The sequence below is a fragment of the Mus caroli genome, unplaced genomic scaffold, assembly GCF_978045245.1.
Source record: "Mus caroli unplaced genomic scaffold, Mus_caroli_1 scaffold_8, whole genome shotgun sequence".
NCBI classification, from domain to species: Eukaryota; Metazoa; Chordata; class Mammalia; order Rodentia; family Muridae; genus Mus; species Mus caroli.
In genome coordinates, this window is record NW_028227263.1 from 138444494 (window position 1) to 138516582 (window position 72089).

The following is a 72089-nucleotide window of genomic DNA, read 5'->3' on the forward strand; positions in this document are numbered from 1 at the left end:
TTAAAAATAAACCTCGTACAGAGAGAGGTAAACTTCTGTAACTCTGACAATTTGAACACCATCATAAAGATAGACCTGAGTGCCAAGGTCATTAGCCAAAATAATAATAATAATAATAATAATAATAATAATAATAATAATAATAATCAAGAGGAGACTGGCTCTGGGAGTATATACATTTTTTTTGTCTCTGCAGACAGTCCCAGAGGACATGGATTTGATTCCCATAACATTTATGGTGGCTTATAGCCATCTGTAACCAAAGTTTCAAGCACTCTCATGTCCTTTTGACCGTTGTTAGTTCTTGGCATGCATGTAGTGTATGTGGCAAACACTAAAACACATAAAATTACATTAAAATATTAATAAAAATAACAGTAACTAATAAAAATTTAAAATGTAAACCTTACTTGGTGTGTCATTCATAAAACATAAAATATGTTAGATATATTTATGAAAACTGTGTTTTATGCTACACATTACATTTCCATGACTAAATATGAACTCGTCAGTGAATAGAAGAGAAGTAGATTATGATAATTAACAATATATAAGGGGTGTGAAGATTCATCTCTAGTTAAGAGCACTTGCTGCTTTTGCAGAGGACCAAGGTTTCATTTAGCACATAATGGCTGGCATTCATGTATAACTCTTGTTCCACCTAATCCAATGCCTTCTTCTGGATTCAGTGGGAATTACATGTACATGACACAGACTGTAAGTACTTACAAAACAGGTAAAGTAAAAGTATATTTTTCTGAAACAGTTTCATGTACATATGAGGGAGATACTCTCAAGATCCATCCATTCAAATAGCTGATAAGCTATTTGCAATTTTTAGCTGCTTGTGGAGGGGGCATCATTTTCTTTGGACTTTGTAGCAACCAGTAGGTTCCACACTATAGTGGATGATCCTACAGTCTTGGCTTTATGGACAGCACTATTGAGACTTAGTGGGTTATCTAAAAGAAAAATGAAAGGATATGAAATAAAGAAGGGAATATGCTAAGGGGAATCCAAGTTAGGAGTTGGAGTGAACAAATTGGACATGTCATATATATGTGCTAATATTTAAGAATATACATAAGTGAAGTATCAAAAGAATTTTACTAAATTAGCAAAATACAACTATGGATAAAGATATAAACAATTTTCATGGTAGTTTAAAACTGATGTGATATTTCTTTTTATTTCTTGTTTGCATTTGTTTTTGTATACATGTGCACTCTCCTGTGTGTGCCTAAGTGACCTGGACCAGCAGAATGCTTCAGTGTCAAGCTCATGAAAGAGAGAGAACTGAAAGATCAGAAGATAAGGAATTAAAATATGGGATCAGAATATCTCATACAAAGTGTGTCTCATACCAAAAAAAATTCAAATGTATAACGTCTTATTTAAATTTTCCTAAAAAGAGAAATGAAGAAAATGATGATGATAATAATAAATAAACTCTCATCCAATGAGAAAAAGTCACTGGGAGGCTGAATCAAAGAAAGCTGCACAAGGAGAAAACAGGACATCTCAGAGACATCGCCAGAGATCAAGCCCACAGCATTCTTGGGCCTTTGGAGTTGAAAAACTTTGGCTCTCAGTATGAGAATCTGCAGCTCCTCTATGGCCTGTCCTAATCAACTACTGCTTCTGCAAAGCATATTACTGGTTGTAGAGAAGAAGCTATGACCCCTCTATATAAATTAGACCCTTGGGGAAAGCCTGGTGAATAGTGATTCCCACACTTGTCCACGTCTATGTGGTCATGGATGTAAAATTATCACTGTGATTAAAACCTTAGAGTTTGACAGTTATGACCATCAACCAAATCGGCTTTATATTCATTGTAATATGTATATTACAGTTGTTATTTATTAGATTGTTTTACCCAATATGGCCTATACCTTATACAATTTTTTTTCCTCGCACTACACAACATGAAAAAACAGGACCTACTGATTCTTTGAGAAGTCCCCTACTGACAGGAGAATCCTGAAGGATTCTTGATTCAGTAATTGTCTCCAAATGGCATTTAATTGAAACCAATGGTTAATGTAGAACCTTTTAGTGTTTGAAGGTATCAGACTGGCAGGAAATTATATATATTTACATGTGTGTTTTAGTGCCAATTTCATACTGTTGTTTTTTAGGATCTTTTGTGATGCCATATAAATCTTACAATTATTTTCATTTATTTCTTTATTTGTTATAGGCATTTTTTATGGGATTTTATTAAATGTGGAAATGGCATTTGGCAAAAATTACAGATTTTTAGAAGAGTCTACAGCTTCAGACTATGCACAGATTCATACATTATTGCCTAGAAGAGGAGAACTTAGCATAGCATGCTATCCATCTGATGTTAGGCCTTCATCATTATAAAACATTAACTACACAAAATAATGAGCCTCATGATGTAGGGCCAAGAAAAGGCTCAGACATTATATCATTCAGCTCTAAATCTAACTTCTAAATATCAAGAAGTTCACTGGGTATGTTGACAATATTATGGTGCATAAAAGTGGGTGGCATAAGACTTTTAAAGCTCCTGGTATTTGTGTAATATCCTCCAGAAGGCCTTGAAAATGCTTTTATTATAGATAAATATCTAGGGTCAGAAAAGGTTTCAGAGACTGCACAAAATGTAAATGCATCTTCTATATCCATGATAATTTTGCAACTCTGAAATTTAGAAGTCCATTATACTCCATCATATTTCTGTACTCTCTATTGCATCTCCATTTCCTCCCTAGAAATTCTTTGACTGGCTGTATTTTCATTAGTTCAGGCTCCTTAGCAGCAACCTTCCTATCTTTCAGGCCATTGTCAACTATCTATGTCTTTAATTTTGTTTTGTGCCTCTTCCCAAATCTATTATCTTTGATAATTCCTATGTTCTCTGTATTCTACTCTGAATTCTTTGCTCCCCATGATTGGGCTCTTTTTCTTTTGCTGGTTTGCTTTGTCAGACTTTGATGTGATTTTTTTTTTAACGTGTTGTATCTAATTTTGTTTTGTTTGGTGTTATGTCTTTGAAACATGTTCTTTACTAATAACAGGAAGGGAGTGGATCTCAATGAGACCCGAGAAATTGGGAAGAAAAGAGAGAAAGTAAGCTATAGTCAGGCCATATTTATGAGAAAAGAATCTATTTTTAATGAAATGTTACAAAAAGAAAAAATACCACATCAGATATGACAATCAATTGATTCCTGTCTGACTCCATCTGTGTGGTGCATTACGTTTACTGATGACTATAGGTGAAACCATCTCTAAATCTTTGGAAATATTATGATCCTATTCTATTCTAAACTGAAATTAGTTCTAACTGGATGTCTGTATGTAGAAAAATGGAAATACACCCATATTTGTCACCTTGCACAAAGCTCAAGGCCAAGTGGATAAGGACCTCAACACAAAACATGATACACTCAGTCTAATAAAAGAGAAAGTGGAAAAGAGCCTTGAACTCATTGGCATGGGGGGAAATTTCCTAAACCTAACTCCAATGATTCACACTCTAAGATCAAGAATTGATAAACAGGACCTAGTGAAACTGGAAGGTGTCTGTAAGACAAAGGACATAGTCAATAAGACAAATTGGCAACCTACAGTTTTGGGAAAAAATCTTCACTAACTCTACATCTGATAGAGGGCTAATATCCAAAATATATAAAGAACTCAAGAAGCTAACCACGAAAAACAAACAATACAATAAAAAAATGGGGTGTAGAACTAAAATGAGATTTCAAAATAGAGGAATCTTGATGGCTGAGAAAAACCTAAAGAAATGCTCAAATTCCTTAGTGATCAGAGAAATGCAAATCAAAATGATTCCGAGATTCTACCTTACACCAATAAGAATGGGCAAGATCAAAACCTCAGGTGAGAGCACATGTTGGGTAGGATGTGGAGAAAGAGGAACATTTTACCATTGCTGATGGAATTGCAAACGGGTACAAATGCTCTGTAAATCAATCTGGAGGTTCTTCAGAAAATCAGAAATAGATCTACCTGAAGACCCAGCAATATCATTCTTGGGAATTTACCCAAAAGATGCCCTACCATGTCACAGGGGCATATGTAACACTAGACCCATGTTTGTGATAGCCAGAAGCTGTGAACAACCCAGATGTCCCACTACAGAAAAATGGACACAGAAAATATAATTCATTTACACAATGGAATACTTCTCAACTATTAAGAATGAAGACATCTTAAGTTTTGCAGGCAAATGAATGGAACTAGAAACTATTTTCCTGAATCATGTAACTCAGACCCAAAAGGACATGTATGGTATGTACTCACCAATAAGTGGATATTAGCCAAGATGTAGTCCACAGAACTCAAAAAGGTCAACAAGCTGAAGGGTCCAACTGATGATGTATCAATCCTACATGGGAGGGAGGAGAAAACAATTAAAAGGTGGGAGGGAGGAAGGGACCTCGGTAGGAAAGGGGACAAATTGGGAGAAGAGGGAAAAATGATCTGGTATGAGTTGGTGGACAGACTGAAGCCTTGAGGGTCAGCAGAAAGAATGGAAACAAGCAACACTGAGCCCTTCCAGAGTGTACCAGAGACCTGGGAGATGAGAGACTCTCAGAACTCAAACGGAGGGACCCTAGGTGAAATGTTTTACAGTCGGGAGAGGGAACTTGTAGAACCCACGTCCAGCAGAAAGACAAGGCATCAAGTGAGTGATGGGATCATTATCCCACAGTCAAAACTCTGATCCATAGTTGTTCCTGTCTGAAAGAATTGCAGGGATGGAAGTGGAGAGGAGCCTGAGGAAAAGAAGGTCCAGCAACAGGCCCAAAGTAGGATCCAACTCAAGGGGAGGCCCGAAGGCCTGACACTATTACTGAGGCTATGGAGCTCCCAAAAAGGGACCTATGCTGATTGCCCTCCAAAAGACTCAAGCTGAAAGAATCAGATCCATATAATTGTACCCAACCAATTGACAGAAGCTGTCGTGATTAGGAAAAGGCTGGAAGAAGCTGAGGAGGAGGGCAACCCTGTAGGAGGGTCAGCAGTCTCAATTAACCTGGACCCTGGAGGAGATCTCTCACACCCTGGATCACCAACCAGGCAGCATACACCAGCTGACATGAGGCCCCTAACACATATACAGCAGAGGACCGCTGGGTCTGGGTTCTGTCACAGAAGATGTGCATAACCCTTAAGAGACTGGAGGCACCAGGGAGTTTAGAGGTCTGGTGATATGATGGTGAGGTTGGGACATTTTCATGGAGATAGGGTGATGGGAAGGAGGTATGGGATGTGGAACAGTCAAAGGGTAGACTGGGAGGGTAATAAAATCTAAAGTGTAAAAAAGGAAAAATAATAAAAAAAAGAGAAAACACACACACACAAAGAAAAGAAAACAAAACAAAATAGCCACTTAAAGGAAGGAATACTCTAGACCAAAAATATTTGCATCTCTGTGAATTTTGTAAGAATAGCCATGCTGAAGCCATTGATCTTTGAATAAGATTTTACACTGTCACTAGCAATTGCATTTTTATGGCTGTATCCTCCAGAAAAATAAAAAATTAATGCAAGGAGTTTAAAATAGAAAGGAAATTGTCTTAATATCCTCTTTCATAACTCATGGATTCTTTACTTGCCCATCATCTAATATTACTTTTCTTGATCTCCTTTCTAATCGTTAAACTGAAGTTATACTTATTTCCATAGCATATATATGTGTAGACATTATATGGTAGATATGCATATGAACATGTGTATATGTAATTATTTCATTCTTAGTTTGTGTGTCATGACTTAGTACAATTCATAATAAGTCCATCAAATTTCCCATACAGTTTGTGATTTCATCTTCCACTATATTTTAATTATGGTTTAGTTAACATTTGAATATGCATTTTATATTTGAATAATCTATTTACAAATATGTATGTGTGTTCCATTTCATTGCTATAGTAAATAAAGCAACAATGATCATAGATATACAAATATTTCAGTGGTATGATGCAGAGTTTTCTGGGCATATATATGTTCAGGAGTGTAATGCCTGATTCAAATAGTAGCTTCATTTCTACTGTTCTGAGAAACCACAACATTGACATGTATAATAGTTTTCAAGTTTCTTCAAAACTTTTTAATGAAGCTATTATATCCATGATGCCAAACCAGATAAAGACAATACAGCAGAAATGGAAATTGACTATCCAATAGCCCTGATGATGGAATATTCTTAGTAAAATATTAGCAAACAAAACCCAATATGAAATGAAAACTATCATTCATCTTGAATTGATTTTGATCAGATGAAAGGAATTACTCTTTTTTTTTTTTTTTTCTGTATCTGGAGCAGGAGTGATGACCAGGGTTTCCTGAACAAAAAGTTCACAATCACTGTTGTTTTCAGTTTTCCTTACTGTTAGAAAGTAGGTCCCATAAACTGTGAAATCAATAATCAGCCAAAATGCGCTGAAGAGGAATCCCAAATTAAGGTTAGTATTATTGACAGGTTTTTTTTCTGCCTCCTTTGCACATCAGGTGGGCAAAGGGATGAGGTCATGAAGGCTGCTGATTCTACCAGACAACAAGCTCCCATAATCGTTTCTGCTAATATAAGAAGGAAATGGTTTTACTAATTTAGTTCTCTTATTTTAAACTTTTGAGGAAGAATATGAGTGAACAACTGGATACAGAGTGAAATGTATCATTTGAATCCTTAAAATAAGATTAAGATGTTTTATTCCAAGTCCAGACCAAACTGAATCTGGGCATAAAAGAGTAATGACTCATCAGAACACAGGGAGCAAATGTGGGGAAACACAGAAAAGTGAGGCGAGTGATGTTCACGAGCCACCAATTGGGATTATTCAGAAGAGCAATACAGCCTTGTAAGACAGAAGAGAGAGTATAAAAAGCCAGAAATGTAGACACGAGGACCAGAATGTTCTGGGTAGCTCTCCACTCAGGGGAGTTCCTGGTGGAAACATGAAAGCTGCGGATATGTTGAACCCTCTGCTTGTGTCTGTACAGGATGCCAATCATGGAGCCACTGGAACAGGTGATGAGCACAGAAGAGAAGATTTCAGGGCACACCACCAATGCTACATAGAGTGAGTCACTAAATTCATTTCGCTCTACAATGGAGTAGTACTTAAAATCATGGTCTCTTGTCATGTTATTCCTGTTCCTTTTGATAAATATGTCCACAAAGAGAATAAAATTTATTAACATGTGCAAGACCCAGAGAAGGGAAATGGAGTAGCCAATGTATTTTGCAGATTTGATTTTTTGACCCTTATAACAAGATACCCTATCATTGATTGTAATGGCCTGGAAGATACTCAAGAGACAGGTAGTGCCAATGGATATACTCCGGCCAACTCTTTGAATGTACAAAATTAGTCTGCATCCCAAATCATTTAATAAGTGTGTCAAGCCAAAAGCTGCCATTGTGTGAAACACTCCTGTAGAGAGAACCATCAAGGCATTCGATGTCATTAGGTGCATGAGAATCAAATCTGTTGGCTTTAATGTATGTTCTATATAGTTGACTACATAGTAGATTATAAGAGAGAAATTTCCCAGAATTCCAGTTGTAATTTGTGATAAGAAAAGTATTTTTATTCCCATATTCCAGAAATCCATCTTCGACTGGGTCTGATTCTCTTGAATTTCAGCTACACCCATTTTCTAACCCAAATGAATGAAAAGTGTTAATAATCTGAAGAGCTCCTCATCGGCTAAATCAGATGGGACCACAGTGGTTAGGAATACAATGTCAGAATAGACTATATAAGAAGAGATGTTTAACATTTCTGACATTAGCACTAATTACAGTACATAGTATTGTAAGATTGGTGAAGGCCTCAGGACACACATAGAGACATACCTTCATAATCTTAGAATATTCATCATTAAGGGAAATGTTATATGGCCTGTAAGAAGAGATGAAAATAGAAAGCCACTAATAACAAACATAATTTCCTATTCTATAAAAATATACCAGTAATTTCTACTCATGATGTATATGATGCAAATTTTATGACTATAGCAAAACTCAAAAATATCAATTCTCATCTAACAGTAAGTGGAGATGAATGAAAAATTAATTATACCATTCAGAATATATCTACGGTGATAATAAGACAATTTGATAAAGAACATAAAAGAAATTCAAATGATGGTTTACGTGACAATTTGTATCTTATTAAGATAAAAACTAGGGCTTATGTAAAATCATACCACATAGACATACATGTATGTGTGCAAACTTGGGTCTGTTCTGTTAGATAGCCAGGGACATCCAATGTGATGAAATATCACAGAATTCTTAACCAAGTAAGAACATACCAAAAAGTTAAGCTGAACATTTAAAGATGAGGACAAAAATCTGATGAATGATAGCTACTGTGGAAATATTGACTGTCTATCTTAAAATTCTGTGTGCAATAGTCATGGAGCACTGAAAAGTCTACAGTGCAAATGGTGGGCAAAAACAGAGTGAGTTACTCGGCTCATCCATGCAGTGTACTGGGAAGAAATTCTCAAAAACACCATACTTTATTGCTGTGAGTCAAAGTTGTTGGAAAATTGTTTTGATATCAGGAAAGAACCAATTGCAGAATCTGACAGTAGCAGCTGTGAATCAGCACCATGCTGAATCAAGAAGTCCCAGGGGAAAAGGTTTCTTTACACTCTCATCAGCTATGGAGGGAGAATGAGTTGGACAATCAAGAAGAGACACAATTGGCAGTGAAGCCTAGAACTTGAAGAAGATAAAACAAAGTAAGGAAATGAACTGATACTTTAGGACCTACCAGATACTTACTGTCTTCCCTTCCCCATTCAGTGGCATGGTAGAACACCCTAGGGAGTGGATAAAACATAGAATAGAAAGCATTGTATTACTTGTGTTAACAGCTTCAGAAAAACCAATAGTGTCCTTTCTGTCTCAATTCTGTTTCTTACCATATAATTTTCAAATGTATAATTATGTGTGAGTGAGTGTTGAGCTAACAAAACCAGAAAGGAGCCCATAAGAAGATTAAAGATTTTCTCTGTGAGAGAATTTGTGAAGATAAGGAAACTCATATGTTATAAGAGAAGGAAAAATGTAGATAGAACACATAAGCCGGAGGTAGGAAAGACACATGGGACAAAAAAGAATGGTCCAACCAAAACATTAAATAGAAAAAAACCCTAAAAGAAGCCTGCTCTATTGAAGACAATTAAAAATAGTGACAAAATATCTGAACAAATATTAAAATGAACAAGAGTGTAGGAAAAAGTAAGTGACAATACCAAATTTGGATATAGTTCTGGAAATCCTAGAATATCGAAGTCATGGCCTTGCAATGACTGTGTATGTCTCTAAACATATGGTAAAAAAAAAAAAAAAAACTGGTCATATCTTCTTACATGAATCAAATAAAAACCTACATTCCAATAACCCCAGAAATTAGAATAACACTAAAAATTAATTTTGTTGTATCTATGAAAAAGAAAAGTAGAATTTGTAACCTGGTAATTGGCTTGCCTGTTTCCAACTGCATATCACCCATATATTCTCATTGGAAACCTAGTATGAATTAATTAATATAGACATGAAATACATAGGATTTTTATACACATAGACCCTTAAAAATGTTAAAATATTTATTCATGCTTTATATACTGGCTTCCAAGTCATGTTTCACTTGTGAAATTCCTATGAGATGCATGATTATAAGTTTTGTTTCCTTAATTTAAAATGAAGAAATTAGAAACAATAAAGAAATTGTGCTTGATTTAAGGTTTTGAAGGAATGGCAAGAGGTATCTGTGTATAAACTCAAGGATTCCCAATTTGAGACAAATATTCAAAGACACATTATCCAATATTGTGAACAATGCTACTGAGGTGTGAGTTCATTAAAATGTTCATCAAAACAGTATCACACATGTCCTTTATTTGTGCTATTGCAGCTTTATCTGATGATCATATATGTAGCACCTATGATGTAGTCTATGATGAACATTGTGCAAGAGGGGAAAAGTGAAACCCCAACATCCTTGGAAACTTTTTCAGTTTCACTTACCTGGAGATGGTGGCTTACTGACAGGCTATGTACATTTTTAGAAAATTGATCACATCTGTAAGGATGGAAAAATAACAATGACAATTTATGAGTTGCTATCCTCTCAACTTGACATTTTTTCTGACAGTTATAACTGTAGAATGTGGACAGTAGCATTATTTCCATAGCCAAGACATGAACTTAGAAAAACAAAGTTTAAGTGACACTTTACCTCCAGCAAGTGCTTAAAGACAGAATAGATACTTGAAGGACTTGGACATGGATGGTGTGTCACAAACAGCGTCACCTCAGTCTGTGCTCACAATGCCATGAGAGATGTTCTCAAAGACACTCCAGCCTTCATGAAGTTCGTTTTCTTTGATTGACATTTTTCCCTTTCTTGATATTTTATTGTTTTCCTTTTGAAGCAAAAAGGTTTTTTGGGGGAACTAGAAAGATGGCTCAGTGGTAAGGAACACTTACTGCTGTTGATAGGAGCTGGGTATGGTTCCCAGCACGAACATGGTGGCTCACAACTGATTACAACTCCAGTTCCATAGGTTCTGACAGTCTACTATCTTCTACAGTCACTGCATTTTCAAAGTGCACATATATACTTCCAGGGAAAGCATACACAAAAAGAAAATAAAAATCAATACATAAACCATTTTTAAAATAACTTGTAACTTTTATATTAAAGTATATTTTATAGGATAATAACAAATGCTATGCTTTTGAGCTTTTAATAAAATGCAGTGTTCTCAGTATGGTCTAACCTGACTGAAAGATGTCACATGTCCAAGGCTGATTTCAGAAACACAAGATGGGTTTGATATTTAATATATCACAAGAAATATGAGTTTCTGTCACTGCCATGGCTATAGGATTCCAGATGAATTACTAACACTACTACCCTCTACAAAACACAACATGAAATATGAACACAACATGAAATATGAACATGTATTTAACAAACAATACCATGCAATGAAATTTAATTACTAAAGTATTTCCTTTAAAATTTAGCATGTATTTACATTTAAAATGTATTTTAATCATGATGGGGACTCACTATGTAGCTCTAGCTGTCCCTGAACTCAGTATGTAGACAATGTTGGCAACAAAATAAAAAAGATATGACTGCCCCTGCCTTCCAAATACTGGGATTAAATGTTTACAATACATGTCTTGTTACTTACTAACTCCTACATTGCTGACTCTATTATGGAAATTTATGATGCATTCACTAGTGGAGATGCATGCCAAGTAAGAAAGTACAATCTGAAGATTGGGAAAACTTAAACATTTTCCAGTGAGATATTAAATAGGTGTGAGTCCAAATTTATCTGAGCAATAGAACCCAGGGCTATCATGCCCAAGGGCCTCTGTTCCATAAACAACAACAATAAAAAAAGAGTGTAAAGTTTGCCATGGGTATGCATTTAATATGAGGGTATTATTAATCCAGGTAAAATAACTCAAGACATGTTTTGTGGCTGTTGTTTCTGAATATGAATACTAAACCTTTCATTCTTTGTTCTCTTCCTATGATCAAGATGAAGAGGCTTCTAAAGTCAGTATGCCAATAGCCATTCAATACAGACTATTTTACTGCCTCTGTAACTAGATAATAGTGTTATGTATGAATAGTGTTCAATCCACAAAAATATTAACACCCATCACTTTCCAGGACTCTGAACTACTTATATTTCCATTCTCATGATTGTATGAACCCATTATAAGTTAAACAACAGTATTACTTCAAAGATACTTTGCACATCATGTAATGTGAAGTGAATTATTACCTTGAGTTATTACACAATCCTTCGGCAAATTGAAGGATAGGCCACATTACCCTGGTGTCATTCACAGTTTTACTTAGTGGAGGAATATTTTACAGTAGGGAATGACAGGGACTGGCCTCTGACTAGAAACACTTGTAACTTATCAATGACCTCTTAGCCTGTTTTCTGGTAGAGCTAGGTTTAAACCCTGGAGACCCAGCAGGTGTTCCTGCAAGGAAAGGAATGTGTTTGCCCTCAGACACCAGGCTCCTGACAGGAGGACTCAGCTCTCCATAACTCTTTTGGTGCTCAGATCTGTAGGGCAACACCACAGGCCTCTGGTGTTCTCTCTGGACTCCACCCCACAGTTACCTGGCAACAGCCAGGTATGCTCCTCCTCACAGTTACCTGGCAACAGCCAGACAGGGCTAGCCCACTATAAAAGGAGCTGCTTGCACCCTCCTCCCTCTCTTACTCTTTCTTGTTTCTCTCTTGCCCTCTTGCTCCCCCTCTCTCCACATTCCCTTATCTCCTCTCTCCACATGGCCATGGCTGGCCTCTACTTCTCTTACTTTTTCCCTCTGTCTGCCTTTCTCTGCCTCCACTACCCCTTCGCTCCCCTTCCCAGATACTCCTCCCTGCAAAAGTTATTTAACATCAGGCCTGCCCTGAGAAAGGGTGATACAGTTTCACTCATCAACACTCTCCTCCATGACAATAAATGCCTTAATGCCATGGGCTGCCTCTTCTCATCAGTTCCCACTGTGGGGAACAATGGAGCAGGATTTACTCTAAAGAGCCATGTATCTAATCTCCTGCATGGGGCTTCCCTGTGCTCTCAGACATGGTTCCACCAAGCCAGCCAGTTGAACAAGACAAAGGCTCTTGTCCCATGAGAACCAGCTGGAGCTCTCTCCTCCTGCCCTATTCCCTTTGGCCCTCATACTCTGTTCTCAGCTCTTCTGCAGCATCCAGCAGCATCATCAGTGCCAAAGAGTTTAAGAATCATCCTCAGCCACCTTGCAGGCCCAGGTACACCAGAGTCAGCTCTTCCTCAGCGCCCAGTGGCATCTATGGTGCCCGAGAGTCCCAGCCAACTCTGGAAGTCTGAGGGGACTGCACTTCTCTACCCCCAGAGTGTAGTCCCGTGTCTTCTCACAGTCTGCCAAGCAATGGTGCTGGGTGCGCGAAGTCAAATTTTCCATCACCTGCCTTGCCCAGCAGCCTGGGCCCTAGGCCAGACATGGGACACCATTTTAACCCACACAGCTTCATCTTGTAAGAATGTTTATTTAATCAAACACCAGGGGTTGTCATCCTTAACTTCATACATTTACTCATGATTTTTTTCTATTCAGTTCTCTTTTTCTGTGCTTTTGAACCCAAATGCCTTACCATATCCTCCACATCTTCTGTGTCCCAGTTCTGAATGCTATGGTGCTGAAATTTTAGCCATATTTAATTCCTCCTTGGCCTTAATATATATTCTTGACTCCTAACTCATTACACTAGAGCTGTTGGCTTTTATTTAAATAACAGTTTTACCCAAATAATGTCCACTTCTTTTGTTCTATCCAGCTCAGAAATGTTATTAAGTTCACTTGTCTTCTATCAGCATGTCTAGAATATACGACCAGGACATATCTCTTTACTTACATGATTCAAATATAAGTGTCTTCTAAAACTTGGGTTTTGAGGTTATGGAACAGTTGTGACACTATTGAAGTAGATCATAGGAGCTTCAAAAAACTTAACATAATTTGAGGCAGTCACTGAAGGCAGTCAGTCTTGTATTAAGAACTTCAGGTATTAATCCAGGGCAGATCTTTGGAACTCTTCCAGTAAGTGTGATGACACACTGTACTGTGTAGTCTGACTCTGGTCTCTTATCTCCCATGACATCATCTATTTTCTTTCTTAGATTCAAGCCCATTCCCTGAACTTTTTATAAACTCCTAGTTTTTTTCTTTTACTTTCTCTAATCTTTCCCCTAACTCCTCCATAGGCATATTTGACCTCAGTACAATGGTTTCCTGTAAGTACCTACATCTCTGTCAGGCAGCTGCTCATAGAGCCTCTCTGAAGATAGCTGTGCCATGTTCCTGTCTGTAAGCACAACATGGCACTGGTAATAGTGTGAGATTTTGGTGCCTATGCATGGAATGGATGTCAAGTTTGTCAGATCACTGGATGGGCTGTCCTTCAGTCTCTGCTCCATTTTTGTCATTTCAATACCTTTAGACAGGAAAAATTCAGGGTAAAAAATTTTGAAAATGGTTGGGTGGTGCCACGTCTGTACGGAAAACAATCCCTATCTACTGGTGGTTATGTCTTTTTAGGTTTTATCTCCCCAGTCACTGTTGGGCATTTTGGCTAAGGTCATTCCCACAGAGTCCTGGGAGTCTACCATGTCAGGTTGCTAGGACTATGTAGAGGTTACCTCCACTCCCATCCATGCTGTTGCATATTTCCATTCATTCTCCAGGCCATTCTCCTTCTTTCCTTTGTCCATATACCTGGTTCTGTCTTTTCCTTTTCCCTCCTCCTCCCTTCTACCAATCATGTCCCTACTTCCTCTGCCTCCTGCGATTATTTTGTTTCTCCATCTAAGTGGGATTTAAAGACGCACACTTGGGCATTCCTTCTTGTCAAGTTTCATAAGGTCTGTGAGTTGTGTCCTGGGTATTATATACTTTTTGGCTAAGATCCACTTATCAGGGAGAACATATAATGCATGTCCTTTTGGTCTGGGTTACCTCATTCAGGATGATATATTCTAGCTCCATTCATTTGCCTGCAAATTGATGTCTTCCTTTTTAATACTTGAATGCAATTTTGTTGTGTAAAAGTAAATTTCTGTATCTATTCCTTGGTTTATGGATATCTGGGTTGTTTCCAGCTTTTGGCTATTACAAAAAAAGTTTATTCACATGTCCTTGTAGTAGGATTGGATATTTTTTGGGTATATGCCCAGGAGTGGTATAGCTGGGTCTTCAGGTAGAACTATTTCCAATTTCCTGAGGAATATCCAGAATGATTTTCAGAGTGGTTGTAACAATTTTCAATTCCACCAGGAATGGAGGAGTATTCTTTCTCTACATCCTCACCAGCATGCACTGTTGGATGAGATTTTGATCTTAGCCACTGTGATTTGTTTAATGTGAAATCTCAGGATCATTTTGATTTGCATTTCCCTGATGACTAAGGATGTTGAATATTTCTTAAAGTGTTTCCTGGCCATTCCAAATTCTTCTGTTTAGAATTCTCTGTTTAGCTCTTTTAAAATTAGGTTAATTGATTTTTTGAAGTCTAACTTCTTGAGTTCTTTATATATTTTGAATATTAGCATCTATCAGATGTAGAGTTAGTGAAGACCTTTCCCAATCTGTAGGTTGCTGTTTTGTCTTATTGATAGTATTCTTTGCCTTATAGAATCTTTTCAGGTTCATGATGCTCCATTTGCCAATTGTTGATCTTAGAGCCTGAGCTATTTTTGTTATGTTCAAGAAATTTTCCCCTGTACCATTTTTTGAGGATGTTTCCTACTTTATCTTCTATTAGACTCAGTATATTTGGTTTTATGTGGAGGTCCTCGATCCCCTTGGACTTGTGCTTTGTACAGGATATAAAATGGACCAATTTGCATTGTTCCAAACACTGCTAGTTAGACCAGAACCTATGGCTGAAGATGCTTTCTTTTTTCCACTGTATGTTTATTTATTTATTTGTTTGTTTGTTTATTTTTACTTCTTTGTAGATCAAGTTTCATACTTGTGTGGGTTTATTTCTGGATCTTCCATTCTATTCCATTGATTGATCTTTTGGTTTTTGTATCAATACCATGTGTTTTTTAAACACTATTGTAGTAGAGCTTGAGGTTAGGGACGATAATTCTCTCAGAAGTTCTTTTAATGTTGAGAATTGTTTTCAATACCCTGGCTTTTTTTTTATTCCATATGAAATTAAGATTTGTTCTTTCAATGTCTTTGAAGAATTATGTTGGAATTTTGATGAGGCTTTGTATGGAATTTCTAGATTTATTTTAGTAAGATGACTAATTTTACTATGTTCATCCTACTGGCCATCTTCTTAGGACTTCTTCAATTTCTTTCTTTAGGGATTTGAAGTTCTTGTCATATAGACCTTTCACTAGCTTGATTAGACTTACACTAATTTATTTGATAATTTTTGTGGCTATTGTGATAAGACCCTGCAGTGTATACTAGAAGGAAAACCCCAACAAAAAGGGTAATTACAGCTAAGACAACACAAGGAATTGATGCTTTCACTATGAACTCAATAGCAGAGAATCATGCATAAGTAATACCAGCTTCAACAACAAAAATAACAGGAATTAACAATAATTGGTCATTAGTATCTCTCACCATCAATGGACTCAATTCCCCAATAAAAAGACATATGCTAACCGACTTGGACAGAATCCAGCATTAAGCTTCTTTCAAGAGATATACCTCAGTGACAAAGACAGATACTACTTCAGAGTAGTATGTCTTGTAAAACTTTTTCCAAGCAAATGTTCCCTCACAAAAAACAATCTGTGGTAGTCATTCTAATATCCAGTAAAATAGATTTTCAATCAAAAGTTATCAAAAGAGATGAGGAAGAACACTTCATACTCATCAAAGGAAAAATCCAATAAGATGAATTCTCAATTCTAACCATCTATGCCCCAAATGCAAAAGTATCCACATTCATAAAAATGGTTGCTAAAACTCAAAACACACATTGGACCTCACAAAATAACAGTGGGTGACTTTAACATGCTACTCTTACCAATGGACTAGTCATTAAATTGGAAATTAAATAGAGACACAGTGAAACTAACAAAAGTTATGAACCAAAAGCTTTTAACAAATATCTACAGAACATTTCATTCCAAAACAAAAGAATATGCCTTCTTCTCAGCACCACATGGACCTTCTCCAAAACTGACCATATAATCACACACAAAACAAGCCTCAACAGACACAAGAAGATTGAAATCATCCCATTCATTCTATCAGATCACCATGGACTAAGGCTGGACTTCAATAACTACTGAAACAACAGAAAGCACACATTCTCATGGAAACTAAATAGCTTTCTACACAATGAAAAAATTTCAGTTTATATAGTATCATTGGTTAATATCATAGGCTATTTCCTGTTTCTGTGTCTTTGAAGTATTGTTTAGAAAGTTATAGACTACCTCAATAACTTTAAGAGTATTCCATATAGTTTCATTTCACTGTTTCAGTATTTATTTATTTATTTATTTATGATGGTTTATTACTATGTGGATCAGGAAAGCCTGGAGTTCACAAAGATATCCCTGTCTCTACCTCCAATGTAATGGTATTAAATATGATTGCTACCACATCCAAGTTTGTTTCAAATTTTAAATTAGGGTGTTTTGTCCATTTAAACCAAAAGTGTAGTTATAGAAATTAGAAAAGAAAACCACATAAAATGGTTAAAATAAGGATGAAAAATATCTAGCTGTTTTCATTTTTGCATAACAAAATTCTATGTGCAGTACATACAGTCTACTATAACTCTCTCATGTAATAAATAGTTAAATATCTCAATATATGGATGTGTGTGTGTGTGTGTGTGCCTTAAGATGCACCCAAACTGTAGTCTCAGTGTAAGAATTTAGAAAACTATTCCCATTTTTGTAGCTCAAAAAAAAAATGAGTACATAAAAATACACAAAGAGAAAAACATCACCATAATGAAGATTTCAAAACACTAAGAAGTCGGAGAATATTATAGGTGACAATTTTATTTTATTTTTGGTTTGACAGAATTAATACCATGAATATACTATCAATATTAAACAACATTCCTTGGGCACTCAAAGGCCATTACAGTCAGCAAAGCAGACAGGCTTACTGAACCTCTTCATTTTCATCTTCTCCAAATCCAATAATCCTCAAACATATGCTTACCTTTGCAGCCTATCAGCTTAGGTCTCCCTTTCCCCTTTCCTCATTTACAATAGAATGCATCACTCTCCAACTCACTGCAGTATAATAGGCCTAACTTCAACTGGCATTTCCCGGGAACCCACAGGCCAGGCCAGCCAAGGAAGAAGGGTGGATAAATGTAGATCTTCAACTCTCACTTCCTTTCTCCAAATCAAATTCCCTAGTCTCATATCCAGCCCTGTAGCAGACCACATGCTGCTGTCTCTCCCCAGTCTCTGCCCTAATTTCCAGGGAATTAAGAAACCTTTGTAAAACACCTGCTTTTTTTATTTCTCAGAACTTCCTCTCTCTTTGTCCATTCCCATTGCTAAGTTTCAAATCCCAGTACTTTGGTAGATATTTTATCTTGTATCAACATGGCAACACCTAATAATATTCCACAAGAATACTACTACAAGGCAATACACAACTAGCACACTCTCCCAAGAGTTAGAGTAGATATAGAATCCAAGGAAAAACACATCTACTCAACAAAGATTAGACCAGATATCATCACCTAAATAAATAATTTTCAAATACAGATGAAAAAATGTCAGTGTAAAAATATAACCAATATTATATAATAATGTAATATAACCAGTGTAAAAATATAACCAGGACAATATGTCACCACTAGAGCTCAGCAACCCTACCATAGTTGCTCCTGAGTGTTCCAACATAGCTAAAGCACAGGATGCACCATAAAATAGCCTTTATAAATATGATAGAGGTCCTTAAACAAGAAATGAACAAATCTCTTAAAGAAATCTATGAATATACAAGCATTAGATGGAAATGATCAAAAGAGTTCAAGACCTCTGAATGGAAATGGAGTCAATAAATAAGCCCAAACTGAGTGAAATCTGGAAATGAAACATTTAAAAATTCAAACAGAAACCTCAGAAGCCACCTCACCAACAAGATTAAAAAATATGTAGGAGATAATTTCAGGCAATGAAGACACTACACAAAAAATGAATTCATAAGCTAAAGAAAAAGATATATAGTTTTGATAATTTTGGAAGAAAAACATCTAGAAAATCTTGCATACTATGAGAAGATAAAATATAAGAATAATAGGTGTAGTAGAAAGAGAAGAAACACAGGTAAAAGGTACAGAGTATATAAAAAAAATAAAACCATAAAAGAAAATTTTTGTAGCCTAAAGTATATAATATCCATCAAGGTAAAAGAAGCATAAAGAATACCAGGGAGACTGAACAAGGAAAGAAAGTCCATTGGGTACATAATATTCAAATCAATAAGCATATAAAACAAAGGAGGGATAATAAAAGCATCAAGTAAAACTTTAAGTAAAGTAAAATGACAAGACTATTACAATGAGACTGAGTTTCTCAGTGGAGTCTCTAAAAGCTGAAAGGGAATGGACAAATGTGCTACAAAAGTAAGAAGTGCTACAAACTCTTAAGAACCATAGATAACTGCCCAGAATACTATACCTATGAAGAATTTTAATTACTATTGATGGAGAAAATAAGAACTTCTATAATACAACCAAATTTAAGTGATTTCGCATTATAAATTCTACCCTACAGCAAATGATAGAAGAAAACCTCCAATCATAGGAGGATAATTACACCCAGGAAAAGTAATAAATAATACCATAAAGATAAATCAAAAAGAGAAATAATTCATATCAAAACAAATAACAATGAACAGTGATTTATCTCAACATCAACAATGTCAATGCCCCAGTACAAAGACAAGTAATAAAATAAATGCGAAACCAAGAGCCATCCTTCTGCTAAATACAAGAAAATCATGTTAATTTCAAGGACTGATATCCCTTTAGTATAAATGAATGGAAAAGATTTTATAAGAAAATGGACATAAAAGGAACCTGGTGCAGTCATTTCAATATCCGACGAAAGAGAATTCGAACTGAAATTAATCATAAGAGGTAGAGAAGAACAGTACATAAACATAAAAAAATTCACCAAGATGACACCTCAATTTATATTACCTATGAATGAATTTTAAGGGAACCCAAGATTGTAAAGACAATAGTACTACAACATAAATCATGAACTAATCTCCAAAGAATTGTAGTGATGTATTTCAGTACTGTGAGAGACAGGCCATCCAGACAGAATCTAGAGACAGATGAGATAGTGATAACTGACATAAATCAAATTGACATAACAGATACTGGCAAAACATTTCATTTGAAGACATAATAAATACTCTTCTTGGCATTATCATGGAACTTTATACATAATTGAAGACATAATCAGAAAAAAAGCAAATCTCAACAGAAAACAACAATAACAACAAAACAAATGAATAAAGAAACAAGCAAAAAAGACCCATAAATTTAATAGCATCCTGTAGTTTCTTTGACTATCATAGACCAAACCTTGATATCAACAACAACAGAAATCAAATGAATTCATAGAAACTGAAAAACTAGTATTGAATGAAGACTGCTTAAAGAAAATACTAATAAATAAATTAGAAACATTCATCATTTACTGAAAATCTATATAAACCATATCCAAACTTATGACGCACAATGATGGTAGTTTTGAGAGGCAAGTTCCCAGCACTAAGTGCCAATGTTAAAGAAAAAATAACAAAACAAATGAGACCATCTTGTATTAGTAACTTAACAAGACACATGGAAGACCTAGAACAATATGAAGAAATCACAGTCAAAATGAGTAGAAAGCAAGAAATATTCAAACTCAGTTCTGATAGTAATAAAAATGAACACTAAAAACAAAACAATAAAAGATACACAGAATCAATGAGACAAAATATTGGTTCCTTAAGAAAAATTAATAAAATTAACAAACTTTTAACCAATGAAATAAAGGGCAGAGAGAGAAGAGTATCCAAATTTACAGAATTAGAACTAAATGGTACATAACAGCAGAACCATGGTAAGTCAGAGAGTCTTAGGAATATACCTTAAGAGGTATAAGGGAAACAAGCCTTTCACAGGATCTTCAAATAATACAAAATATCTTAACTCTAACAAAACAGGTAAAAGTCTTGTGTGATAAAAGAAGGAGAAGAAAATATCAGATGTCAAGATCTATGTTTGTGGATCAGTAGGAATAACACAGTATAAATGTTCATCCTACCAAAAGAAATGTAAGAATCAACACAATCCCCACCAAATTCTAACACTATTCTTCACAGATTCGGAAAGGGTACTTTTCAGCTCTATATGGAAAAAGGAAAAAAATCTGAATAGTAAAAGAACTGATGAAAGTATAAACATACCCAACTTCAGGTTGTATTACAGAAGAATAGTAACAGAAACAGCAAAGTATTGACACAAAAACAGAGACACTAATCAAAATAATTAAATTGAAAACTCATACATACACATAAAAGTCACCACCCTTCTGGATACTTACTCTTTGAATAAATTGAGAGAGAGAGAGAGAGAGAGAGAGACCCTGGATGAAAGACAGAGTCTTCTATAAATGGTCTTGGTCAAACTATATGGACGCATTTAAAGTATGCAAATAGATTAGAGAAAAAGTTCTTTGTGATCTGTTGAGGATGTGATAATAGAGGAAAGAGAGTCTGTAATGTGTGTCCTGCAATAGACAGATGATTCTGAGATAATTCAATCTCTGGAGCAGTAGGTGAGGTATGGGTCTGCCTTCAACATACTTACTGCTTCAGCTGAATAGCTCTCACCTTTGAAAGGGGTGCCTGCTTGGGTTATGATAAAAGCCACAAGTTTAGGAGGATGTTAGAAGGGGAAGGTCCATGATATCCAAATAAGATTTGAGCAGGGCGACAGGGAAGACTGCTGCAGGTGCTTTGCTGCAGAGCTTATGACCAGAGTGGGGGTGTATCATGGGGAACAGAGGAAGTAGAGAAGGTTCATTGCTAACAAACCTGGTTTTCCAGGAGGAATGACCTGTGGGTTAGCAAGGGTTGCCTACTTCAATTGCAGGTTGGGATAAAGTGATAAATTGGGCATTGCAGTTAGCAGTAGATGTTATAAACTACATGGGATGTTCTAAACTAGATATCCAGACAATATGGAAGAGGAAAGAGGAAGACAGCTGGATCTGGTGTCCTGTTGGATTATTAAGGTCAGAGTGAGGGATTGGATTTAGGGGGTGGGGAGAGGGAAAGGCATAGTGAACATATGCTTAAAAAATAAGCTTTATTTTTTTTTCTCCTATTTCTGTTTAGGTGTTGTGTTCCCAATGAATATCTGCTGGTGTTGAGAACTTGGAAATTGGCACACTTTGTGGCAAATAAGATGCAGAAAAAGATCTTTAGGAATTATTGAGAATTGAAATAGAGATGAAAGGGAGATCCCAGCAGGTTCATTGCTACAAAGATGAGTATGAGACTGGGTAGATTAGCTCTCGGGAGCTATAGAAGAGAGTTTGTGAGTTTTACCCCTTCTCCTGGTCTATTTTTCTTCTATTTCTCTGCCTTCTAAACAACTCTGATGTGTTAACTTTTTTTTGGATGTGTTAACTTTTAATTTATCTGATTTTATTTTATTATTATCCCTTAGAAGCCTGTTTATTTTCAGGAAAGAGACATAAATAATAAACGTTCAGATTGAAAGAGACTGGAGCTGCATTCTAAGGAATATCAGGACGGAAAACAACACTCAAATTACATTATAAGAAAAAAGAACGGATCAGCACCAGGGGAGCTAGAGCGCAGGGTCGGCTGACACCCGCCAGCTACCCACGACCCCCGCCAAAGGATTTTGAGACTGCTGGTGAGTGGAACACAGCTTCTGCTCCAGTCCAATCACGAGGGACCCGAGACTGCTCTGGTTGGGGAGGCAGAAATCCGGCCTACATAGGGCCACAAGCCTCTTACGGTCAGAAAAGCACCTGGGAAAATAGGGCGCAGGGTCGGCAGACACTCGCCAGCTACCCACAACACCCGCCACAGGATCTTAAGACTTCTGGAGAGTGGAACACAGCTTCTGCTCCAATCCAATTGCGCGCAGGACCTGAGACTGCATTAGTTAGGGAAGCAGAAAACCGGCCTGAGTAGGACCACAGGCCTCTTCTGGCTGAACCAGCACCGGGGTACCTCCAGCTACCCACGACCCCAGCCACAGGATTTTGAGACTGCTGGTGAGTGGAACACAGCTTCTGCTCCAATCTTTAAACAGTGACAACGACAACTAACCCCAGAGATTACCAGATGGCGAAAGGTAAACGTAATAATCTTACTAACAGAAACCAAGACCACTCACCATCATCAGAACCCAGCACTCCCACTTCGCCCAGTCCAGGGCACCCCAACACACCGGAAAAGCTAGACACGGATCTAAAAGCATATCTCCTGATGATGATAGAGGACTTCAAGAAGAACTTTAATAACACACTTAAAGAAATACAAAGGAACGCTGGTAAACAGGTAGAAGACAATAAAGAGGAAGCACAAAAATCCCTTAAAGAATTGCAGAAGAACACTGCTAAAGAGTTACAAATCCTTAAAGAAAAACAGGATAACATAATCAAACAGGTAGAAGTCCTTAATGAAAAACAGGAAAACACATCCAAACAGATGATGGAAATGAACAAAACCATACTAGACCTAAAAAGGGAAGTAGACACAATAAAGAAAACACAAAATGAGGCAACACTGGAGATAGAAACCCTAGGAAAGAAATCTGGAACCATAGATACGAGCATCAGCAACAGAATACAAGAGATGGAAGAGAGAATCTCAGGTGCAGAAGATTCCATAGAGAACATCGGCACAACAATCAAGGAAAATGTAAAATGCAAAAAGATCCTAACTCAAAACATCCAAGAAATACAGGACACAATGAGAAGACCAAACCTACGGATAATAGGAGTGGATGAGAATGAAGATTTTCAACTCAAAGGACCAGCAAACATCTTCAACAAAATTATAGAAGAAAACTTCCCAAATCTAAAGAAAGAGATGCCCATGAACATACAAGAAGCCTACAGAACTCCAAATAGACTGGACCAGAAAAGAAATACCTCCCGACACATAATAATCAGAACAACAAATGCTCTAAATAAAGATAGAATACTAAAAGCAGTAAGAGAAAAAGGCCAAGTAACATATAAAGGCAAGCCTATCAGAATTATACCACATTTTTCACCAGAGACTATGAGAGCCAGAAGATCCTGGACGGATGTTATACAGACACTAAAAGAACACAAATTCCAGCCCAGGCTACTATACCCAGCCAAACTCTCAATTAACATAGATGGAGAAACCAAAGTATTCCACGACAAAACCAAATTCACGAATTATCTCTCCACGAATCCAGCCCTTCAAAGGATAATAACAGAAAAAAACCAATACAAGGACAGAAACCACGCCCTAGAAACAACAAGAAGGTAATCCCTCAACAAACCTAAAAGAAGACAGCCACAAGAACAGAATGCCAACTTTAACAACAAAAATAACAGGAAACAACAATTACTTTTCCTTAATATCTCTTAATATCAATGGACTCAACTCCCCGATAAAAAGACATAGACTAACAAACTGGCTACACACACAAGACCCAACATTTTGCTGCTTACAGGAAACTCATCTCAGAGAAAAAGATAGACATTACCTCAGAATGAAAGGCTGGAAAACAATTTTCCAAGCAAATGGTATGAAGAAACAAGCTGGAGTAGCCATTCTAATATCTGATAAGATTGACTTCCAACCCAAAGTCATCAAAAAAGACAGGGAGGGACACTTCATACTCATCAAAGGTAAAATCCTCCAAGAGGAACTATCAATCCTGAATATCTATGCTCCAAATACAAAGGCAGCCACATTCATTAAAGAAACTTTAGTAAATCTCAAAGCACACATTGCACCTCATACAATAATAGTGGGAGACTTCAACACACCACTTTCACCAATGGACAGATCATGGAAACAGAAACTAAACAGGGACACAGTGAAACTAACAGAAATTATGAATCAAATGGATCTGGCAGATATCTACAGAACATTCTATCCTAAAACAAAAGGATATACCTTCTTCTCAGCACCTCATGGTACCTTCTCCAAAATTGACCACATAATTGGTCACAAAACAGGCCTCAACAGATACAAAAATATTGAAATTGTCCCATGCATCCTATCAGATCACCATGGACTAAGGCTGATCTTCAATAACAAAATAAATAATAGAGAGCCAACCTTCACGTGGAAACTGAACAACACTCTTCTCAATGATACCTTGGTCAAGGAAGGAATAAAGAAAGAAATTAAGGACTTCTTAGAGTTCAATGAAAATGAAGCCACAACATACCCAAACTTATGGGACGCAATGAAAGCATTTCTAAGAGGAAAACTCATAGCTCTGAGTGCCTCCAAAAGGAAACTAGAGAGAGCACACATTAGCAGCTTGACAACATACCTAAAAGCACTAGAACAAAAGGAAGCAAATTCGCCCAAGAGGAGTAGACGGCAGGAAATAATCAAACTCAGGGGCGAAATCAACCAAGTGGAAACAAGAAAAACTATTCAAAGAATCAACCAATCAAGGAGCTGGTTCTTTGAGAAAATCAACAAGATAGATAAACCGTTAGCCAGACTCACTAGAGGGCACAGGGAAAGCATCCTAATTAACAAAATCAGAAATGAAAAAGGAGACATTACAACAGATCCTGAAGACATCCAAAACACCATCAGATCCTTCTACCAAAGGCTATACTCAACAAAACTGGAGAACCTGGATGAAATGGAGAAGTTCCTAGACAGATACCAGGTACCAAAGTTGAATCAAGATCAGGTTAATGACCTAAACAGCTCTATATCCCCCAAAGAAATAGAAGCAGTCATTAATAGTCTCCCAACAAAAAAAAGCCCAGGACCAGATGGGTTTAGTGCAGAGTTCTATCAGACCTTCAAAGAAGATCTAATCCCAGTTCTTCACAAACTATTCCACAAAATAGAAACAGAAGGTACTTTACCCAACTCATTCTATGAAGCCACAATTACTCTGATACCTAAACCACAAAAAGACCCAACAAAGATAGAAAACTTCAGACCAATATCCCTTATGAATATTGATGCAAAAATCCTCAATAAAGTTCTTGCTAACCGAATCCAAGAACACATCAAAACAATCATCCATCCTGACCAAGTAGGTTTCATCCCAGGGATGCAGGGATGGTTCAATATACGGAAATCCATCAACGTAATCCAGTATATAAACAAACTCAAAGACAAAAACCACATGGTCATCTCGTTAGATGAGGAAAAAGCATTTGACAAGATCCAACACCCATTCATGATAAAAGTCTTGGAAAGATCAGGAATTCAAGGCCCATACCTAAACATGATAAAAGCAATCTACAGCAAACCAGTAGCCAACATCAAAGTAAATGGTGAGAAGCTTGAAGCAATCCCTCTAAAATCAGGGACTAGACAAGGCTGTCCACTTTCTCCATACTTATTCAACATAGTACTTGAAGTCCTAGCCAGAGCAATTTGACAACAAAAGGAGATCAAAGGGATACAAATTGGAAAAGATGAAGTCAAAATATCACTCTTTGCAGATGATATGATAGTATATATAAGTGACCCTAAAAATTCCACCAGAGAACTCCTAAGCCTGATAAACAGCTTCGGTGAAATAGCTGGATATAAAATTAACTCAAACAAATCAATGGCCTTTCTCTACACAAAGAATAAACAGGCTGAGAAAGAAATTAGGGAAACAACACCCTTCTCAATAGTCACAAATAATATAAAATATCTTGGCGTGACTCTAACTAAGGAAGTAAAAGATCTGTATAATAAGAACTTCAAGTCTCTGAAGAAAGAAATTATAGAAGATCTCAGAAGATGGAAAGATCTCCCATGCTCATGGATTGGCAGGATCAACATTGTAAAAATGGCTATCTTGCCAAAAGCAATCTACAGATTCAATGCAATCCCCATCAAAATTCCAAATCAATTCTTCAACGAATTAGAAAGTGCAATCTGCAAATTCATCTGGAATAACAAAAAACCTAGGATAGCAAAAACTCTTCTCAAGGATAAAAGAACCTCTGGTGGAATCACCATGCCGGACCTAAAGCTCTACTACAGAGCAATTGTGATAAAAACTGCATGGTACTGGTATAGTGACAGACAAATAGACCAATGGAATAGAATTGAAGACCCAGAAATGAACCCACACACCTACGGTCACTTGATCTTCGACAAGGGAGCTAAAAACATCCAGTGGAAGAAAGACAGCATTTTCAACAAATGGTGCTGGCACAACTGGTTGTTAACATGTAGAAGAATGCGAATCGATCCATTCCTATCTCCTTGTACTAAGGTCAAGTCTAAGTGGATCAAGGAACTTCACATAAAACCAGAGACACTGAAACTTATAGAGGAGAAAGTGGGGGAAACCCTTGAAGATATGGGCACAGGGGAAAAATTCCTGAATAGAACAGTAATGGCTTGTGCTGTAAGATCGAGAATTGACAAGTGGGACCTCATGAAACTACAAAGCTTCTGCAAGGCTAAAGACACCATCAATAAGACAAAAAAACCACCAACAGATTGGGAAAGGATCTTCACCTATCCTAAATCAGACAAGGGACTAATATCCAATATATATAAAGAACTCAAGAAGGTGGACTCCAGAAAGTCAAATAACCCCATGAAAAAATGGGGCTCAGAACTGAACAAAGAATTCTCACCTGAGGAATACCGAATGGCAGAGAAGCACCTGAAAAAATGTTCAACATCCTTAATCATCAGGGAAATGCAAGTCAAAACAACCCTGAGATTCCACCTCGCACCAGTCAGAATGGCTAAGATCAAAAATTCAGGTGACAGCAGATGCTGGCGAGGATGTGGAGAAAGAGGAACACTTCTCCATTGTTGGTGGGATTGCAAGCTTGTACAACCACTCTGGAAATCAGTCTGGCGGTTCCTCAGAAAATTGGACATAGTACTACCGGAGGATCCAGCAATACCTCTCCTGGGCATATATCCAGAAGATGTCCCAACCGGTAAAAAGGACACATGCTCCACTATGTTCATAACAGCCCTATTTATAATAGCCAGAAGCTGGAAAGAACCCAGATGTCCCTCAACAGAGGAATGGATACAGAAATTATGGTACATTTACACAATGGAGTACTACTCAGCTATTAAAAAGAATGAATTTATGAAATTCCTAGCCAAATGGATGGACCTGGAGGGCATCATCTTGAGTGAAGTAACACAATCACAAAAGAACTCACACAATATGTATTCACTGATAAGTGGATATTAGCCCAAAACTTAGGATACCCAAGATATAAGATACAATTTGCTAAACGCATGAAACTCAAGAAGAATGAAGACCAAAGTGTGGACACTGTGCACCTTCTTAGAATTGGGAACAAAACACCCAGGGAAGGAGTTACAGAGACAAAGTTTGTAGCTGTGATGAAAGGATGGACCATTTAGAGACTGCTGTATCCAGGGATCCATCCCATAATCAGCTTCTAAACGCTGACACCATTGCATACACTAGCAAGATTTTGCTGAAAGGACCCAAATATAGCTGTCTCTTGTGAGACGATGCAGGGGCCTAGCAAACACAGGAGTGGATGTTCACAGTCAGCTATTGGATGTATCACAGGGCTCCCAATGGAGAAGCTAGAGAAAGTACCCAAGGAGCTAAAGGGATCTGCAACCCTATTGTTGGAACAACATGATGTACTAACCAGAACCCCGGAGCTCTTGTCTCTAGCTGCATATGTATCGAAAGATGGCCTAGTCGGCCATCAATGGAAAGAGAGGCCCATTGGACTTGCAAACTGTATATGCCCCAATATAGGGGAATGCCAGGGCCAAAAGAATGGGAATGGGTGGGTAGGGAAGTGGGGGGCGCTATGGGGGACTTTTGGGATAGCATTGGAAATGTAATTGAGGAAAATATGTAATAAAATATCAAAAATTAAAAAAAAAAAAAAGAATAGGTTAGAATAAGTAGGATAAAGCTTTTATATTACCAATTGGCCCTGAAATTACTGTATTAACATCTTGTAAATTGTGATTTTAGTGATACATAAATCTGATTGGCTGACTACAAAAAAAAAAAAAAAAAAGAAAAAGAAAAAAGAAATCTCCTTTCAGTAAAAGGGAAAGTTTGTTTTCCAAAATTATGGTAGAAATTTAATGCATTGCTTATCAAAATTCTGGTGTCATAATTTACAAGTGAATTAAAACACAACTATATTTAATATGAAAAAACACTACAATTAGCTAAGACAATCCTAAGTATTAAGAACAAACCTGGAAGATCATAACACATGACCTCAAAATCCACTAAAAAGCTAAAGTTAAAGAGGACTTGGCATTGTTGATAAAAACAAACAGTAAATCCCATGAAAAAATAGAGACCTGGAGAGAAACTGACAAAACTATGGCAACCTAAGTTTTGAGAAAGATTGAAGCAATATTTTTTAAACATTTTATCAACTAAAAAGAACCCATGTCCAGGTGAATTTCCAGAAAAATTCTTCTGGGCATTCTAATAACCAATATCAATACTACTTAAATCAGTGGGACAGGGGAAGGAGAGAAAAGTAATGATATCTTTAAATTCTTTCCATGAAACCAGGAGTACCCAGATATTAAAATCAAGAAAATATACAACAAAAAGAGAAAACTAAAAACCAAACTCCTTGCAGAATATAAATGTAAAAGGTCTCCATAAGTACTATCAAGCCAAACTCAATACAATATCAAATCAAGTTTTGATTTCCAATGGTTTTGTACAATGTATATAATATAAGTCTTTTTTTGTTTTGTTTTTTGTTTGTTGTTTGTTTGTTTGTATGTTCGTGGTTTTTTGTTTTTGTTTTTGTTTTTGTTTTTGTTTTGTTTTGTTTTTTTGCAAAGAGCCTGAGAGGTGTTCCAATTTTTATGTGTGTTGAGAGAGGATACGAAATTTACCAACATGTAGAAGACCCATCGAATGATAATGGAGCAGCCAATATACTTCCCAGCTTTGTTGTTTTTTGTTTTTTTGTTTTTCCTGGCAAATGATGGTGGTAACTGCTGCTAAATGTTCATAACAACCCATTAGGGCTTGCAACAACTATAAATAGTGTAGTGTAGAAATTATGGCCAAGAAGTTTTCTGATACTTGTGCAGGGGGAAGCAGGTGTGATTTGACAAGGGTTCCCAGAAGCACAAGTTCATGGGCAGCCATATTTACCTGCTTCTTTTCAGTAAGAGTTTAGGAAATTCAAGGCATCTATGAAATCACCCATTCATGGCAAATGCTGTGACAGAATGAAAGCCAAAAAAGGGCATTTTTATTAACATCTTCTTCGATAGATCCTTTGCACATGACATGGTCAAGAGAAGACTCTAATGGCTATAATCTGAGAGTATAATAGCCAAGCAGCATATGTTCAGTTCCTGTAGACTGCTAATTAACCAGATGACAAATTGCCTCCTCTCATTTATGTTAACCTTAGAAAGACAAGGTGCTATATCTACTTAAAATTCTGAGTTGAACTTTAAGGTAATGAATGAGTAAAAACCTGGATACCACCCAAAACATGTCATTGAAAAACTTGACATAAGACTACATTTTTATTTGTGATGCAGACCATTTAAGCCTGGACAAAATGGAAGAAGGTTTCATACGGACAAAGGGCACAAAAGATGGAAAACACAGAGAAATGAAGAGATTGATGTTTACCGGTCACCAGTTATAACATAAAATGCGATGCAGCCTCTTAAGATAGTAGAGAGATTATAAAAAGATGGAAAGGTAGAATCCAGGGCGAGAATATTCTGGGTGGTTCTGGACTCACGAGAGTTTCTACTAGAACCATAAGAGCTACAGATGTGTGAATGCTCTGATTGTGTCAGAGCAGAAGGACAATCATGAACCCTCTGGAATAGGATATCAGGACAGAAAATAAGACTTCAGGGCATACTACCAATGCTACATAGAGAAACTCACTAATTTCATTGTGCCCTACAATAGAACAGTATCCAAAATCTTGTTCTCTTGTCACATTTTTGCTTTTCCAATTGTTAAGTGTGTTGAGAGAGGATATGAAATTTATCAACATGTAGAAGACCCATAGAATGATAATGGGGCAGCCAATATATTTCCCAGCTTTGTCGTTTTGATTCTTCCAACAGGATTCCCTGGGACTGATTGTCATGGTCTGGAAAACACTCAAAAAGCAGCTGGTGCCAACGGATATACTCCTCCTAAAACCATGAATGTATAATAGGAGCTTGCATACAAAAGCATTCAAGAACTGCTTCCTCCCAAAAGTTGACATTGTGTGTGGGACTCCGGAAGAGAGAATAATCACAGCATTGGCTGCATGAGAATTATGTGTACATGAGAATCAAATCTGTGGGTTTTATCATGCATTGTCTGTAGTAAAGGATTAGATAGAAGAAATAAGAGAGACATTTCCCAGAATTCCAATTGTAGTTTCTGGTAAACAAATGATTCTGATGGCCAGATTCAAAAAGTCCATTGTGTGATTCTATACAAATTCCTTGTGAATATGGCCATGGCTATTTTTCTGGTCTAATTTTTTTTATGAATAAAAACAAATACTTGTAGCTTGTGAAGAAAGACAGAACCCTTATTTCATGCAACTATTGAAAAGGCGAATTCAAGGCCCTCCTACAGCACATAAAAAGAGCTCTTTGAAAAATTTTTGATAGGAGTAGTTAATTTCCATTCATGTTCTGGCTTAATATTTTTGCATAGGAATTTTAATCCAGCAACATGGATACTCGGGTAGGAGATCACATCAAAAAAACCATCTGGGTCTGTGTGATCCAGCTGGAATGGCACACCTTTAATTCCTCTGACTGGAATACAAACATGCCCTGAGAATATATCTTTAATCTCAAACACTATAGGTCAAGTTAATTTGTATAAGGAAGCAGCCATGTTCTAAAGTGACATCAAGTTCGGAGATAGACAAAGTGTTTAACCAGTGAAAGATTTGACAGAGTAAGTAAGAGATAAGATGCACTGAATGTGCATGAGAATGGCACAGGAAAGTGAGAATTTTAGGGAGAAGGGCAAACACATGCACAAATGTTTTAGAGAGGGAGAGATCTTTCACTAGGACAGTTTCACAGAGACAGGTGTAGGCCAAGACAGAATGTTACAGAGAATAAGAAAGAGTCAGAAGATTAGAAGAGATTGCCAAAGTTAGTATGAGTTCAGGCAGAACAACTCAGTGAGAAGGCATGAGGAGTCAGACTGAGTCAGATTTGAGAGAAGTTGGGGCCAGAATAGTTGAGTTGAAGCATTCTGTCAGAGTTCCGAATGAGCTAGATAGGGTGAGTTTATTCAGCTGCAAGTCTATGAGATGACAGTTATCTGACAAACAAAAATAACATTTATATACCACAGCATGATACTGAAGGAAAAAAGCCATGAAGTTTCATAGAAAATGCAATATTCAAGAAAATGTAATGTTGGCCTGTGAAAACAGTAACAAAGTGGCATGGCATATAAACAAAAACAATTCCAGTACATATTTATATTTTCTAGTTATGATGTAAAACAGAACAAATTCAACAATAACAAAAATCTTAATTTTATAGATTATTAATATATAAATTTTTAAAATTAAGACATAAGGAATGGGAAAGTTAATATAATACTCAGAATATATCTATGGTCTCATGACAGGGCAAAGCTAATTTATCTTGTGTCAGTCAGAGCCATCTTTGGTTTAATCTGAAGCTGACACTTTCCCACCTCCATCCCTTCTTTTATCTCCCTTCATGAAAAGTTCCATGAAACAGTACCCAAATACGTTCTAGAAACGGAGTCAAATTGAAATCTGTTCAACTTCTTCTTGCCTTACCTTACTTCCCCCGGTATCTGTCAAACAGCATGTGGGTCTTCTGTTTTTGTTTTTGTTTTTACACAATATGTTTACTGATTTTTATTTAATTTCACATCATGAACCCGTATTACGCTCACTTCTCAATTCTCCCAGTCCTCACAGTGCCACTATCCTGTGCTGTCTTTCTCTGAGCAGGCAAGCAATAGAGTCAGCTCTATCAGTGCTCCATGGTTGGGGACAGAAACTGTAGTTTAAGATGAGACATATTTAGCATTAACTTATTTTTATGTGAGCATAATGCCTATGCTTGTCTCACTGTTGTCAGGGTAGGAAACCCCATAGCCAATCAGGTAAGACCTTTGTGCTTGAGGCCTATTGACTGAGCAGTGTGAAGGATGTAGATTCATTTTCAGCTGCATTCATCTGTGCTTGGTGATCTTACATTCCAGTGTCCTGAGTTCAGTTTTTAAATGCATCTGCTGATAAGACATATATTTTTTTTCCTAGTTGTAACAGAAATATGGTGGGCTCTCCAAGTTCCTTTTCTTCTAATGTGCCATCCTTCATGGAACTTTTAGACTACTAGGAGCTCCAAATTGCTATACTGTCTGCTACCATCCCTTCTCTTGCTTCTTTGCCTTTAAATCTCCCCATGAAAGGCTTTCTAGGCAGCTCTGCTCAGTCTGTATATTGCCCTCTGTAAGTATATTATTTCATTTGATATTGGATATTAATTTCAAAAATGGACATTATTAATGCCTGGGTAAAGTATTAATGCCTAAATGAAATGTTATGGCCTAGGTAAAATGTTAAGGCCTAAGAGCCTCTTTTCTGGTTACCTTGGCATAATCAGGAAACTTTCTCATATGTTTTTGCTGTTACTAGGAAACTTTCCAATGTCAAGATTGATTACATATTCTGTTATATTCTGTGTCCTTGAGAACCCGTTATACTAGATTTCAGTACAACTGTTTTGGGTAGTTATCTACAATATGCTCAGAACCAAACCAACCACCCAACAGTTCTTCCTTCACCTATGTATATGGTTTTATGGTATTTTCCTTTTTAAACTGTTCCTGTGATGGATGCTAACATAAGAGAAACATCAGAACCAATTTATGTAACTATTTTGTTTCTTCCATTTTGGGTAGTGGTCAAATAAGGTATAAGTTCCCCAAACTGTCATGGTAACTAATATCCTTCTTGGCAGGAAAAGACATGTAAGTGGGAAACTAACATCCTGGTTGGCAAGTTAAGAGATGAACATTAGACAAGTCCCATCCTGGTAGACAAATTAAGACATGAGTATTAGATTAGGCAAGTCCTCTGGCATAGTTGAATCCTGCAACCAATGCAAACAGGATACATGTACAACCAAGGCATGTTCCATAGGAAATTCCCTATGCCTAAATCCTGATTGGTGCAATAACTTGGTATAGATGTTTGTGGATTTTGTTCTTAAATAGCTTGTGAAAAGAATCTTAGCTCAAATTCATGGTTCAGCTCAAGAACCTGGACCATGGCCCAGGTTGAATAGACCTGGGGTGTAAAATCAATAAATTATCCCTGCTGACTGAGATCAGTATTTGTGTACTTTGTGAGGTGATTTCTGGACCCCAAGAGATATCATCACTTGATACTGGATAATGAATTGAGGTCTTTTTTTCTGAGTAAGACTATATTCTCATCAATCCTTCCTTGCTGTAACTCTAACCCTTCCATTAAAACATCTCTTTGAAAAAATAACTTCATTAGAGAAAAGTAACAGCTGACTAAAATTCAGAAATCAAGTGATTACTTTGGGGCCGAGATCCTGATGCCCTCTTTACAATACAAGTCATGCACATAAGACTCAAGGAACATCTTGTTAGAGGGGACAAAAAAAAATTAAAAGCCCAGGGAACAGATATTTTCTGTGTGATTCCATCTTCTAGAAATATGACGGAAATTATTCCCTTAAACTTGAAATATGGCTCCTTAAACAAACCTAAAAAAGTATACCAACAGACCTACTAACTTTAAAGGGAGAAATCTTGCTGGGACCCTGAAATCCCAATTTTAAGAATAATCATAATCACACAAATGACTTTACTTTTTGTATCATCTAGTAACAGCAGAGTTTGACCTGCAGGTCACCAACACATCCTGAATGGCGGCCTATAATCAGTTAATTGTCACACAAAAAATAAATTGTATGTATCAGTCTTGGGAAGTCCTTTGATCTCATGGCTCAGGTTTATGCATGGGGAGAACAGGAAGAAGCACATTTCAGAGTTCTGTGGAATCAATTACTATGGAGAAATGCAGTAATACAACCAAGAGTGACAAAGTAAGCTGTCTCTATTCGAGCCACAGGGTTCAGGAGTGGTATGATGCTAAAATTGCCCAAATATTGCAAGTAAAATTTTTCAAAGTTTGCTGAATAACAGGTGATTGAAGAAAACCAAGTTTACAAAAGTGCAAAACAGTCAAAAATCATTATTCGGCAAAGAAAAACATGACACTGAATGCAAGCAAAAGCAGCTAAGTCAATGTACTCAAAGGCAAGATACTGATGAGCAAAATATTCTAAGATTGACAGGCCGTCTCAAACACCAGTTCCTACAGTGATGGATCCATAGGTTCTGAATTATAACAATTTTACAAATCAGCACATGCTATTTGTCCCTTCTCTAAATCAGATAGGTTTATGAGGTTTCTCTCATAAAGGTTTCTATAACATGAAGCAAAACAAACAATAAGATACAATTTAAAAATTAAAATTGTCTCTTGAAAATCTTTCTGTAGGAAATATTAGTGAGTGGTACAAAATGCATTCCAAATTGGTTGTTTTCCCTCTAGCCTTCTGGCAAGTTACTCACAAGCATTTTCCTAACTATTGAATTTAGATCATTTTTTAAAATGAGATTTCCAAATACCAGTGCTGAGGAAGAAAATAATGCATCCACACAATCATAGTAACTAATTAAAACATCCATATTCACACTAGTCACTGATGTACTTATAAATTTATAAATGCCCTTCACAAGTAAGGCGTGGTCTAACCTCTGAAATGTGGTCTAACTAACCTCTTCAACAATGTAGCAGGGATCTGTTTTTGTTTACTTAGTTAGAGGGAATTTTTGAGAATTTTTTTTAGTACTGTTTTTACTCTATTTACTGTTACAAATTGAATTTTACTTGTGAAATTCCCTTGAAGTGTATGGTAATGACTTTTGCTTCATTAATAAAAAACATACATGTCACAAACAAAAGGAAGGAAAGGAGTGAAGGAAAGAAGGAATGAAGGAAGAAAGGAAATGAGGTTGGTTTTAGGTTTGTTGTTAAATGGCAACTGATGTCTATACATAACCCTCATAGAATCACAATTTGAGGCCATTATGTCATCAAATATATTCCAATATTTCTGAACTCTGATGCTGACTAAGGTGTGAATTCACTGAAATTCAGTCAGAACAAAAACCAGAAGATGTTCCTAATTTAGGTTTTTTGATGCTCTATCAAATGGTCATACATGTAGTAAGTATGCCATTATTGGTAAAGAGGTGTCAAATGAAAAACCAACATCCCTCAAAGCTTTTAATGCTCTACATACTTGGAGCTGTATTTACAGAGAGGCCACGTACATATTCCAGAGTGATGATGCTAGTGGTCAGCCGTATCCCGGGAGACCTGTGAATGTGCAAAAAATTGTAATTATTGCCAAGATGCTTCAACTTAAGTGATGCTATGACATTTGATCCTCCTTGAATGACAATGATTAAGAACTATCTGTACCATGTGTTTATGATTTGAGTGTTTGGGTATTCACATACATTCAGTGTAGTAAGGTAAGAAGAAATGTTAAAGAAAAGAAACAGTGACTGACATCTACCACAGGGCACCATCTTTCTTGTGTTTAGATTTGAGAGGTCATTCTGATCTATTCTGGAAATGGCCATGTCTTCACAGCCACTGAATTTTGCACATGAAGAAGCAGTGTGTTTGAAGTAGTCATGCCTATTGAAACCCACTATTTTCCTTGCAAATATTCACTTTATTTTATTTTCTGAAGAGTTAAATATGTATTGGCAAATATAATTTTAAAGGAGATTGGCTTAATTTTATTTTATATTTATAAAACAAACTGTATCATTCAAACTCTACACTACAACCTTTTTATCTAATCTTGTCTCATGTTGTGGTTCAACACAGTGCCTAATGATCAATACCAGTGCTGATACCCCACTGATTTTATGCCTTTCTTCACAGGGACACAAATCTTGTCCCCTTCAGTGAACTAGAGAACAGAAGCTCTTCCTTCTCATGAGATTAGTTACCTCAACCACGCCTGAGTGTCTTCTTTTACCTTTAAGTCCTCTATATTAATAGAAATATCAGTCAGGAACAACAAGTTTGTAGTAACTAAAAAGAGGCAGTTAGTCAGGGACTTATTAATTTGCTACTGATTATTATGTACACCCGTTATCTCAAGAGAAAGTCGTAAGTTGCTTCTAATTTCTCTGCTTCCAAAGTTCTCATCCAAATTTCAGGGACCTCATGAGTCAGTTTTTGAAAGGCACTTTCATTCCTTGTTCTAAAGACCCCCCCAAATATAGACAGTTCTGGTACAGAGTATTCCCTAATTTTCATAGACTCCTGTTTGGAGCCATGATTAAGAGCCTGTCTCCATACTTAGTCTTAGATATTTCTCTTTCTACAAGTTAGAGTTTATGGTTGTTTTAGACTTCTGTATTCTTTCTTCTTGAATCCTGTATCTTATAAGGAATGGCAGATATACTTATTTTATTTTTATTTTATAAATGGTAACCAGTGATAACCATTATGAATCACTAGTATCCAGTCTGACACCTTCTTTGATTTTCAGAATTGTCTGATGTTGAAAGTAAATGTATTTCCAATGTCAAGACAAGAGTTGAGGAACACAAAGGGTTAGTGACTGTTTAAACCCAAAAGTTCTTTGTGTTAAAGAACATATGGATAATGTGGTTCAAATAGGGTCATGTAAGACCCTGATCACAAAGCCATGAGATACATTTTCAAACCCACTCCAGTCTTAAATGCACTTTGCATCCCCCACTTGACAATCTGTTCACTTTGTATTATGGTATGATTTTGGTTATAAAAATTTTCATTAGATGGTTCAGTAGTAAGCAATATAACACTTTCTGTTGTTGGAGAGGATCACAAGGAGGCTCAAAACTGCAGGTCTACCCTTTATTTCTAAAGGCTCTGACATACTCTTCTGTCCTCTGCAGGCACAGCATTTTCATATGGATCACATAAATACATTCAGGCTTCAGCCAAAACATAAATAGATTAAAATGATAAATTTTTTAAAAAATAAATTCTCATTTGAAATAAAGGGTTATTTCCTAGGTAAATGCAATTACCAATGAAGCATCTGAGATTTTACTAAAATGTAGTATTCTAAATATTGAATATCATGACACAAAACTATGCTATCTCCAAGTTTCATTTTTACAAGCACAAGATACACCTGATGTTTATAATACCACAGGAAATATGCAGCATTTCCATTGCCAGGGTAAAGTCTATACTGGTAATTACATATAAATTGGTGATGCTCTTACTCTGTAAAATATGCAACATGAAATAATAATGTATGCTGAAATAGCCTGAGAAGAAAAAAGTTACTTATATATTCACTTAACATTCTGCACATATTTAGGGATTTTTATGTTGATGAACATATCATAATAAAACTTATAATACATTCAAATAAATTAGATACATGTAAAATCTATAAAAAGTAATCAGAAAATTGTGAATACTTTAGCATTGTACAGATTGAAAAAAGAACTACATGTGATACAAGTGTAGATCAGGTGTAGAGCCCTGCCCTGGCCAGCACAAAGGCCCCTGTTTCATTAGCATCAGCCATAAAAAGCGAGGGGCAGCAAGGCATTAGTTAGTACTTAACAGCAGGCTATGGTTAAACCAGCAGAGATGACTCAAGACATATTTGGTCCTGGTTGTGGCTGTCATCACTGAAACTCATACTGTAATTTCCCTTTTATGTTGCCTTCCCAACTACAATAGGGGAATTTCAAGCCAGTCATTTTACCACTGGTCATTAAGTACATCATCAGGTATTGCATCCTTTAACTCATAAATGTAGGGTTACATAAGAATATTTTTCACTCCAAAAAAGAGATTCAAATCCTATATTTTCCAGGGCTGTGTACCTCCTATATTTTCATTCAAATATTTACTATAGATGTGGACTATGGTAATTTCATAGTGAAAAGTTAGGCTACATGTTATGTTACATAACATAAATTATCAAATTGACTAATTACCACAGTTCTTTTTCACCTTCACAGATGGACTTTTTCTTCAAGATAAGCCCAATCACCCTCAGTCAAGGACTTAAATTATTGGAAGTAGCAGCAGGTACACAAAGTTAGGTGTACCTGTATTTTTTTGCTAACATATTACCTTTGTAATTATTCTTCTGCCTTCTCTGTCTGTTTCACAGATCTGTTTCTACCCCAGCTTCCCATTACTACACAGGAGCACCTAAGAAGATCTCTTCCTTGTGGGCATTCAGCTCACACTGAAATACAACCAACTCACCTAGATCCTTACCAGTTCAGAATGATCAGGCCACTGGGCAGATCCAGGCTCATTAATGCAGTGCAGTAAGAGTCGGCTCAAGCCTGCTATATAGGTTTGTGACTGTGTGACCTCGTCTCCCTCTAGAACTACAATTTTCATTTTAACTGCAGTGTAATTGCAGGGCTGGGTTTGGGAGACAAAATTATGTATGACACATTTCACAGTTTCTAATTTTAAAACACAGTTATGAGTTTCTGGTGAATATCTCCAAAGGGACAATATGTTTTGAAGAGGTGTTAAGTTTTTAATGATCCCTGAAGATAGACCAGGTATCATATGGAAGGTGCTAGAAACTTTGGGGTCAGATTCATGAGAAATTTACAGAACTCTCTCTCTCTCTCTCTCTCTCTCTCTCTCTCTCTCTCTCTCTCTCTCTCTCTCTCTCTCTCTCTCTCTCCCACTTTCCCTCTCATTGCCTTCAGATTTCTTCAGACAAAATTTAATTTCACTCTTAAAAAACATTTAGAATATTTATTACTTAAATGTGTATTATATAAATGTATATATATATTTTAGCTAAGTCCACTCTGCATGTTCACTTATCAAGTCCTTTTTTATTCCCCCACAACTCTTCTCTCCAATTTTCATATGTTTCTTAAAATAAAAATGCCACAGTTTACTTAGCATGGTAATATGTGAGTACTGCACAGCATCTCCATATTTAGTTAGCCTCTGAACTTTTGAATTCTTCTTTTTTATTAATTAGGTATTTTCTTTATTTACATTTCCAATGCTACCCCATAAGTCCCATCTCCTGGGCATATATCCAGAAGATGTTCCAACCAGCAAGAAGAACACATGCTCAACTATGTTCATAGCAGCCTTATTTGTAATAGCCAGAAGCTGGAAAGAACCCAGATGCCCCTCAACAGAGGAATGGATACAGAAAATGTGATACATTTACACAATGGAGTACTACTCAGCTATTAAAAAGAATGAATTTATGAAATCCCTAGGCAAAAGGATGGACATGGAGGGCATCATCCTGAGTGAGGTAACCCAATCACAAAAGAACTCACATGATATGTACTCACTGATAAGTGGATATTAGCCCAGAAACTTAGAACACCCAAGATACAAGATACAATTAGCAAAACACATGAAACTAAAAAAGAACGAAAATGAAAGTGTGGACACTTTGCTTCTTAGAATTGGGAACTTTTGAATTCTTAAAGAAATCTTTTTCTGTAATTGGATATTTTCTTTATTTACATTTCACATATTATCCCCTTTCTAGGTCCCCTCCCCCATGGAAATCCCCTAACCCATCCTCCCTCCCCCGCTTCTACAGGGATGTTCCCTCATCCAACATTCACTCCCACCTCCGAACCCTGGCATTCCCCCTACACTGGGGCATGGAGCCTTCACAGGAACCAGGGCCTCTCTACCAGTAATTCTTGACAAGGCCATCCTCTGCTACATATCTAGTTGGAGCCATGGGTCCATCCATGTGTACTCTTTGGTTGGTGGTTTAGTGCCTGTGAACTATGGGGTGGACATCTGGTTGGTTGATATTGTTGTTCTTCCTATGGATTTACAAACCCCTTCAGTTCCTTTAGTTTTTTCTCTAGTTCCTCCATTGGGGACACCATTGTGAGCCTCTGCCTCTGTACTGGTCGGGCTCTGGCAGAGCCTCTCAGGATACAGCTATATTAGGCTCCTGACAGCATGCACTTCTTGGCATCTACAATAGTGTTTGCATTTTGTGACTATATATGGGATGGATCCTGAGGTGGGGCAGTCTCTGGATGGCCTGTCCTTCAGTCTCTGTTCTGCACTTTGTCTCCTTACTTTTTCCCATGAGTATATAAGCATCCACACTTTGGTTTTTCCTTCTTCTTCTCTCTCCCTCTCTTTTATTTTTTTTTATGCTGTTCTTTTTTTTGTAGAACGTGATTTTAATATTTTCAACTGTTAATATTCAATGAACAGAATAATTTTTTTAAAATATATTTCATTGCTATTTCTTTCTTTTCATTTCTGATTTTACTAATTTGGATACTGTCTCTGTGCCCTCTGGTTAGTTTGGTTAGTCTGGTTATGTTTGTTTGTTTGTTTTGTTTTTAATTTATTTTTTCATTTCATTTTTTTTCCTAGATAATTTCTTCATTTACATTTCAAATGCTATCCCAAAAGTCTCTTATACCCTCCCCCTGCCCTGCTCCCCAACCCACCTACTCCTGCTTCCTGGTCCTGGCATTCCCCTGTAGTGGGCATATGATCTTCACAAGACCAAGGGCCTCTCCTCCCATTGATGGCCAACTAGCCCATGCTCTGCTACATATGCAACTAGAGACACAGTTCGGGGGGGGGGGGGTACTGGTTAGTTCATATTGCTGACCCTTCCATAGTGTTGCCGACCCCTTTAGCTCCTTGGGTATTTTCTCTAGCTCCTTCTTTCCCATAAACAACCACAAAACCCAGACACTATTGCATATGCCAGCAAGATTTTGCTGATAGGATTCTGATATAGCTATCTCTTGTGAGGCTATGTCAGTGCCTGGCAAATACAGAAGTGGATGCTCACAGTCATCTATTAGATGGTTTGTCTGGTGTATCTATCTATCTTTTGCTATATCTTTTTTTTTTTTTTTTTCGAGACAGGGTTTCTCTGTATAGCTCTGGCTGTCCTGGAACTCACTCTGTAGACCAGGCTGGCCTCGAACTCAGAAATCCACCTGCCTCTGCCTCCCGAGTGCTGGGATTAAAGGCATGCACCACCACGCCTGGCTTTATTGCTATATCTTATTGGAGCCTCTCCTTCCTGTGATTTTGGTTTTGTCAGAACTCCTCTGAGTTCAGCTGTCTCTGTGATCCTGTGATTCTGGGATCCTGTCATCCAGAGATCCTGGGTATGTCAGAGCTCTTGGGAGTCAAGCTGCCTCTGGGACCCTGAGATCCTGGTGTTTTCAAAGAAATCTAAGAGATCTGACCAATGGCTCTTCAGCCAGTAGTGAGCCATCCTGACAGCCTCTAATCTTTTAGGAATTAGTTCAGCTTTAACTTTTGCAGATTTTGTGCATATTGCCATAAGGAGAGAATTTACACATACATGTATCCTGTTCATTTGTACAAAAAAAACAGTTTCCCTGGAATCATCTACCACCTCTGGTTCTTATACACTTTCTGTCTCCTATTCCATGATGATTTCTGAGTCACTGGAGGAAAAGGTATGATATAGATGCCCCATTTTGGATGGACCATCCAGCATCTCTTATTCTTAGCATTGTGAACAATAGTGAGTCTTTGTGTTAATCACCATACACTGAAAATGAAGCTTCTTTGAAAGGGTTTAAGAGATAGTCTAACTCCTTAGTATAAAGATAGGAGCTATGGGGTAAGTTGGTTTTTTGTTTGTTTGTTTGTTTGTTTGTTTGTTTTGTTGTTTTTTATGTCTATCTAGTAGAATAGTAATAACTTCTTCCCCTAGGTTTTTGTACTTTTCAGCTAAATATTTTTGTTCTTACATTGGTACCAGGTATGGGTTCCATCTTTTGCATTGGTTCTTGGTTCTTCAATTCAATCATAAACTGGTTGTTTATTCCCATGATTTTCATGATACTATTTCACTTGGCATTTTTATGTTATGACTCCCAGGGTCCACACCTGGGTAAGATTTATGATTGCTTCCACAACTGTGGAAACTATCCAGTAGGGATGAACCGCCATTGTAACCACCACTTTATTTCTCTATGCTCAAATATATGGTATCTTCAGGACTAGTGTCCTCGTTTGAGTTTCCACGGCTCTAAAGAGACATCATGACCAAAGCTACTCTTTAAAAGGCAGACATTTAATTGGGGCTAGTTACCAGTTTCAGAAGGTTAGTTGAATATTATCATGGTGGGTTGCATGGCAGCATACTGCCAGATATGGTGCTATAATTGTCAAGAGTTCTATACCCTGATCCAAATGCGGTCAAGAGATTGGCTTTCTACAGTGAGCAGAGTTTGATCATAGGAGACCTCAAAGCCTACACCCATCTTCACACACTTCTACGAACAACACTACACCTACTCCAATACGGCAATACCTCTTAATATTGCACTTTCTATATAAAAAGCATTCAAACACATGAATGTGTGAGAGACAAAAATACAGTCTTATACTCTAGAGATTATTGACCCTTAAACATTACCAGCTAATGACTTTGCTTTTACTTTCTCCAAATCACTTCCTTTAAAAATGCTTGGTAACTTCTTTGTGAATTTAACATTAGTCTCCCAAATCCCAGTCATTTCCTTATCCCTTCATATCTGAGCTCTGTCTTGCAACACCCTCCCAAAAGAAAACAGACAAACAAACAAACATTTCTATGTGAAGGTATGATGTGTCAAGGTCTGTCACAGAGTATACATTTTTGCACAAACAGCTTTATTTTGCACATGTTCGTTGAAATTAGTTGGTGTGGTTAGAGACTTCTGGTTTTTGCTACACTATCAGTACTGGATCTCCCTGGGATTCTTCTTAGATATCCTGTTGTTGCTCTGTGTTACAGAGATTCTGTAGCTAAGATTATTGAGAACCAAACACTTAATGCATTCTAGCATTTCGTAGGTGGGTAGTTGTTGACAATTAGGCTGCATCATCAGCTTGATAGGCTTAAGATTCAATAAAATGTAATATCATATAATGCCATGTAAAATAATGTAATAGATGTATCAGTTGTTATATATTAGATTATTTTACAACAGTATAGGATCTGTCCACCTACCAAGGTTTTCAGAACACTGGACAGAATGAGGAACCAGAAAGTACTCATTGCCTTTGAATGGATACATCAGAAGTTCCAGACTGGATGAAAATGCTGAAGGATTTTTGGTGAGGTGCTTGTCTCCAAATAACTCAACTGAAGAACTGTTCATTAATGAATGTTTTGGTTTATGAAGGTATCAGGACATCTACAAGGGCAGTAAGTAAACAAACAATATACATACATGCATATAATGTCAGATATAAGAAATTTTGAAACAAATATTTTAGCCAAAAATAAAATACTGTTCTCTTCAATTCTTGAGAAAATAGAATTCTGATCAAAACATCCCTTTACACACCTATATTACACGGGGGCATTGCCTACATTTTCTTCTAAAAGTCCTAGTGTCTTAGATTTCATGTTTCAGGTTTGTATCATTGATATATCTGGATTTTGTTTTTGTGCAAAGTGAAATATACATGTCTTATTTCATCCTTCTACATGTAGACTTCAGTTTTCTTGTACCATTCACTCAAAATTCTTTCTGTGCTCCAGTTAAGATTTTTTTGCTCACTTGTCAAATATTAAATGGCCAAAGACACGTGTCTTCTTGTTTAGGTGTTTAACTTTGTCCCATTGGGCTACATGTATGTTTTTTATCAATACAATACTATTTTTGGATTTTCATATACTGAACAAACTTTGCATCCCTGGGATAAAGCCTACTTGATCATAGCAAATAGTGGATTTGATGTATTCGTGGATTTGGTTTGCAAGAATATTATTGAGTATGTTTGCATCAATATTCAAAAGCAAGATTGGTCTGAAGTTCTCTTTTTTGGTTGGTTCCCTTGTGTAATTTAGGTATCAGAGTCATTTCAGCTTCATAGAATTAATTGGGTAGTGTTCCTTCAGTTTCAATTTTATGAAATAGTTTGAGGAATATTGTTATCAGCTCTTCTTTGAAGGTCTGGTAGAATTTTGCACTAAATTCATCTGGCCCTAGGCTTTTTTGGTTGGGAGAATTTTAATGACTTCATCTAGCTCCTTATGGTATATGGGCCTATTTAGATAGTTTACCTGCTCTTGATTTAACTTTGGTATGTGGTATCTGTCTAGAAAACCATCCATTTCATCCTGATTTTTCCAGTTTTGCTGAGTATAGGCTTTTGTAGTAGGATCTGATGATTATTTCGAATTTCCTCCTTTTCTGTTATGTCTTCCTTCTCATTTCTGATTTTGTTAATTGGATACTGCCTCTGGGCTCTGTAGTTAGTATGGCTAAGTGTTTATCTATCTTATTGAATGAATTTATGAAATTCCTAGGCAAATGGATGGACCTGGAGGGCATCATCCTGAGTGAGGTAACCCAATCACAAAAGAAGTCACACAATATGTACTCACTGACCAGTGGATATTAGCCCAGAAACTTAGAATACCCAAGATATAAGATACAATTTGCTAAACACATGAAACTCAAGAAGAATGAAGAACAAAATGTGGACACTTTGCCCCTTCTTAGAATTGGGAACAAAACACCCATGGAAGGAGTTACAGAGACAAAGTTTGGAGCTGAGACAAAAAGATGGACCATCTAGAGACTGCCATATCCGGGGATCCATCCCATAATCAGCTTCCAAAAGCTGACACCATTGAATACACTAGCAAGATTTTGCTGAAAGGACCCAGATATAGCTGTCTCTTGTGAGACTATGCCGGGGCCTAGCAAACACAGAAGTGGATGCTCACAGTCAGCTATTGAATGGATCACAAGGCCCCCAATGGAGGAGCTAGAGAAAGTACCCAAGGAGCTAAAGGGATCTGCAACCCTATAGGTGGAACAACAATATGAACTACCCAGTACCCCCCAGAGCTTGTGTCTCTAGCTGCATATGTATCAAAAGATGGCCTAGTCGGCCATCAGTGGAAAGAGAGGCCCATTTGTCGTGCAAACTTTATGTGCCTCAGTACAGGGGAATGCCAGGGCTAATAAGTGGGAGTGGGTGGGGGAGCGTGGGGGCTACTTTTGGGATAGCATTGGAAATGTAAATGAAATAAATACCAAAAAAAAAAAAATTCAATGAAAGAAAGGCAATATAAAACCCTCCAAAGATATGTAAATTAAGCTACATTCTACCGTGTAATTCATTAAACAAGTAGAATTTTTCAAATAAAAATTTAAAAAAAAGAGCTAGGTGTTAAGCAAAGTCATACCACATAGACACACATGCATGTGGGTACACTTAGGGCTGGGATATTAGAGAGTTGGGAACATCCAGTGTGATGAATGCTCACAGAATTTTTTTTTCTTTCTGTATTGTTCACAGAATTCTTAATCGAATAAATATAGGAAAAATCAGATGAATATTATGGAAAAAGACAATATTTGCTGGGTGATAGCTACTGAGGAAATACTGCATGTCTCTATTAGAACTGTATGTGGATAATCATATACCACCCAACAGACTACAGTGCAAATGGTGGAAAAGAAGGCAAAAAGTTAGTCAGGACACTCATGCCATACCGTGGGAGGAAATTCTCTTGACACTACACTTTATGCCTCCAAGTCAAGTTGTGAGCAAACTCTATTTCAAGTCAGAAGAGAATGAACCCATTGTAGAATCTGACAGTAGTAACTGTGAATCAGCACCAAGCTGAATCAAGAAGTCCAGTGGGAAGATGTTGCTCTAAGCTCTCATCAATTATGCAGGCACCTTGAGCTGGACAATCAAGAACAGAGAAAATTGACAGTGAAGCCTGGAATTTGAAGAAGTTCAAAGTAAGGAAATCAAGTGAAACTTTAGGAACTACCAGACACTTACTGTCTCCCCTTGCCCATGCAGTAGCACTATAGAATACCCTATCTTATTGGTTCTAACAGTCTTCGGGCCTCTGAAGTTACAGCATTCTCATATACATGCAGGAAAACTATATGTTTGCACATATACATATGCATATACATATATGCCATTTTCAAGGTAACTTTTACTTCTAATTTCAAATGCTAATGTGTTTTGAGCTTTTAGTAAAATGGTGTGTTCTCAGTGTTGTCTGACCTGATAGAAAGCTGTGCTGTCTCATTTGATTTGATGCTACATCCATTCCAGTAGTGACAGGCCAAAAAGCCTGGAAGCAGTCCAGAGGCAAAGAGTTTCATGGAAACTTAGCCTCCTGGAACCTTGGCATTCCCATATGCAAGAATTTACCAAGGCCTAGGGAAAAGGATTTAAAGAGGAACTACAGTGTTATATTATTCATGAGAAGGACTGCTAGAACAAACCCCCTGGTGCTAGCTTTCACAAGGCTCAAAGCAATTGCATAAATTGTGACTAGGGTGTGAAATCCTTATCTGGCCCCTGTCATTAGCTGACTCTAGGCAGAGCATAGAGTCAGCTAATGACTTTTATCATAACTGTAAACATTGCTTGGTTCCTGTCAGTCCTTTGAAGGCATTCCTCTTTTTTATGTCAGATAACTTCAATGCACCTTGCCTGCTGTGACACCCTACTTCTTTGTTTTCTGTATTATATAAAACTGATGCTAATTTTCACAAAATTACATTCATATATACACTCACTCTGTTTCCCTGTCTGTTTGTCATCCATGCCAACTCCTTGCTCGCCTGTAACAGGAACCCTGAGTTTTCCTGTGGATCTAGGACCCAATTGAGGTCTGTCTGCAGCAATTTGAGAAGCATAAGGTGAACTTGATATTTAAAATGCCACTAGAAATGTGGATTACTGTGACTCAGAGGTAAAGGCTATAGGAGGAAGTGCAGATGAATTACAAATACTGTTACCCTGTATAAAACATATAAAATATGAATATCTATTTAACAAATAATAGTGTGAAATGAAAGTTAAGTTACTAAAGCATTTTCTTTCAAATTCAGCATGTATTTGCTTTTAAAAATGTATTTTCTCATGATGGGATCTTACTATGTAGCTCTAGCTATCCTGCAACTCACTACATATACAAGGTTGTCCTCAAAATCACAGAGATCAGCCTGCCCTTGCCTCCCAAATGCTGTGCTTAAAGGTTTTCACCTCATACCTGTTTTAATTGATAATTCCTATATTAATGACTCTGTTATAAAGAAATTTATGATGTATTCAGTTGAGGAGATACATTCAAAACAGTAAGCTTCAATGTGAAGAAATGTGAAAGATTAATTATTGTCCAGTGTGATTCAACACTAGAGGTGGATACAAATTTCTCTGAGGGATAGAACTCTGGGATCATATCATGAAAAAGTGCCTGTGTTCTATGAACAAGAACAATAAACAGTGAGAGAAGATGTGACATCAGGTTGGGCTTAGAGTATGATTAAACCAGGGAAAACAAGACACATTTGCTTCTGGCTGTGATTGCTCAGTACTCAAACGGAATCTTCCATTCCATGTTGCATTACCACATTTGAGAGGAAGAGGCTTCCAACCAGACATTGTATCAGTGACCACTCAATACAGACACTCAATACTGTGTCTGTAGCCAAATCATAAATGTAGTGTCTCACATGAATACTTTTCAATCCACAAATACAGGAAATTCAGTTCCTGTACGATCCAGAATTGGGTGTTACTTAGATTTCTATTCCAACAGTTCCTATGCCACAAAACCATGATGAATTAAATGATAACAATAATGCTTTAAGGTTAGTTTACACATTGCCTAAGGTAAAGTGAGTTATCATGTTGACTTATTTTCACAATCCTTCAGCACCTTCAAAGATGGGCTTTACTAACCTGTTTTATCCACAGTTACTTTTAATAGGGAAATTATATTCCATTAAGAAAGGACAGGGTCTGGTGAGAGACACTTATAACTTTTCATTCATCTCTTAGTTATGGAATTATTGTTGTCCTTCTCTGTCCATCCCATAAATCTCATTCTATATCACTTTCCTATTGGCAGACATGAACATTTACCTAGGACTCTCTTCTTTGCGGGCTCTGCTACTCAGACTGAAATACATGCTACTCAGACTGAAATACAAAGTACTTACTTGGCTCCTTGCCTCGGCAGGATAGTTGGTTCATTGAGCAGATTCAGATTCATTAATAAGCAGTGTTGTAAGAGAGTCATACTGAGCCTGAGGTAGATGTCTCTGACTTTACCACCTTCCAGAACTGAAGTTTTCATTTCACTTACAGCAGTAATGATATCACTGGTTTTAGGAGACAAGATTATCTATAAAATTTTCTAGTTGTTAATTATCATAAACACTTTGGAGAGAGTTACTTGTAAAACTTTCCATAGGCATAAGGTATTTTTAGGAGTGACAGTGTTATTAAGATCCATGAAGGATAACCTGGTGTACTGTAGAAGTTCTAGAAACATTGAGGTCATATTCATGAGAAAGTTAAGAAAGTCTGTGAATTGATTTGGATTCCAGTTTTCACTTACTTCTTTCAGCACAAATCAACATATTTAATTTTTAGATTCACAATATGTGTTACTTAAGATGATTGTGTGTTTCATATAGGCATGTATATTTTACTTATCTATAAATTATTATTACTTTTCAATTACTTTCTTTTCTTAACCACCCACCACAATTCCCTCTTAATTTCATGTGCTCCTAAAACAAGACACACAGAAATTCTCTAATTCTATTGAGAGAAGCTATTATATGCCTAGGGCAGAGGCATTGATGGAACTATGAGGAGTCTCTATAAGGTGGAAATCTGATAGTTCTTCTCAGACACCATCTGAAACCATCTGTTCAACTAGTAGTGGAACTTCCTGACCTTCTCCACTTAGCTGGTATTTTTCTACATTGATCTTATGCAGGTTTTGTGCATACAGTCAGAACAAGTTAATTACCATGAGGAAATATTCTGTTGTGCATGTGCAAAACCTGTTTGCTAAGATTCACCTACCATAAGAAGGCATATAACACTTTTCTTCCTCTTCTTCCATGATGGCCCTTTAGTTGTGTAAGGAATAGCTTTGCTAGAGATGTCCCATTTTTATCTGGGCATTCCATTGCCTCTTATTATAAGCACATTGAATAAATACGGACCTTTGTGTTAATCACCACAGAATACCAAAAAGCTTCTCCAATGATATCTGAGAGATATACCAATCCCCAATTATAATTATATGAGGGTAGAGGTCAGTTTATTACTATGTCCTTTTAGCACAAAATAGTACTCTGCTCTTTCCTGGGTCATGAACCAACTTGAATCATGTTAAGGCCTGTAGTCCTTTTTCTATAAGATCAAAATATGTTAATTTCTGTTTAAATCTCATCTCTCTGTTAACTAGAATATGACTTATTCCATACTCTTACTCCGTCCTTCTGAAAAACTCCAATTTGTGGTTTTGTCCTATTAAAGGAGTTGGAAAGGTAACTCATGGCTATTCAGTAAAAGTGAGAAACCCTTATCCAAGAAACTAAAAGGTGGAGAGATGTACAGGGGAAATGCCATTGAAATGAGAACAACTGAGCTTACTTCCTCAGAACTTGTTATTGACATGTGTTTTGTCTGTATTCCAGGTACACAGGTCCTCTGAGATGGAAGAGGAAGTTGTAGATTCTCAGGATGACAATAAGGTGCAGGTTAAAGTTGATTAAAGTTATCAATTTAAGTAGAAGGTATGTTAAGTAACACAAATCGGGTTATGTGGAAGTGTTTGTTTTTTTCCCTATTGCATATGTGACTTCCTATGTTCCTAAATTGGAATAAAAATTCATTATTTTTGACAAAAATTAAGGAAAATACAGCTAATTAATCTATGTTCATTAATCTATGTTTCTACAAGTAATGTTTTGTTCTCTGGAAAAAAAACAGCAACTCAACAAAACAAGATGAAAATATTTTGTTTCAGAACATGTGTGTGCATGTGGTCTGGTTGGTTTCTGTTTGTATACTCAATAGGATTTGAAGTCACTGGCTCCAAGAGTATTCAGTAATCAACCAGAGCTCCCATTATCATCACCTCTTAATTCTTCCTTAGAATTTATCCCTCTCCTCAAACTCCTTGGATTCCCTTTGTGTCCTAACACCCCAAGAGAGCAGAATTCAGACCAATTTTTCAGCATGTCCCTATACAGTTCAAACACAATTGAAAGTTTCTTAAAATCTGTGTTGGGGAAAAGCATGTCAACTCCCTCATTGGGCAGCGTCATTGATTTCCCTTGTGATATCATGTTAACCTCAGAAGAGATGAGTTCTTCGTATATCAACATATAACAGCATGTGGGTGACTACTGGGAGGCAAGGTGCCTCACTCACAGACCAGTAATGCTCCATTCAGCATCTGCCATCAGAGAGACATACTTTCCATTGTGAGTCTTAATGCCTACCCTCAGGCCTTCAGAAGACAGGCAGTTTGCAGCTATTTGTTTGAATGCAGATCTCTCTCTCTCTCTCTTTCACAGGTACAATTGTGAACCTTCTGAATGCTATGAGAGAGGAAGGTCATCTGAGTCCTGAGCACTGCAGAGTTGGACAAAGTCTGTTGAAGAGAGGCCCCTGTGCCTAGTCTCCTTTCCCTGATATTCTTTGGTAAGGGCAATTTGCTATAGAAGCCCTACTACCAGGTTGTGGGTAGGGTCTTTATCTTTCTCAAATATTTGTCACCGTGCTTAAGGACGCAGACACACACACACACTTCCTGTCATTTTCAGTGAGATGTAATACCTGGCAGGACCTCAGTCACCAGAAGAGTAGCATTTAACTCTGATAACCCCTTATTTCCTGCAGGCTGCCACTTTAATTCTGGGTCACCTTGGCAGTTGGAAGTTTTCTTTTGGAAATACTGGTGCTAAGTAGCACAGGGACAGGAGGCTATTTTTCTTCTGTAGAAACAAAGAGCATTAGTAACAACTTCCTGTTAATTTATGAGCAGAAAAGTGTGGGGAAAAAATATCAGGCACTTGGGATTAAAATTGCAATTGCTTCTTTTGAGGTTTCTTAGTCTTGCCAAATTCAGCATCACTTGATTCGGGCTAAGTATTCATGTCTGTGCTTCCATGGTTTCTACCTTGCAGAAATGCCTTTGATCATCATCTTCTTCATTAGACCAATGTATTTGTATATCACTTATGTTCTCTGTCCCACAGAAAATATTTTCCACTGTGCATATAGATACACATAAAATTTCATTTGACATATGTTTAGAAAACTATAATAGAATAGTAAATAAATTTTTGGTGTTAATGTTGAATTAATTTAATAAATAGATAAAGTTCTCATGGTTGTCGTCCCAGTATTGAATGAACATTTTAAATGAAAAAGTTCACATTTGTATGAAATTTATGTGTTTTATATGTGATTAACATTTGAATTTTGATATTTTACATTTTGTTTGTGATATATACCAATAGCATATTTTAGAAATTAATAGAATATATCAAAAACATATTGGAGTATGAAGAGCAGATGCAGAATGCCAAAGTAAAAGACATGTATTTTAAAATTCATATGAGGAGCACCAAAGAGAAAAGACAATGTTCCATATAAGCTGGTGGATATTATTTTCTTTCAAAGGTGGGGTAGGTTGCACTACATCTCTCCTTGACTGCAATGGAACATGGGGAATCTTTAGTATTACTAAAATCATAGTAACACTGTTTCTTCATTAGCATCCTTCCCACACAGGACCTCTGTGATCTAGAAAGCATCCTTCCTTTGTAGATACGTGTGGAAAGTGCTGACACCTAGCATGAGTTTTGCTAAGTTTTTCATTAACTACAATGTTGTGACCAAGATCTGTGGAAAAAACTGGGAATAGGTTGAGCCATAGAAATGTATTTGGTAAGAAAACCATCTTGGAGGCTCTAGAGAAGGCTTTCTGAGTTAAGAAAGCAGGTTGTGCTTACAGAGGAGACAATTTTAGTTTCCAGCACACACATCTGTCAGCTCTCCAATGACTCAAACAGCTCTGGCTACAAAGGCACATGCACTGAATTTAATATTCCCACATAAACATCCAAAACCATGTACAAGGTTAAAATTTAAAAAAAACTTATGAAAGTACTTTATTTTTATATCTGATTTCATAAAAGTCTGATATAAATATCATATTTGAGTGTTTAATACCACAAATCTTATGTACACTGAGATCTTAGTCCTTCATGTCCACTGAGAAGTGCTAAATACAATACTGATTGACATTCTCCATAACATAAGAGAATGACCTCCACAGACCTAACCATGGGGATCTTTTTCCTATCTCAGATTGTTCTGGGAATGCTGGGGAACTCAGCCTTGCTTTGTTGTTTTATCATTGCTGACTTCACTGGGGTCAGGACAAGGCCTATAGACCTAATTGTGAAACACCTGACCTGGGCCAACATTATGGTTGTTCTCTGCAAGGGAATCCCTCAGACAATGACTGCATTTGGTCATACATATTTTCTAGACGATATTACATGTAAACTTGTCTTTTATTTGCATAGAGTTTGCAGGGGATTTTCCCTTGTTTGCACATGTCTGTTGAGTGTCTTTCAGGCCATCACTATTAGCCTCAACAATTCCAAGTCAGCACAGTTCAAAGCCAGAGCTCCCCAAATCATTAGTTCTTCTCTGGTCCTGTGCTGGTCCCTGTGCCTACTTGTAAATACCTTCATGATCCTAACAGTGACTGACATGAGAGATAAAAGAAATCTTACTCAATTTAGACAATTGATGTACTGTTCAGCAGTAAATAATTTCAAACAGATTCAAACAGTATATGCAATCATATTGGGCTTCAGTGATGTTATATGTTTGGGACTCATGGTGTGTACCAATGGATCCATGGTGTTGTTCTTAGTCAAGCATAAGCAGAAGGTCCAGTATATTCACAGATCCTTGGCTACTAAGTCATTTAATGAGACCAAAGCCACACAAAGTATTTGTATCCTAGTGAGCAGTTTTGTAGTTCTTTATGGAACTTCTTTCATCTTAATGATGTATTTTTCTTTCCAGGATGGAACAGATACATGGCTGGTCAGTGTCAATGTGGCCATGAGTGCATGCTTTCCAGCACTCTGCCCCTTTCTGCTCACCAGATACCATACTAGGGTTTTTAAGCTCTGCAGTATTTAGGATGTATCAAGGGCCATTTTTATTCTTGTGTAGCCAGCCCTTAAAACATATACTGTACACACTATTTTATTTTCAATAAGTAATGTTCACATCAGATCCTCAATGTAGGTATCATATCTCCCCATACTCTTGAATCCAGTTACTTTCAATTATTTCAATATAGAACATTTTAGTATTAGATAATTTTAATTGGGGGATATATAGGTTGTAATGATTATGAGGACTTATGGGTCTGTTTATCATTCATTTATCTCTTGTATAGACAACATTAATAAATAATAGCTTCAAGCTAGTCTGTCAACCTGAGTGCAGAATGTGAACAGTTGTAGAGAATATACAAGAGATTGGTGACAATGGAGAACACTTATAATTTACTGGTGTTGGATACCACACAAAATTTAGTTTGTCTTGTGTTTCTCATGTCCTGATGGTTATATACTAACACTGAGAAATTGCAATGTGGGATTTTGTCGGACAATGGGCTATGCACAGACAGCCTGGTTTCCAGTTGAGGCTAGATCTGGAATCCCGGTGGAACCCAATGGGTGGTAATTCCCAACTACATGGATGGTAGACGTTCGACCATGTCTCCTGGAACCCTGGATCCTGTCAAAGTTATGGCTCCCACAGCCCCCACTAAAGAGGAGTGTGGCTAGTAGTCATATAGACAATATCCCAAGCTTCTAACCTTCAGGCTACACTCCTACATACCGTTGCTTAGCAACAGCAAGATAACACAGCCCACAATAAGAGGGGCTGTTTGTCCCCTCCTCACTCTCTTTAGCTTTCATATTTCTTACTCTCTAGCTCCTTCTCTCTCTTCCCATTCCCACCTCTTACTGTCTAAGCTTTTACCTCTCTTTCTCTAAGCCTTCACCTTTCTTACTCTCTCTCTTTCTCTCTTTCCCTTCCCCCATCTCTCCTCTTGGCCAGGGCTGGTCTCTCTCTCCTACTTTCTCTCCTTCCCCCGCCTTTGTAGAATAAACCTCTAAAACTGTAGACTGTCTGTTCATCAAGGCCCACTGTACTCAAACTACGGGATAGGCTTTCTTCTAAGGAGCTGTTTCTAACCTCCCTTCAGAAGACCTTAATGTGCTCCAGTCAAAGCCTGGTCTAAGGACACTCACCTGCGTGGGAACCACTCAGCTCCCCTTCTTTCCCTCTGCCCTCTCTCCCTTATTTCCAGGGCCTAGTGCCGCCCCCGGGGCCCCTATTTTGTTCTCAGCTCCTCTGCCTTATCCAGCATGGGATGATGGAGACTGAGAACCTGGTACCAGGGGCTGTCCCTTGTCCACCCCACTCCGTGTGGGGTCAGCGGCTTCACACAGCCAGATGCCTACCCCTGGCTGTGTGGAAAGCAGCAGGCAGTCTTCCTGCATCTGCCTGCCCAGAGCACAGTAACTCTGGCTTGATGCCCCTGCTCTACTCCTCTCCCCCTCTTCCCCTACACCCACAGCCCCGCAGGATTTGGGATGTAATTTTTTTCATATTTAGATGAATATTCAGATATTATATGACTGTAAACTGTTGAAAAATTATTAAAACACAAGAAACAGATATTATTAATCTTAACTATTCATTATTTATGTATCTGAGTGTTTTGCATTTTGTGTATGTATGTGTACTATGTGCATCTTTCCTGTCTTAGAATTCAAAATATGGTGGAATATCACATAGAATTTGAATCGTGGATGTCTGTGAGCCATCATGTAGGTGGTGGAAATAACAATCAATTCTTAGGCAAGAAGAGGAAGCTTGATCCGGCTGGATCAGCGCCGGGGTAGCGGGAGCGCAGGGATGCCTGACACCCGCCAGCTACCCACGACCCCCGCAGGATTTTGGGACTGCTGGTGAGTGGAACACAGCTTCTGCTCCAATCCAATTGCGCGGGACCTGAGACTGCATTAGTTAGGGAAGCAGAAACCGGCCTGAGTAGGGCCACAGGCCTCATCCGGCTGGATCAGCGCCGGGGTAGCGGGAGCGCAGGGTTGCCTGACACCCGCCAGCTACCCACGACCCCCGCCGCAGGATTTTGGGACTGCTGGTGAGTGGAACACAGCTTCTGCTCCAATCCAATTGCGCGGGACCTGAGACTGCATTAGTTAGGGAAGCAGAAACCGGCCTGAGTAGGACCACAGGCCTCATCCAGCTGGATCAGCGCCAGGGTAGCGGGAGCGCAGGGTTGCCTGACACCCGCCAGCTACCCACGACCCCCGCCGCAGGATTTTGGGACTGCTGGTGAGTGGAACACAGCTTCTGCTCCAGTCCAATCACGCGGGACCTGAGACTGCTCTGGTTGGGGAGAGAGAAATCCGGCCTACATAGGGCCACAACCCTCTTCCGGTCAGAAAAGCACCGGGGCAGCTGGGGCGCAGGGTCGGCTGACACTCACCAGCTACCCACAACACCCACCACAGGATCTTAAGACTTCTGGAGAGTGGAACACAGCTTCTGCTCCAATCCAATTGCACGCGGGACCAGAGACTGCATTAGTTAGAGAAGCAGAAAAACGACCTGAGTAGGACCACAGGCCTCTTCCGGCTGGACCAGCACCGGGGTACCGTCAGCTACCCACGACCCCCGCCGCAGGATTTAGAGACTGCTGGTGAGTGGAACACAGCTTCTGCTCCAATCTTTAAATAGTGACAACGATAACAACTAACCCCAGAGATTACCAGATGGCGAAAGGTAAACGTAATAATCTTACTAACAGAAACCAAGACCACTCACCATCATCAGAACCCAGCACCCCCACTTCGCCCAGTCCAGGGCACCCCAACACACCGGAAAAGCTAGACACGGATTTAAAAGCATATCTCCTGATGATGATAGAGGACTTCAAGAAGGACTTTAATAACACACTTAAAGAAATGCAGGAGAACACTGCTAAAAAGGCAGAAGACAATAAAGAGGAAGCACAAAAATCCCTTAAAGAATTGCAGGAGAACACTGCTAAAGAGTTACAAATCCTTAAAGAAAAACATGATAACATAATCAAACAGGTAGAAGTCCTTACAGAAAAACAGGAAAACACATCCAAACAGATGATGGAAATGAACAAAACCATACTAGACCTAAAAAGGGAAGTAGACACAATAAAGAAAACCCAAAATGAGGCAACGCTGGAGATAGAAACCCTAGGAAAGAAATCTGGAACCATAGATACGAGCATCAGCAACAGAATACAAGAGATGGAAGAGAGAATCTCAGGTGCAGAAGATTCCATAGAGAACATCGGCACAACAATCAAGGAAAATGTAAAATGCAAAAAAATCCTAACTCAAAACATCCAAGAAATACAGGACATAATGAGAAGACCAAACCTACGGATAATAGGAGTGGATGAGAATGAAGATTTTCAACTCAAAGGACCAGCAAACATCTTCAACAAAATTATAGAAGAAAACTTCCCAAATCTAAAGAAAGAGATGCCCATGAACATACAAGAAGCCTACAGAACTCCAAATAGACTGGACCAGAAAAGAAATACCTCCCGACACATAATAATCACAGCAACAAATGCTCTAAATAAAGATAGAATACTAAAAGCAGTAAGAGAAAAAGGCCAAGTAACATATAAAGGCAAGCCTATCAGAATTACACCAGACTTTTCACCAGAGACTATGAAAGCCAGAAGATCCTGGACAGATGTTATACAGACACTAAAAGAACACAAATTCCAGCCCAGGCTACTATACCCAGCCAAACTCTCAATTAACATAGATGGAGAAACCAAAGTATTCCACGACAAAACCAAATTCACACATTATCTCTCCACGAATCCAGCCCTTCAAAGGATAATAACAGAAAAAAACCAATACAAGGACAGGAACCACGCCCTAGAAACAACAAGAAGGTAATCCCTCAACAAACCTAAAAGAAGACAGCCACAAGAACAAAATGCCAACTTTAACATCAAAAATAACAGGAAACAACAATTACTTTTCCTTAATATCTCTTAATATCAATGGACTCAACTCCCCGATAAAAAGACATAGACTAACAAACTGGCTACACAAACAAGACCCAACATTTTGCTGCTTACAGGAAACTCATCTCAGAGAAAAGGATAGACACTACCTCAGAATGAAAGGCTGGAAAACAATTTTCCAAGCAAATGGCATGAAGAAACAAGCTGGAGTAGCCATTCTAATATCTGATAAGATTGACTTCCAACCCAAAGTCATTAAAAAAGACAGGGAGGGGCACTTCATACTCATCAAAGGTAAAATCCTCCAAGAGGAACTATCAATCCTGAATATCTATGCTCCAAATACAAAGGCAGCCACATTCATTAAAGAAACTTTAGTAAAGCTCAAAGCACACATTGCACCTCATACAATAATAGTGGGAGACTTCAACACACCACTTTCACCAATGGACAGATCATGGAAACAGAAACTAAACAGGGACACAGTGAAACTAAGAGAAATTATGAATCAAATGGATCTGGCAGATATCTACAGAACATTTTATCCTAAAACAAAAGGATATACCTTCTTCTCAGCACCTCATGGTACCTTCTCCAAAATTGACCACATAATTGGTCACAAAACAGGCCTCAACAGATATAAAAATATTGAAATTGTCCCATGCATCCTATCAGATCACCATGGACTAAGACTGATCTTCAATAACAAAATAAATAATGGAAAGCCAACCTTCACGTGGAAACTGAACAACACTCTTCTCAATGATACCTTGGTCAAGGAAGGAATAAAGAAAGAAATTAAGGACTTTTTAGAGTTCAATGAAAATGAAGCCACAACATACCCAAACTTATGGGACGCAATGAAAGCATTTTTAAGAGGAAAACTCATAGCTCTGAGTGCCTCCAAAAGGAAACTAGAGAGAGCACACATTAGCAGCTTGACAACACACCTAAAAGCACTAGAACAAAAGGAAGCAAATTCACCCAAGAGGAGTAGACGGCAGGAAATAATCAAACTCATGGGTGAAATCAACCAAGTGGAAACAAGAAAAACTATTCAAAGAATCAACCAATCAAGGAGCTGGTTCTTTGAGAAAATCAACAAGATAGATAAACCCTTAGCCAGACTCACTAGAGGGCACAGGGAAAGCATCCTAATTAACAAAATCAGAAATGAAAAAGGAGACATAACAACAGATCCTGAAGACATCCAAAACACCATCAGATCCTTCTACCAAAGGCTATACTCAACAAAACTGGAGAACCTGGATGAAATGGAGAAGTTCCTAGACAGATACCAGGTACCAAAGTTGAATCAAGATCAGGTTAATGATCTAAACAGCCCTATATCCACCAAAGAAATAGAAGCAGTCATTAATAGTCTCCCAACTAAAAAAAGCCCAGGACCAGATGGGTTTAGTGCAGAGTTCTATCAGACCTTCAAAGAAGATCTAATCCCAGTTCTTCACAAACTATTCCACAAAATAGAAACAGAAGGTACTCTACCCAACTCATTCTATGAAGCCACAATTACTCTGATACCTAAACCACAAAAAGACCCAACAAAGATAGAAAACTTCAGACCAATATCCCTTATGAATATTGATGCAAAAATCCTCAATAAAGTTCTTGCTAACCGAATCCAAGAACACATCAAAACAATCATCCATCCTGACCAAGTAGGTTTCATCCCAGGGATGCAGGGATAGTTCAATGTACGGAAATCCATCAACGTAATCCAGTATATAAACAAACTCAAAGACAAAAACCACATGGTCATCTCCTTAGATGCGGAAAAAGCATTTGACAAGATCCAACACCCATTCATGATAAAAGTCTTGGAAAGATCAGGAATTCAAGGCCCATACCTAAACATGATAAAAGCAATCTACAGCAAACCAGTAGCCAACATCAAAGTAAATGGTAAGAAGCTTGAAGCAATCCCTCTAAAATCAGGGACTAGACAAGGCTGTCCACTTTCTCCATACCTATTCAACATTGTACTTGAAGTCCTAGCCAGAGCAATTCGACAACAAAAGGAGATCAAAGGGATACAAATTGGAAAAGATGAAGTCAAAATATCACTTTTTGCAGATGATATGATAGTATATATAAGTGACCCTAAAAATTCCACCAGAGAACTCCTAAGCCTGATAAACAGCTTCGGTGAAGTAGCTGGATATAAAATTAACTCAAACAAATCAATGGCCTTTCTCTACACAAAGAATAAACAGGCTGAGAAAGAAATTAGGGAAACAACACCCTTCTCAATAGTCACAAATAATATAAAATATCTTGGCGTGACTCTAACTAAGGAAGTGAAAGATCTGTATAATAAAAACTTCAAGTCTCTGAAGAAAGAAATTATAGAAGATCTCAGAAGATGGAAAGATCTCCCATGCTCATGGATTGGCAGGATCAACATTGTAAAAATGGCTATCTTGCCAAAAGCAATCTACAGATTCAATGCAATCCCCTTCAAAATTCCAAATCAATTCTTCAACGAATTAGAAAGTGCAATCTGCAAATTCATCTGGAATAACAAAAAACCTAGGATAGCAAAAACTCTTCTCAAGGATAAAAGAACCTCTGGTGGAATCACCATGCCAGACCTAAAGCTCTACTACAGAGCAATTGTGATAAAAACTGCATGGTACTGGTATAGTGACAGACAAATAGACCAATGGAATAGAATTGAAGACCCAGAAATGAACCCACACACCTACGGTCACTTGATCTTCGACAAGGGAGCTAAAAACATCCAGTGGAAGAAAGACAGCATTTTCAACAAATGGTGCTGGCACAACTGGTTGTTAACATGTAGAAGAATGCGAATCGATCCATTCCTATCTCCTTGTACTAAGGTCAAGTCTAAGTGGATCAAGGAACTTCACATAAAACCAGAGACACTGAAACTTATAGAGGAGAAAGTGGGGAAAAGCCTTGAAGATATGGGCACAGGGGAAAAATTCCTGAACAGAACAGTAATGGCTTGTGCTGTAAGATCGAGAATTGACAAGTGGGACCTCATGAAACTACAAAGCTTCTGCAAGGCTAAAGACACCATCAATAAGACAAAAAAACCACCAACAGATTGGGAAAGGATCTTCACCTATCCTAAATCAGATAAGGGACTAATATCCAATATATATAAAGAACTCAAGAAGGTGGACTCCAGTAAGTCAAATAACCCCATTAAAAAATGGGGCTCAGAACTGAACAAAGAATTCTCACCTGAGGAATACCGAATGGCAGAGAAGCACCTGAAAAAATGTTCAACATCCTTAATCATCAGGGAAATGCAAATCAAAACAACCCTGAGATTCCACCTCACACCAGTCAGAATGGCTAAGATCAAAAATTCAGGTGACAGCAGATGCTGGCGAGGATGTGGAGAAAGAGGAACGCTCCTCCATTTTTGGTGGGATTGCAAGCTGGTACAACCACTCTGGAAATCAGTCTGGCGGTTCCTCAGAAAATTGGACATAGTACTACCGGAGGATCCAGCAATACCTCTCCTGGGCATATATCCAGAAGATGTCCCAACCGGTAAAAAGGACACATGCTCCACTATGTTCATAGCAGCCTTATTTATAATAGCCAGAAGCTGGAAAGAACCCAGATGTCCCTCAACAGAGGAATGGATACAGAAATTATGGTACATTTACACAATGGAGTACTACTCAGCTATTAAAAAGAATGAATTTATGAAATTCCTAGCCAAATGGATGGACCTGGAGGGCATCATCTTGAGTGAAGTAACTCAATCACATAAGAACTCACACAATATGTATTCATTGATAAGTGGATATTAGCCCAAAACTTAGGATACCCAAGATATAAGATACAATTTGATAAACGCATGAAACTCAAGAAGAATGAAGACCAAAGTGTGGACACTGTGCACCTTCTTAGAATTGGGAACAAAACACCCAGGGAAGGAGTTACAGAGACAAAGTTCGTAGCTGTGATGAAAGGATGGACCATTTAGAGACTGCTGTATCCAGGGATCCGTCTCATAATCAGCTTCTAAACGCTGACACCATTGCATACACTAGCAAGATCTTGCTGAAAGGACCCAAATATAGCTGTCTCTTGTGAGACGATGCCGGGGCCTAGCAAACACAGGAGTGGATGTTCACAGTCAGCTATTGGATGTATCACAGGGCTCCCAATGGAGAAGCTAGAGAAAGTACCCAAGGAGCTAAAGGGATCTGCAACCCTATTGTTGGAATAACATGATGTACTAACCAGAACCCTGGAGCTCTTGTCTCTAGCTGCATATGTATCGAAAGATGGCCTAGTCGGCCATCAATGGAAAGAGAGGCCCATTGGACTTGCAAACTTTATATGCCCCAATATAGGGGAATGCCAGGGCCAAAAGAATGGGAATGGGTGGGTAGGGAAGTGGGGGGCGCTATGGGGGACTTTTGGGATAGTATTGGAAATGTAATTGAGGAAAATATGTAATAAAAATATTAAAAAAAAAAAAGAAGAGGAAGCTTTCTCAATTACTGATTCCACAATATTTCATTTATAAATCATACCCTTACAAACTTAACTATTATAATGATTATATATGCAAACTATATGAATATAGGATTGCAGGCTCTTTTTAAGGAAGGCTTTTGATATCAGACATGACAAAAAAAGGCACACCGTGGAAAAGAGTAAATCATTGAGGAAATTTGGGCTATATGGGATTATCCATGAAAGTGATTGTTAAATCCGTGCTGATTGTTCAATTTCAGACGTAAATAAAGTAGTTTCAAAGGGCTGGTAAGTAATATAATTACAAGGAGAATAAAATTACTATTTTATTTTATTTTATTTATTTTTTTTTTTTTGGTTTTTTGAGACAGGGTTTCTCTGTATAGCCCTGGCTGTCCTGGAACTCACTTTGTAGACCAGGCTGGCCTCGAACTCAGAAATCCGCCTGCCTCTGCCTCCCAAGTGCTGGGATTAAAGGCGTGCGCCACCACCGCCCGGCTTAAAATTACTATTTAAACTAAACAGAATACACTCAATTTAATCATAAGAGTGAACATTGAACAGTTACTAATATCTACAGTAAGCACTACCCACTGTAAAATCATCTCCTTCTAGGAAGAAGGGCCACAGCAGGACTACATGACCATAACAATGATTGTTTAGATCATATCCATCAACAATAGAAGAAAAGAAACTTCTCCTGCTTCTTTGGGACTATCTTAGATCCAATTGGATATAGTTCATGGTAGACATAATGTCTATATTACTGGTGTACATCTCAGCTGTAATTATTAGTATTGCACACAGTTTCATCACTAAGTAGAAATCCTGGCTGCAATTCTAGCAATATCAGAGCCAGATAACGAGAAAGTTAATCTATCCAATAAGATTCCTTTGCCTTTCAACCACAGGGTGCTGTGTCTATAGAAACACATCTCGGCATCTTGTTCTGTTATGAACACTCATATCTGTGCAACATTTGTTACATTTGAAGGATCTGAATAGTCTCTTTGATCAATTTAAACAGTACTGGAAATTTCATTTAAAAACTCTATCTTCTGACTGTCATTTTTCCACAATCTTGGATGTCTTTCAAATTGGATTCTCTTGAATACTTTATGATTATAGGCATACACTGTTGAGGAAATTTTTTATAATTTTCAGGTATCTGTGTACCTCATGGTACAGCATGTAAGTTTCTCATCAGCTGAGCTACATTCTGTACAATAGGGTGGCAGGCTCTTGCATAGAGGTGAATAGTCCCCTGCTTCCTCCTCTGATAGACAAATGGACATTAAAAGGCCAATGAAATAAAAGAAACATCTCCAAATCCAGAATACTCTTTTGACAGCGAGAAGGGTGGATAGCGTCCATTTCATTCATATTTTCATCTTGAAAATGCACATTTCCTCATACTCAACTTTGTTCCTATTTTGTCCTTTTTTAAGTGCCAGCATGAAAGAACTTGCATGGTGTGATATGAGGGAATATAAGGTCCTGACATAAAGACAATGATGAAAGTACAAAAGAAATAGTGCACCAAAAAATTTACTAGTTTGGTGAGTCAGGACATCTACTTTGATTATGTACAGCATCATGGATAAGGGTTAAGAAATCATGGGCAACTAATAGGCAACTGTATATCTGAAGAAGAGTCATCCTAACAGAAAAATTTCACTACAAATAACTTTGGAGAAAAGATGGACTTCATGGAACACGTAATGGCATACCAAGCACTCCATTATTTTTCTAACAGCATCAAAGCAATCAAAGTCTCTGATGCTAAAATCTAGTCTCAGAAGCAATAAATAGATTCAGCAACTTAGAGTTGTATGCTTGAGTGACAGTTGGAATTGGATATAAAATTGGGATTTAGTTCTGTGCACATTCTTTCCTGAGCCATGTCCAAGTCATCTTTTATGTCCAGAGAACTTAAGCACATTGCTTTAAATGCTAATGCACTGGAAATCATGTAAGAGGTTGAGAGTACAAACATTGGACTTCAAGTAAAGTTTATATCAGTGTCATTTAGGTAAAATTCTGTTCACAACTTGTGTCAGTAGAACATTTGATTAGTCTAAAGAACTCAGTGATTAACAACACAGCTGTAAATTGCAGTACGCTGCATGAATATATGTCCATAAAAGCAAAGGATAATGACTTTTACTCTCATCTTCCTGGGTAAGAAAGGGCATGGTGAAAAAGAAATGTTTAAAATACCTGTGCTCAGAGCCCTCAATGGATGAACTAGAAAAAGGACCCAGGTGGATGAAGGGGTTTGCAGCCCCATAGGAGGAACAAAATTAACCAACCAGTACCAGTAGAGCTCCCAGGGACTAAACCACCAACCAAAGAGTACACAAGCAGGGACTCAGGCTTCAGCTGCATATGTAGCAGAGGATGGCCTTGTGGGACACCAATGGGAAGAGAGTCCCTTGGTCCTGTGAAGGTTTTATGCCCCATTGTAGGGGAATGCCAGGGTCAGGAAGCAGGAGTGGGTGGGTTGGTGAGCAGCTGGTGTGGGGTGGGGATAGCAGGTTTTCAGAGGGTAAACCAGAAAAGGGGATAATATTTGAAATGTAAATAAAGAAAATATCTAATAAAAAATAAAGTAAAATACCTGTGCTCAAGATACACAAAAAGGCAAAGGGTTGTCCACAAATTTGACTTCCAGATAAGACTGCCTAATGACTGTGAGTACATGCCTTTTCTGATAACAAGAGAAAGTCTTTCTCAAAAACTAAAGCTAAAAATTTATAAAATTAATATTTTAAAGAAAAATACTCAAATCAGAGTAAGTAGATGCCTTGTTGTCAGAACTTCCTTTCACAGTAATTCTGCACCATTTCTTGTGTGCACATATACTTGAATGCAATTGAGGGAGTGATACAGTCCCACAAGGACAAAACAAGGGGTTTATGTGTCCTGATTGGTAGTGACTCACATGTGAGTTCTATAGATTTACCAATTTAAAACAAAGTGATCTATAAGGAGCCTTTTAAAAATAATGCTCACTTGGAATTAATTTTATTTGCCCAACATCAAAATAACAATATTGCTGCAAATACTCACATGATAGAAGAGAAATTATCATTGATGATTCAAGTTCTTGCCATTTTTATCATAGGGAGAATTTAATTTGCTAGACTAAAAGTTTTTGCTCAGAGTTCTGTATTTATACTTTATTTGTAAATCTGAGTTCTTTCAAATAATGCACTCCCTTGTGTAAAAGAGGGATCAGGTTAGGTTCAACTTGAAGAAGTTTTCCATTGGCAAACTTTCATAATATTGGAAGTTGCAGTCCAAGTTGCTGGGGAATAATTGGCATCAGTGATTGAGTGGAAACTGATCCTGTTTGCAAAAGTATGAGTGTACCATGCAGCAGTTTTCTGCTGGTCCAATTCTGTGATAGTAGTGTTGTTGCATATAAGCAGCCATCAGTGGTGCATTGACACAGAACACTCATGTCACTGAAGAGGTGAGAAGAGATGACAGGAGAGGAGAGAATAGTAGAAGAATGTGGGAAAGAAGAGTGTGAAGTAGACTGGAAGGGAGGAAGTATAAAGATAGAATGGAAGAAATGAAGAGGGGAAATTAAAAGGGTAGTGAAGGGAAGAGATAAAAGTAGAGAGCAGAAATGAGGTCAGTGAAAGAGAATTGAGGAGAAAAAAATATATATGGAGGTGGGAGAACAGTAGTATAGAGGAGGAAGGGGGATGTGAGGGAGGAGATGGGAGAGCGGGAGGACAAAATAGAGAGAAGAGAAGAGAAGAGAAGAGAAGAGAAGAGAAGAGAAGAGAAGAGAAGAGAAGAGAAGAGAAGAGAAGAGAAGAGAAGAGAAGGGGAAGGGAGGAGGGGGAGGGGAGGGGAGCGGTGAGATATCAATGACAAATCAACATTAACCCCCTCCTGTAAGGAAATCAGGGCTTTTACTTCTAACCAGATTTTGTCAATATTTTGTTATATTTACTACACTACTAACAATCTTCTGGATCCTTTCATGAAATAAAAAGGAACTATGAGAACTGTAAAGATGGCTGAGAAGAGCAGTGGCTGTTATACCTGAAGTCCTGAGTTCAATTCCCAGCTACTACATGGTGGCTCATATCCATCTAAAATTCACACAAACCTTGCCTTTCACTATTAACCCAATCAGCACTTTTGGGGTGAACACCTTCTCTTTCTTACAGTGTCCTTTCCTCCTCAAAAAAATCAAATACATTTGGTGAATATTGTGGGCTTATTTAAGAGTTTGTATTGAAAATATGTAGGCCCAGACCACCTTGGGTGTGAAGTTGGTTGAGGGTCGCACAGTCCCCAGAGGACTCTCCACACCAAAGGAGCCTTAGCACACCCAAGATCTTGGGATCAATGGGGAGTGGAATGCAACATCTGTTCCTAAACAACAGGCAGGACCCTGTGCCTGCAGGAACAGGGACACAGGAAACACACTTGACCAGTGGCTGGGGTTACTTCCAGTCAGTACCAGCCCCAGGCCACCTTGAGTACGAACTTGGTGGACTGTCCCATGGTCCCCAGGGGACTCTCTACACCACAGGCACCCTAGAACACCCAGAATCTTAGAATCACTGAAGAGAGTTGGCCTCCAGAGAGGGCTCTGACCCCAGGACTCAGATGAGAGCACCATCTTATATCCCAGGTCTCTCAGAGAACAGGCCTCGCAGGAGACAACTTGAGCTGCGGAAGCAACAGAGCTTCTTGGACAGGATCCCTTCAGGCCTTCATCTTCAGTCAGGAGGAGGATCTGAGTGCCATACCTCTGAGCACCTACCCTGAAATAGGAGAGCTTGCCTGCAGAGAGTTCTCAGACAACTGGGACTCAGGAGAGAGTTGGACTCCCAGGAGTACTGACAGAGGCTAACAGAATCACAAGAGGAACAAGCTACAGCCAGAGACAACTAGAACATCTAACACCAGAGATTACCAGATGGTGAAAGGCAAACATAAGAATCTTACGAACAGAAACCAAGACCACTGGGCATCATCAGAACACAGTACTCCCACCACAGCAAGTCTTGGATACACCAACACACTCAAAAAGTAAGATTTGAATTTAAAATCATATCTCATGATGGTGGTAGAGAATTTTAAGAAATGCATTAATAACTCACTTAAAGAAATACAGGAGAACACTGCTAAACAGGTAGAAGTCCTTAAAGAAGAAACACAAAAATCCCTTAAAGTATTACAGGAAAAGACAACTGAACAAGTGAAAGAATTGAACAAAACCATTAAAGATCTAAAACTGGAAGTAGAAACATTAAAGAAAACCCAAAGAGAGACAACTCTGGAGATAGAAATCCTATGAAAGAAATCAGGAGCCATAGAAGCAACCATCTGCAAAAGAATACAAGATATGGAAAAGAGAATGTCAGGTACAGAAGATTCCATAGAAAACCTGGAAACAACAATCAAAGAAAATGCAAAACTCGAAAAGATCCTAACTCAAAACATCCAGGAAATCCAGGACACAATGAGAAGACCAAACTTAAGGATCACAGGTAAAGATGAGAATGAAGATTTTCAACTTAAACGGCCAGTAAATATCTTCAACAACATTACAGAAGAAAACTTCCCTAACCTAAAGAAAGAGATGCTCATGAACATACAAGAAGTCTACAGAACTCCAAATAGACTGGACCAGAAAAGAAATTCCTCCTCACATATAATAATCAGAACAACAAATGCATTAAATAAAGACAGAATATTAAAAGCAGTAAGGAAAAAAAAAGGTCAAGTAACTTTGAAAGGCAGAACTATTAGAATTATACCAGACTTCTCACCAGAGACTATGAAAGCCAGAAGATCCTGGCCAGATGTTATACAGACACTAAGAGTACACAAATGCCAACCCAGGCTATGATACCCAGTAAAACTCTCAATTACCATAGATGGAGAAACCAAAGTATTCCATGACAAAACCAAATTCACACATTATCTTTCCATGAATCCAGCCCTTCAAAGGATAATAAAGGGAAAACTCTAACACAAGGAGGAAAATTATGCCTTAGAAAAGCAAGAAAGCAATCCTTCAACAAACCTAAAAGAAGAGAGCCACAAGAACAGAATCCCAACTCCAAAAACAAAAAGAGCAGGAAGCAACAATGACTTTTCCTTCATGTCTCTTAATATCAGTGGACTCAATTCCCAAATAAAAAGACATCAACTAAAAGACTGGCTACATAAACAAGACCCAAATTTTTGCTGCTTACAGGAAACACGCCTCAGGGGAAAAAACAGATACTACCTCAGAATAAAAGGCTAGAAAACAATTTTCCAAGCAAATGGTCCAAAGAAACAAGCTGGAGTAGCCATTCTAATATCAAATAAAATCGACTTCCAACCCAAAGTTGTCAAAAAAAAAATCAAAACAAAACAAAAAACAAAAAAAGCAACCAACCAACCAACCAAACAACCAAACAAAAAAACGAAGAGGGGCAATTCATACTCATAAAAGGTAAAATCTTTCAACTTGAAGTCAAATTCTGAATACATATGCTCCAAATGCAAGGGCATGCACATTCATTAAAGAAACTTTGGTAAGCTCAAAATACACATTTCACCACACAAAATAATAGTGGGAGATTTCACCCACTCTCATCAATGGACAGATCCTGGAAACAGAAACTAAACAGAGGCACATTGAAACTGACAGAAGTTATGAAACAAATGGATTTAACAGATATCTACAGAACATTTTATCCTAAAACAAAAGAATATACCTTCTTCTCAGTACCTCATGGCACCTTCTCCAAAATTGGCCATATTAATTGGTCACAAAACAGGCCTCAACAGATACAAAAATATTGAAATTATCCCATGCATTCTATCAGATCACCATGAATTAGTGCTGTTCTTCAATAGCAACATAAATAATAGAAAGCCAACATTCACGTGGAACAACAATCTACTCAATGATAACTTGGTCAAGGAAGAAATAAAGAAAGAAATTAAAGACTTTTTAGAGTTTAATGAAAATGTAGACACAAAATACCCAAACTTATGTGACACAATGAAAGGAGTTCTAAGAGGAAATCTCATAGCTGAGTGCCACCAAAAAGAAACTAAAGAGTCATAAACTAGCAGCCTGACAACACACCTAAAAGCTCTAGAACAAAAGGAAGCAAATTCACCCAAGAGGTGTAGATGGCAGGAAGTAATCAAACTTAAGGCTGAAATCAACCAAGTGGAAACAAAAAGAACTATTCAAACAATCAACCAAACCAGGAACTGGTTCTATGAAAAAAAACAAGATAGATAAACCCTTAGCCAAACTAACTAGAGGGCACAAGAACAGTATCCTAATTAAAAAAAAAAAAATCAGAGGTTTCATTAGCTCAAGCCTCGTAGGTCCTTGGGTGCATTGTCAGTAATTTCCATCTTCCATCTTCTTGTTCTGTGCCTCCTCTCAACTCAAGTATCTTAGAATATTCCACTATATCCTCTATATTCTACTTCAAAGTCTTTGGTCCTCATGTTTAAGCATCATCAACTCTTCTATGACCATAATATGTACTCTTAACTCAGAGTCTTTGCCATTCCCTTTAGGGACATTTTCATCAATTCATGTTGAGTAGTGTTCTGTCTTCCCCAGTTTCTTTCATTTTTCATTTTCTTCCCTTGCCATGCCTATATCCTTCCTCTAACCAGTTCTCTTTATTGATATGACTCAAAAAGTATCTTCCAAAGACTTGTGTTTTGCACTTTATACACCAATTGTGGTACTATTTAGAAAAAAGTTGCAAACACTTTTAAAGGTTAAAAATAACTGATGGTTGCAAGTAATTTGGCTATTGTATATAACATTGTTGGGTCCTAACCCATGACTGTAGGTTTGCAGTATGTAGCTTTTATTATGCTGAGATATGATCCACTCTGCACTAGAAACTTCATGGCATTCATGATCAAGAGGGGCTGAATTTGTTAAAAGACTTTCTGGCTATTTGGTCTGGCAATTATGATGTCTCCAATCTAATTCCTCTGCTCAGAGCTCTTAAAATTCCTTGAAAGAAGAGACAGAAAGTGTATGTGTCAAAGTTGAAGGATGACCCCAGGAGTAAAAGGCATTTTATATCAACTAAGCAAAGCTTACATGAACTCATAGAATCTGAAATTGAAAGGCCTGCACAGGTCTGTACCAGGTCCTTGCATATACAATATAGGTTTCATTTTAATAGTTTTATAGGATTCCTGATAAAAGAATGAGTGGTTCTCTAATTCTTCTGACTTCTTTTAGGCTTATTTCACTTTGCTGACTTGCCTTGTCCAACTTTGATGTGACATTTAAAAAACCTTATCATATTTTATTTTGTAAGGTTTGTTATTATGTCTTAGAAACCTATTCTCCTCTATAATCAAAGAGAATGGATTTGCATGGGAGGTGAGAAATTGGGATGAGTAGAAGGACAGGAGGGGGAGCTTTAATCAGAGCAGTGTGATGCATTGCATTCACTGATGGCTATATGTGCTATATGTGCAACCATTCTTGAATCTTTGGAAAAATTGTGATGCTGTTTTATTTTAACCTAGAATCAGTTTATTGTAAGAAATTCACAAATAAAAGCATTGAAGGTCTACAATGAAATAGTGACTCAAAGGAAACTTGCCCAGGCTCAAATTCTGTAAATTTCAATGAACTACAGTCCAGTTAGAATATCTATGCTGAAACCATGAAGCTTTGCTTGTGGTTGTATACTGTCTGTAGAAATTACATTTTATGTCCCTATTCTTCAGAAAAAAAGAAACAGCAAAACCATAGAGTTTTAAATAGAAAAGTAATTAACTTTATAATCTTTCATAACTCATGGATACTTCTACCTTCCTATCACTTAATATCATTTTTCTTGTTCTCCTTCCTAAATATTATACTGAAGTTATATGGATCTCCATCTGCAAATATACACAAAGATATTATACAATGGGATATGTGTGTAGACAGGAGCACACATAATTTTTTCTTTCTGATTTGGGTGATCTGAGTTAATAATATCCATTATAAGTCCATTATTAATAACATTATAATGTGATTTCATCTTTTGCCATCTTAAAATTATGCTCCATTGTATATTTGGACACAAATTTTATTTGATTAATCTGTTTATGAATATGTAATTGTGCTCCATTGTATTGCTATACTAAATAGAGCAAGAATGCTCATTTATGTGCAAATACCTCTATGGTACAATATGGAGTTCTGTGGGTATATATTCAGCAGTGGAATACCTCAGTCAAACAGAAACTCTATTTCTAACTTTTTTGAGAAATCATAAAACTAATTTTCATAATGGCTTATTAATTTCTTCCAAACTCTTAATTAAGCCATAATTTCCATGATGCAAATCCAGATAAAGACAGAACAATAACAATGTAAATTTATTATCCAGTATCTCTATGATGTAAAAATCTTAATACCATTCTAGCAAATAAAATTCAACCAAATCAAAAAATATTATTCATTTTGAATTGATTTGGTACACAGTAAAAGGAATTACTTGTTTTTTTGTTTGTTTGTTTGCTTGTTTTTTTTTTTTTTCAGAAACTGGTAAAAGCTAGATTATTTGTGATTAGACCAAGCCCTCTTTAAAAAAATTGTCATGATCAATAAATGTTTCAGTTTTCCTTGGCATTGAGTAGGGCCCAAAAGTGGTCAAAAAGTCAAGGCTGAGAAGTACATTGGCTATTTCA

General features: G+C 37.6%; 2 protein-coding genes and 1 pseudogene across 22 annotated transcripts; 1 reads left to right on the top strand and 2 right to left on the bottom strand.

The window, feature by feature from the left end:
- Positions 1-5397: 5397 nt before the first annotated feature.
- On the bottom strand, positions 5398-39305 carry LOC147003698 (vomeronasal type-1 receptor 4-like). 21 transcript variants are annotated; one of them, XM_085842339.1, is made up of 8 exons: positions 39185-39232; positions 36180-36256; positions 10263-10646; positions 10052-10106; positions 9277-9345; positions 8804-8841; positions 7865-7910; positions 5398-7665 (listed from the first exon to the last, which is right to left on the bottom strand). In XM_085842339.1, the coding sequence occupies exons 6-8, from the start codon at positions 8818-8820 to the stop codon at positions 6703-6705; spliced, it is 1026 nt and encodes a 341-aa protein (XP_085698465.1). In that variant the 5' UTR covers positions 8821-8841; positions 9277-9345; positions 10052-10106; positions 10263-10646; positions 36180-36256; positions 39185-39232; the 3' UTR covers positions 5398-6702. The 21 variants fall into 21 exon arrangements, with proteins under 21 accessions (XP_085698465.1, XP_085698453.1, XP_085698460.1 ...); XM_085842327.1 differs by having other exon boundaries at positions 8793-8841; XM_085842334.1 differs by lacking the exon at positions 9277-9345 and having other exon boundaries at positions 8793-8841; positions 10514-10646; positions 36211-36256; positions 39197-39305.
- On the bottom strand, positions 28911-36186 carry LOC147003699 (vomeronasal type-1 receptor 4-like; annotated as a pseudogene).
- Positions 39306-53065: 13760 nt separating the features above from the next.
- On the top strand, positions 53066-53962 carry LOC110288398 (vomeronasal type-1 receptor 4-like). The gene has a single exon (XM_021154757.1). The coding sequence runs from the start codon at positions 53066-53068 to the stop codon at positions 53960-53962; it is 897 nt and encodes a 298-aa protein (XP_021010416.1).
- Positions 53963-72089: the final 18127 nt, after the last annotated feature.

Bases quoted from the DNA above. Each gene is read 5' to 3' on its own strand.
- LOC147003698 (XM_085842337.1), bottom strand. From the start codon at position 8,830: ATGCCACTGAATGGGGAAGGGAAGACAGTAAGTATCTG. The intron at 7,911-8,792 runs GTAGGTCCTAAA...CTCTTCTTACAG, and splicing joins GGGAAGACAGTAAGTATCTG to GCCATATAACATTTCCCTTA. The intron at 7,666-7,864 runs GTATGTCTCTAT...CATTTGGGTTAG, and splicing joins AATATTCTAAGATTATGAAG to AAAATGGGTGTAGCTGAAAT.
- LOC110288398 (XM_021154757.1), top strand. From the start codon at position 53,066: ATGACCTCCACAGACCTAACCATGGGGATCTTTTTCCTATCTCAGATT.